The 60,948-nt window shown below is 39.4% G+C and overlaps 1 protein-coding gene across 4 annotated transcripts; it reads left to right on the top strand.

Moving 5' to 3' along the window:
* Nucleotides 1-13,300: 13,300 nt before the first annotated feature.
* Nucleotides 13,301-34,172, top strand: MAT2B (methionine adenosyltransferase 2B). 4 transcript variants are annotated; one of them, XM_027605712.2, is made up of 8 exons: nucleotides 15,704-15,867; nucleotides 23,045-23,239; nucleotides 25,225-25,339; nucleotides 25,530-25,682; nucleotides 29,045-29,238; nucleotides 30,204-30,317; nucleotides 30,684-30,855; nucleotides 33,506-34,172. In XM_027605712.2, exons 1-7 carry the CDS (start codon nucleotides 15,805-15,807, stop codon nucleotides 30,852-30,854), a joined length of 1,005 nt encoding a protein of 334 aa, XP_027461513.1. In that variant the 5' UTR covers nucleotides 15,704-15,804; the 3' UTR covers nucleotide 30,855; nucleotides 33,506-34,172. The 4 variants fall into 4 exon arrangements, with proteins under 4 accessions (XP_027461514.1, XP_027461513.1, XP_027461516.1 ...); XM_027605713.1 differs by lacking the exons at nucleotides 15,704-15,867; nucleotides 33,506-34,172 and adding an exon at nucleotides 13,301-13,428 and having other exon boundaries at nucleotides 30,684-31,782; XM_027605711.2 differs by lacking the exon at nucleotides 33,506-34,172 and having other exon boundaries at nucleotides 15,705-15,867; nucleotides 30,684-31,782.
* Nucleotides 34,173-60,948: the final 26,776 nt, after the last annotated feature.

Genomic DNA, 60,948 nt, shown 5'->3' with positions numbered 1-60,948 from the left:
AGAAACTGTCTTCAAGAGAATTTGTCTTAGAGTGTTTGTCATCTGACTACTGGCTGCTTGATTAATATTTGTGTAATATGAAATAAAACCACACATTAAGTCATTTACCCCATTATTCAACTTGTATTACATGAAATTACATTAATGGTTCTATTTAAGGTGTATTTCTTGTCTCTCCTCTCCCCTCCCTACCTGTCCCCAGAATCACACATGGTAGTATATTATTTAGAAAGTGGTGATTCTTCATCTAAAATAACTGATTTATAAGGTTGGTATGCTATTATAAGCCACAGGTTCAGAAGAAATGTAGAAATTAGAAAAAAATGCACTTCAAATATAAAGACAAAAATAGGTGAAAAGTAATACAGTGTTTTGTTTTGCTTTTCAGATTTTATTTATTTATTTGCGAAAGTAAGCAAGAGAGAGCAGAGGGAGAGGGAGAAGCAGACACCCTGCTGAGCAGGGAGCCCAACATGGGGCTCAATCCCAGGACCCTGGGATCATGACCTGAGCTGAAGGCAGACGCTTAACCGACGAGCCACCCAGGTGCCCCATAAAACAGTGCTAAAAGATATACCATGCTGAGACATGACATCAGCAAGATGGCAGAATAGAAGCCTTGGACCCTCCTCCCCCACCCCATAAACATACCAACCAAGTCAGCGGTAATACAGAGACAAATTCCCTTTGTGAGCAATCCAGAAACTAGTTGAGAGTGCCAAGAATATAAGTAAGCACCAGAGAGTGTCTTCAACAAATAGTGTTTGGAAAACTGGATATCTAAATGCACAACAGTGAACCATACACAAAAAATCATCTCAAAGACCTTAAACTATAAAACAACTAGAAGAAAATATAATAGGAAAGCTTCATGACATTGGTCTTGGTAATGATTTCTTGGTTATGATCCCAAAAGTCAACAAAAGCAAAACTGGATGAGTGAGACTTTGTGGGTTTTTTTTTTCTGCATAACAAACTAACAACAGAGTGAAAAGAATTCAAGAAAATAATTGCAAACTGTATATCAAAGGAGTTAATTTCCAAGAAGTATAAGGAACTACAGCTCAGTAGCAAAAAGATAAAAAATAATAATAACCTGATGTAAAAATGGGCAAAGAATTTGAATAGATACTTCCCCAAAGAAGACATACAAATGTCAAACAGGTATAGGAAATGATGCTCAGAGGGACTAGTCATCAGGGAATTGCACATCAAAATCACATAGATATATCACTTCACACCTGTTAGGATGGCATTATCCAAAAAAAAAGAGAAAAGTGTTAGCAAGGGTATGGAAGCATTGGAACCCTTGTACATTGTTGGTGAGAATGTAAAATAGTGCAGCCACTATGGAAAATAGTACAGAGGTTCCTCAAAAAATTTAAAATAGAATTACCATATGATTCAGGAATCCCATTCCTGAGTATCTATCCAAAAGAACTGAAATGAGAATCACAAAGAGATACTTGCATTTCCATATTTATTGCAGCATTAATCACAATAGCCAAGATGTGGAAACAGCTTAAGTGTCCAATGACAGATGAATGGATAAAGAAAATACAGTGGAATATTATTTGGCCTTAAAAAAAGAAGGAAATCCTGCCATATGCAACAACATGGGTGAACCCTGAGGATATTACGCTAAGTAAAATAACTCAATCACGGAAAGATAAATACGACATGTGGTTCTACTTCTATGAGTTATCTAAAATTGTTAAAATCATAGAAGCAGAGAGTAGAATGGCGGCTGCCAGAGGTTGAGTGGAAGGGAAAATGGAGACCATTTAATCCAGTCATGCAAAATGAGTAAGTTCTCAAGATCTGCTCTACCATATCATGCCTATAGTTAAAAACACTGTATCTTGCACTCAAAATTTATTAAGAGTAAATCTGTTCAATGGCCTTACCACAAATTTAAAAAAAAAAAAAAGGCAGGGTAATGTAAACCAATTGAAAACAAAAAACTAGAGTGGCTATATTAAGAACAAATAAAACAGATTTCAGAGCAAAGAATATAACCAGGAATATAAAGAAGTTCATGTCATAATGATAAATGGGTCAGATCATTAGGAGGACAAAATCTAAACAAAGCACCCACTAATAGTTTCAAAATACATAAATCAAAAATTGATAGATTTTCAGGGAGAAATAGAAAAATCTGTCATTATAGTTAGAGATATCAATAACCTCCCTCTGGGGCACCTGGGTGGCTCAGTTTGTTAAGTGTCTGACTCTTGATCTCAGCTCAGGTCTTGATCTCAGGGTCATGAGTTCAAGCCCTGTATTGGAAAGAAAATAGCCATCTTCTGTTTTTACCTGGATTATTATCTTTTTTTTTTTCTTCTAGCAACTAGACAGTGTCTAACGCAGATTAGGTACTAGTAAATATTATTGGATAAATGATCTGACTTCTGGTTTATTTCCATAGAATTAATTTTCCACTCAGCAGTCAATGTGACATTCAGAAACATCTGATGCTGATCCATTACCCTTTAATGGCTCACTATTGTCACAGGTTAAAGATCACATTTTTGTATTAATGCAATTTGCTCATTATTATTCACAATCAGATCTACTTATTCTTGCAGTTCAACTTCTTGCCACTTTTCTCCCGGGGATACTAAATATTGCTTATTAAATGGGGCAAACTCTCTTACCTTCCCATTTGATAATACATTTCCACTGAATCCTCATCCTTGATCCTCATCTGACTCACTCCTACCCATTTCTTCCAGTCCTAGCTTAGTACTCACCTCCTCACCTGACCTGAAAGGGGTTGGAAACGTCTGCTAGATCACAAAGTACTTTGCAAACCAAGATCTTAGTAACTACTTAGCTAATCAAGGACCTACATCGCCTTTTGCTTTCAAACAATTTTGTAGGAGAACTTCTTACCTGGGGGCTCAGTCAGTTAAGCGTCCAACTCTTGATTTCGGCTCATGTCATGATCTCGGGGTTGTGAGATTGAGCCCTGAGTCGGGGTCCGTGCTTGGTGGGGAGAGTCTGCTTGAGATTTTCTCCCTCTGCCCCTCCCCCTGCACTCTCTCTCTCTCAAATAAATAAAATCTTAAAAAAAAAAAGAGAAAGTATTATCTGCAATAGGAGGAAAATTGAGATCACCTCAATTACTTAAGGCCTAGATCAGAAGCCTAGTTTAGGAGCTGAGTATCTGTAAATCTTCGTTAGGCCTTAATATAAACACTTTCTAATATGTGGCCTTTCAAGACTAGAAGCTTCTCAGACGCTACTCTGAGGTAGTGTTAGCAAAACGCAGGGAATATATTTTAAAACTGTTCCAGGGTGCTTGGGGGGCTCAGTTGGTTAAGCGACTGCCTTCAGCTCAGGTAATGATCCCGGGACTCCAGGATCATTACCTGGATGGACTACATTTTTTTTTTAAGATTTTATTTATTTATTTGACAGAGAGAGACACAGAGAGAGAGGGAACACAAGCAGGGGGAGTGGGAGAGGGAGAAGCAGGTTTCCTGCTGAGCAGGGAGCCCGATGTGGGGCTCGATCCCGGGACCCTGGGATCATGACCTGAGCTGAAGGCAGACACTTAACGACTGAGCCAGCGAGGCACCCCAATGGACTACATTTCTGAGGGAATGCCAGCCTAGTGTGTACTGAAGGTGTGGATGAGGTCTCTTTAGAAAGAAAGAGCTGAACTTTGGACTTTGTATTAACACTTCAAGCTTTTGCTTCAAGGTCTTCGGCATGCTGCCTCCTAGGGAACATGCAGGAGGACCTGGCCTGTATGTGCTGAGGCTGACAGGTAAAAACCCAAGTGATAGGAAGCCTGGGCCATGTCTAGTTCAACTCAGGCCCTGTATATCCATGTTAGCCCTTAACCTTGACTACTTGTCCATGTTCACACTATTGACAAGAGAGCATTGTCCAGTTTGAGATGCCCTGCCTCCTTCCTCACCATCCCTGGAAACCCTCACTCCAGATCCTCTATTCTTATTGCTATTCATGACTTCTGTGGGAATATCTCCTGGAAATAGGGTGGGGGCCCCCAAAGTAGTGGCAAAGTAAAAGAGAAGGACCCAGAGCCCAAAGATATGGAGACATTCGCTCTCCTTACAAAAGTTTTCATTGAGACCCCAAGTCTAACATTCCTTCAAATTAGGAGTCACCTGAGCCTTAATCACAAGTCAAATTTTGTCAACTGATTTTCTGGAGACTATTATGATAGGGTGTCTCCAATACCCTCTCTTCCGATCTCAGTCACAAAAATGTTTATATCTTCTCCCTGAATCAGGGAGAAAGGACTGATTCTCTGTCACCCCCATCCACTTCATAATCCTCATTAGCTTTAGATTCAAAAGAATAACAACAGCAGGACAAATACTTGCTGGTTTTGTGTGTTTTCACTTGAACTATCTTAATTCTCCTCCTGGCTCTGTAGATGCTGCAAAGTGAGTAGGAGAAAATTAAGAGGGTGCTATAAGAAATTAAAAAATACAAAGATTAATATTTCAAAATCTTATCTCACTACACTGTATTTTAAAACTCACATTGAGAGAAATGACCAAAGGAAGAGAAATAAGTGTAAAATTTGGGAAAAACAGTATTTATGGACAAGCCCAAGCTAGAGATATTTAAAGCCACCTCTGAGGGGTGCCTGGCTCAGTCAGTTAAGTGTCTGACTTCGGCTCAGGTCATGATCTCAGGGTCCTGGGATGGAGCCCCAAATGGGACTCCCTGCTCAGTGGGGAATCTTATCCCTTAGCCCCTCCCCACTTCAGTGGGCTCATTCTCTCTCTCTCTCAAATAAACAAAATCTTAAAAAGTAAATAAAGCCATCTCTGAAAAAGGTACATAGTATAGCTCTTTCTCCCTTGTCTTTCTCATTCTTAACCCACTATAGTCTGATTTCTGTCCCCAGTCCTCTGCAAAGCTCCTGCCAATTTCTCCAGTGAATTCTATCTTACCAAATCCAAAGGGCACTTATCTAGTTTCATCTTATTCAAATAGAACTTGCTCTTTCTTGGAATGCTCTCTTTTCCAGAGAGCTGAAGCCATGTACTTGGTTTTCCTTTCACCTAACTGTTGCTTTTCTCCTTTGCTGCACCATCCTATACCTGGCTTGTTATTATTGGAGTAAGGAGTTGAACCTGGACTCTCTTCTTTTTTTTTTTTAAGATTTTATTTATTTATTTGAGAGAGAGAATGAGAGAGAGCACGAGAGGGAAGAGGGTCAGAGGGAGAAGCAGACTCCCTGCTGAGCAGGGAGCCCGATGTGGGACTCGATTCTGGGACTCCAGGATCATGACCTGAGCCGAAGGCAGTCGCTTAACCAACTGAGCCACCCAGGCACCCTGGACTTTCTTCTTTAACTACACTCACTCTCTCCCTAGACGACCTCACTAAGTCTTATGGACTTTGCCCCCTCCCAATATAATCACTGATTTAGATGAGGAACATCAGTGGAGGCAATTAGGTGAAAGTTATTAGGTTACAGGATACTCACAGGTTCCAAAGTAGGATCCTGAAAATTACTTATTAATTGCAAGGGGTAAAACAATGTGCCACCAGGGGCACTTGGCTGGCTCAGTTGGTGGAGCATGCGACCCTTGATCATGGGGTCATGATTCGAGCCCCACATTGGGTGTAGAGATTACTAAAAAGGAAGGAAAGAAGGAAGGGAGGGAGAAGAAAGAAGGAAGGGAGGGAGAGGAAGGAAGGAAAGAAGGAAGGCAGGGGGAGGGAGGAAGGAAGGAAGGGGGAGGGAAGGAAGGACCATGGTGAAACACCACGAATATTAGGATGACCTTTTGTCAGGTGCCTCCTAATATGATACAACATGCATACACAGCCCTATCAATCTAATCAAGTCAAAAAAAAATCACTACAGAAAATACAAGGCTTAGTATAATATATGAATCCCTGAAGAAAATCATCAGGTAACTGGTATTGTCTCTTCAAAAAGCTAATGTGATAGGGGAAAAAATATGAATGTTAACATAAAAACCTGCACACAAATGTTTATAGTGGCTTTATTCATAATTGCCAAAACTTAGAAACAGCCAATATGTCCTTGAGTAGGTGAATGTATAAGTAAATTGTGGTACATCCAGACAATGGAATATTAATCAGTGCCAAAAATAATGAGCTATTAAGCCATGAAAATGCATGAGGGAAATAAATGCATATTACTAAGTGAAAAGAGTCGATCTGAAAAAGCTGTATACTGTGTGATTCTAACTGTATGACGTTCTGGAAAAGGCAAAATCTCGGAGACAAAAAGATCAATGGTTGCCAGGAGCTGGCAGGGGACGGAGAGGGATGAATAGACGGAGCACAGAGGATTTTTAGGACAGTGAAAATGCTCTGTATGACACTACAAAGATAGATATATGCCATTATACATTTGTCCAAGCCCACAGAATGTACAACACCAGGAGTTTACTAATGTAAACTGTGGACTTTTGTTGATTACAATGTGTCAATGTAAGTTCATCACTGTAGCAAACGTATCACTCTTGTGGGGTTGTTGCTAAGGTGGTTGTGCAAGCGTGAGGGGTGGGGGATGACCGGGGGGCAATATGAGGATCCATATTGCTGTGAATTTATTTTATTTTATTATTATTTTTTTAAAGATTTTATTTATTTGACAGAGAGAGACACAGCAAGAGAGGGAACATAAGCAGGGGGAGTGGGAGAGGGAGAAGCAGGCTTCCCTCTGAGCAGGGAGCCCAAGATGTGGGGCTTGATCCCAGGACCCTAGGACCATGACCTGAGCCGAAGGCAGACACTTAATGACTGAGCCACCCAGGCTCTCCTCCTGTGAATTTAAAACTGCTCTTTAAAAAAGGAGATGAAAAGAGTAAACAAAATGTGGGAACCTTGGTGATATATTGATTTTTTTTAAAAAAAGCTGTAAAATATATTCTTGGTACAATTAGAAAAATTTAAATGTAGATGATATTATGGAATCGTGAATCTTCTTAAGTGTGACAATGGTATTGTTGTCATATGAGAGAATGACCTTATTCTTAGAAAATGAATGCTGATATTTTTAAAAGTAAAATGTCATGACATTAAAAAAAGTAAAATGTCATAATGTCTACAACTCATTTTGAAATGTTTCAGAAAAACAAATTTAATTTAAAATATATGTAGAGGGGTGCCTGGGTGGCTCAGTCAGTTAAGCTGCCAACTCTGGATGGCAGCTCAGGTCATGGTCTTTGGGTGGTGAGATCTAGCCTCAAGCCCTGTGTCAGGCTCCACGTGCTCAGCGGGAGTCTGCTTGAGGTACTCTTCCTCTCCCTCTGCCCCTCTCCCTGTTAGTGCGCTCCTTCTTTCTAAAATGAATAAATAAATCTTAAAAAAAATAAAATATAGAGAAAGCAATTACAGTAAAATACCAACAATTGTTGAATTTGGGTAGAAAGTATAAGGATGTTCATTAAGCTCTTTAATCTTTCTGTAAGTTCGAAAATTTTTATAATAAAAGTTTTTGAAATTCTCCTACATTAGCTAAAAAGTTACATATGTACAATTTTAGTTCAGTCCTCTCCTCAAAGTTCTGACTCATGTATCCCTCCTTCCTCATCACCCTCAGCTGATGGCATTACCACATACTTAACTGAGAATGGAAGCAGTCAGACAGGACTTCCTCATCTTCCCTCCATGAAATTTACTAACCTGAATATACAGGTCCTCATAATCTCTTGCTTTTACTCCTCATAACAATTGTATTATTGTTTGAAAGACAGTGATTCCAGGGGGAGGGTTATCCTTCTGCATTCCACTGATGGCAGGCTGGGCCACGAGACTTGCAGTGTCCCTCCTTTCAGGAGAATTCTACATTTCTGTGTCTGTAAATGTGAATTGGACAACAGCCCTATTTCTAAACAAGGTCACGTTCTGAGGTGCTGGGGATTAGGACTTCAATGTGTCATTTTGGGGGGCACAGTTCAACCCATAATACCTCCTATTAGTTTAATGGATCATCCCCACTGTCATACAAATGTGCTCTAGTAGTAGACCTTCCAAAACTGAAAAAAAAAAAAAACAAGGCAAAACAAAACTCACAGTACTCCTTGGATCTTATATAGCACCCTCCACCCTCCCACACCTTTACCTCTTCACAATAACAGTGTTTGGAAGAGTTTTCTACAATACTGAGTTCTACGTTCTTATTTTCCAGTCCTTTCTCTCGGCCTTCAGTTTAACATCTGTACCCCTCCTCCACTAACCTGCCAATTCCAGTGGCCACCTCAAAGAATTTGGCAGTATCCCTTGGATAGTGGTGATGGTTGCACAACTCTGAATATACTGAAAACCATTGAATTCTACACTTTAAAAGGCTGAATTTTAAGGGTTTTTTTTTCCCTGATTGATTTTCAAATCTCCTTATATAGCATGGCGATTAGCTCTGGATTTCTCATGCATCATATATATTTTCTCGCAGTTTGTCTTTTGACTTGGTTAATTATTATTGCTATTCTTGGTGTGCAGATATTTACAAAAATCTATATAGTCTATGTTGTTATTTTCACTTTTGGTTTCTGAATTTCATGATATGCTCATAAAAGGCTACCTCACCCCAAGATTATTGTACACATTTTCGTCTAGTACTTTTCCCCCACATCTTAACATTTTAAATCTGTCGAGAACTTATTTTAGTATAAGTGAAGTAGGAATCCAGTGTATTATTTTTAATGATTCTTTTTTTTAAGATTTTATTTATTTTATTTGAGAGAGAGAATGAGAGAGAGAGAGAGAGCACATGAGAGGGGGGAGGGTCAGAGGGAGAAGCAGACTCCCTGCTGAGCAGGGAGCCCAATGCGGGACTCTATCCCAGAACTCCAGGATCATGACCTGAGCCGAAGGCAGTTGCTTAACCAACTGAGCCACCCAGGCGCCCTAATGATTCATTTTTAATTTATCTTTATTCCCTAATAAATTCCCATATGTATATTTGAGTCTATGAGTTAATTAGTATAAAAGTGTCTCACAAACCCGGGGGGCTTCAGAGGAAGATCAGGTTTTGGGGGACAAGATGATGAATGAATAGTAAATTTACTTTTAGTTTCTTGGATCTGTGAATTTGATATACCAGAGGAACATACAGGTAAAGATGCCTTTTAGGCATCTGGAAACGGGAAATCATAGCTTGAGAGAGAGTTTGGGACAGCCATTCATGTGAGTATAGAAGTCACAGAGATAGGAATCAAAGGCCATTTTAAAAATGGATAAGAGTGTGGAGTGGAGAGGAGGTTGTAAAAAAGAAAAAACAAAAACCTTTGTTCTTGCCTTGGGGTATCATAACTTAGAGATATATTCCTTAAACTTGAAAAATGTGTGCATACCCTATCAAGGAAAACGATTTTGATTTCTTAGGTCTTAATTACTTTTAAAATTTTAAATACTGTCCATTTAGTTCATCATTTATACTTTAACTGAACTCAGGGGTTCACCTCTTGGGGTCCACTAAATTGAACAAAACCCAAGGAAGTGTTGAAAGCAAAGAACTTTTCATTACTTTTAGGAGACAGGGATAGCTCTCAAAGTACTATCTCTCCATGCGGTTAGTAAAGGAAGCTTTTATTCAGTTTATTGGGGGCAGGGAGTTTGTATGTATATTAAGGAACATATATATATTTTATTACTTAGGTATTTTGGTTCGATTACACATGCCTAGCACATCACCATGCTACAGCATACATTGTTATGTTAAAAAATGGCAGAAAACCCCACCCATTGGAGGATATCTTACTATTATAATGAGCTAAAGGTAACTTCCGGACAGCTCAAGGGGCTTCTGTGCAAGCCCTCAGCTCCAAATTAGTTCATAATGGCTAATGCAAGGGGCTATCAGGAAAATACCTAGCCAGGTGTCTCCTTGGCAGGAAGTACTGGTCTGGCAAAACAAAAGACATTCCCTGCTTTGGGCCCTACTCCCCCTCCTCCCTTCTGCTAATAGTTCTCAGCCCTCTGATCTGAGTAACTTCCCACTGCATCCTAGCGAACAGTACCAATGCAATGGTTAACCCTACCTCAAACTTACATCCTGGGAATTATTGACTGAGTTTAAGGTTGTGACCCAAATGATCCAAAATATCAGTGTTATTGTTTTATTTTTTTAAAGATTTTTATTTATTTCCTTGACAGAGAGAGAGTGAGAGAGCACAAGCAGGGGGAGGAGCAGGAGAGGCAGAAGCAGGCTCCCCGCTGAGCAGGGATCCAGGACCCTGGGGTCATGACCTGAGCCGAAGGCAGACACTTAACGACTGAGCCACCCAGGCGCCCCGAATTATTTAGGGTTAGGATGAATATTTAGAAGGGAGCCTGGTCATCGCATGTAGAGGCAGGCATAAGGTCACACATGCACCTAAAGGAAACATGCCTGTACAAACATTATATGTTAAGTAAATGAGGCTTGTGTTCCCCCCTCCTTGGGCAGAGATTTTATATAATATCATATAATAATGAGGGAAAGGTAACTGTCGGTCACTCCACAGGTCACTCCGTGGTCCATCTGTGCAGGTGTGAGCCAGAGTTTGAGCTCAAACTGCTCTGGGTGGTACTCAGGGGAGCTCTGCCCAATCAATTGTTATTGCTTAAAGGGTAGTTTCAGTTTCCATCACCGGGTGGATGCTTTGCTGCTCCTCAGGTCTTTTGCCTGAGTTGAGTTAAGCTGGAAAGAAGAGTTTAAGGAAAAATGTGGGATAAAGGTCAGTGGGGGGTGCCTGGGTGGCTCAGTTGCTTAAGCGACTGCCTTCGGCTCAGGTCATGATCCTGGAGTCCCAGGATCGAGTCCCGCATCGGGCTCCCTGCTCGGTGGAGAGCCTGCTTCTCCCTCTCCCTCTGCCTGCCTCTCTGCCTACTTGTGCTCTCTCTCTATCTCTGTCAAATAAATAAATAAAATCTTAAAAAAAAAAAAGGTCAGTGGGTATGAGTAGGTGAGCAGTAAAGGTCAAGTCTTGGGGTCTGGCAGATGACAGTGTTTCAATATGATTTCAGTTGGCATTTCCCAGATGTTGAGCATCTTTTTATATGATTATTGGCCACTCTTATGTCTTTGTGAAGTTATCTGCTGAAAATGTATCCACTTTTAAAATGATTTTTAAAAATTATTGAGTTGTAGTATTGTGGATAACCGACCTCTATGCTTTGTAGCCAAAATATAACACGAAGACAGAGTTTGGAATAGAGGAACAATAGCTTTATTGCTTGGTTGGGCAAAGGAAGCTGCAGCAGGCTATGGCCTTCAAAACTGCAAGCCCCCCTAGAAAAAGGGGCTGGAGGCTTTATAGGGAAAAAGAGGATCTAGCCAGTTTCGACAAGAATTGCGTATGTGCTGCCAGCCTATGTAGTAGTTTTCAGGGTGGTACTGGGTTCCTGAAACAAAAGGCTAAGAACAGAAGAGGGGAGATTTGCAGAAGGGAGGAGGGAGGTTTGTGGAAGAGAGGAAAAATGATATTCAACTCAGTTTAAAATCAAGCTCCGGGAAAGCATTAGCGCAGCCATTTGATTTTTGCTCAACTTAATGCTTTAAATTTTTTTATTTTAATTTTTTTAAAGATTTCATTTATTTATTTGAGAGAGAGACAGAAAGAGAGCATGAGAGAAGGTGGCGGGGCAGAGGGAGAGGGAGAGAATCTCAAACATATGCCCTGCTGAGCACTGAGACCATGAGATCATGCTCTGACCAGAAACCAAGAGTGGGTCACTTAACCAACTGAGCCACCCAGGCACCCATTATGCACTTTTTAAAAAAAGTTATTTATTTATTTTATTTTTTTTTTAATTTTTTTATAGATTTTATTTATTTATTTGAGAGAGAGAATGAGATAGAGAGAGAGCACGAGAGGGAAGAGGGTCAGAGGGAGAAGCAGACTCCCTGCTGAGCAGGGAGCCCGATGCGGGACTCGATCCCGGGACTCCAGGATCATGACCTGAGCCGAAGGCAGTCGCTTAACCAACTGAGCCACCCAGGCGCCCAAAAAAGTTATTTATTTAAATAATCTCTATACCTAACATGGGGCTTGAACTCACCACCCGGAAATCAAGTCATATGCTCCACCAACTGAGCCAGCCAGGTGCCCCTCAACTTTATGATTTTAAGCAGTTTCAGCAGGGGTTCTTTAAATATTCTGACTAGAAGTCCTTTTCAGATATATGTATAAAGATCCCCCCATTTGTGATTTGCTTATTTATTTTAATATTGTCTCTTGATAAGTTTTTTATTTATTTTTTTTAAAAGATTTTATTTATTTATTTGAGAGAGAGGGAATGAGAGAGAGAGCACGAGAGGGAAGAGGGTCAGAGGGAGAAGCAGACTCCCTGCTGAGCAGGGAGCCCGATGTGGGACTCGATCCCGGACTCCAGGGTCATGACCTGAGCCGAAGGCAGTCGCTTAACCAACTGAGCCACCCAGGAGCCCCAAGTTTTTTAATTTTGATAACACGTATCAATTTTTTAAAATTGCATAGTTCTCCATGACTTATAGACCTTCTGCATGTCTCTAGAGTTTACTGTGCGCTGTGTGCTTGAACTGTCTAGAATACAAAAAGTTAAGTGTTTTTTTTCTTAGCTCTATCTAAATGTAATGTTGTTGTTCTTAAATTGTTACAAAGCCATAGTCCAGAAGAGTGGTTTAAAATGTAACTGAGTACATTCATTGTCCTTGAAATTGTTAAAAATAAGATTACTGGACTTCACCCCTACAGAATGATTTTGTTTCATAGGTTCTGTGGTACAGGCAAGTTTGAGAATCATTCATCTAGAAATCCTTAATGCTTGGCCAAACTTAGAGCTACTCCACCTACCATTTTCTCAGTCCGAAGGTAGCATAGTGTTAATAGAAATGACCTGTTGCATTTTAATTGTTGGGTGCGGTTACCACCAGTGCCTTTTACTGTCCTTTGAAATAGTTAATTAGAAGGCACTGGGCAGAAAAGCACTGGAAAAACTTTACTTAGATTCTGTTGTAATAAGGCATAACTGAATAAAATATTTCAGAACGCGAATCAATTGCATGATCTGCATGCTTTCCAACTGTAAGCTCTTGCTTTTCCTCTGCAAGAGAAAATTGCAACAAGTCTTCACAGGAAGTTTTTGTTTCTTTGTTTCTTCTTTTTTAAATAAATTGGTTCTCCTAATGATTTTGCTAATGGACCCTAACTTGACATGCAATTAAACATGAAACTTCTCATTGGGTATTTTCAACACTGCCAGGGGGAATCAGCTGCCAGTTTACTGCAATGTGGAAAACTGCATGAGATTCTGGGATTGGAATCAAAATGCTAATTTAAAAGGTCGAGTGAAGCTGAGGCTCACGTTTTTGCGTGCCTGCGCTCTCTTCAGGCAGAACAAAGACCCAGGCAGAAGAGGCAGAGGCTGAGACTCATCCCAATCTTTTCCTGAGATAATTTTGGAATCATGCCTGAAATGCCAGAGGACATGGAACAGGTAAGAGCTAGCTATTCAAGAAATGAAGCATTCTGGAGTTAGTTTCTTTAAAAAGCATCCCAGTGAATGTCTCGTAAAAACCACAAGGGTGTGTTAAAAAAAGAAAAAGAAAAAAGAAGCGGTGTCATTCATTTCTTTAAAACATGTAACTTTTGGGACATGGAAGAATATACCAACTTTAATTACTGACCCCAGAAACCAGGTTCTGAAGCTCAGCTAAGTCTCATTAATTGACAAAAATAAAAGGCAAAACAGAACAGCAGTTTCATTTATCAGATTAAATGCAATGATGTGTAGGTGAAGGTTCTATATAAGTAAGGATTTTATCTATAGTTATGTGCTCCAGCCTTTCTTTGTCTTAGCATGAACTGAATCCGCTAACATAACTTTAGCTCCAGGCTGCTCTCAGAATTTATAGACTTAGCAACCACAGGAACTTGGACATCGTCTGTACAACGACGGCATGTTTGTTAGCAGAGAAACTTTCATCTTTAAAGAGAATGAATAAAAACTATACATGAACATATACCTGTAGAACTATACTCAGGTTTTACCTGGGAGGTATCAAACCAAATTTTCAAATGTAGGCAAGAAAACTCTTGTTCCTAACTCTGGAAAAGGCTGCTCGGAGATTGAAAAAATAGCAATTGCATATGCATGTCCTTAAATCTTCGCAGTGTACACTTAATTTTTTTTTCTTACCAGAACGATCAGATTGCATCACACGTTGCTTCTAGAAATTAACAACAACAAAAATCCCAGTTTTTCAAGAGGAGGATTAGGAGGATCTTGAATTTGGCTCTCCTACCCACCCACCCACACTCACCTTTTCTTTGTCTGCAGATTACGAATGTTTAATGCTGGGGCAGTCCTCTCAAGGACTCTCTGAATAATGCTAAACTGATTAACAGTAACAGTTTGGGTACAAATGAAAATCGGACAGTGAGGGACTTCAGGCTCTCTTCCCCCACCATTCCAAAGAAAGATTGTTTACTCGAATAAAGAAATGAGTTCTTGTTGGGGGGTTGGGTAGAAAGGAAATTCACAAGGCTCAGACAAAGAACTTTTTCAAAAGGCTGCTTAGTGTTTAGCTCTGAAATAAACCAAAAGGGATTATAAAAATAAGGCCTTTTAAGAAAAATCCAAGCAGCGGTCATGTCTGTGGGCGACTTTTAAGCCTTGTATCCGGCGTGTCTAGGTAAGAACACTCGGGACTGTTGGGTGCAATGCTGGCGAACCCTACATGGTCCATGGCGGGCGGGTTTCTTCCTGAGTAAATTTCACAGGCGTCCCGACTGACAGGGATTTTGCAGTTTTGAGCTGGGAGGGAAACCAGTTGCTTGCGAGGTCTTTCTCAGCTCTCAGGGCTGTTTCTGATTCATTACTTTTAAGAAGCCATGCAAGTGGTGGAGTGTCGCATTACTCTCTCCGCTTAGTTTCTTATTTAATTTGCTGTGGTTGAGGAGGCCAGGCTCGCGGAGCCCGACGGGGCAGCTCCTGATGGGATTGCTTCTCAAAGTGGGTCGGATGGGGTCTGGACTCCTGTTCATTCCGCTAAAATGTAGAGTCCCTGGCTCTACTACCCATAGATTCTCGTTGTGTATTTATGGGTACAGTCCGAGAATCAGTGTTTTGAAGAAGCACCAGAATAATTCCTCCCCCTAGCCCCCCCTTTTATTTTTAACTAGTTAAAAATAGTTTGACTTATTTGGAGAATTTCACACGTACCACTTTTTAGCATCCCAGAAAGACAAATGGGTTGTTGAGGTGTTAATGACTCAGATGCCAACACTTGTATTTTTATTCTTTTGTCTTTCTAAATCTCTGGAAAAAAAAAACAAAAAACAAAAAACACTCCTAATGCTGCGGAGATAGATGTTCACTCTCCTCCCTCCTCCTCGTCTTCCCCAAACCCACTCCCTGGCTTTAAAATGTTTTCTCCTAACTTTATGTATTACATGCCCAGTTGATTCTTACGCACTGCACAGTCTGGTGACTTGAAACTCTAGGCGATCCAATTCAATCCTTCCCTAGTCTAGAACAAAGACAAAGAGAGAAAAGAGTACATAAAATAAACAACTCATCCCCAAACAAAACTTGTATTCTTTGCGTAAGGCCGAGGCCTTTGTTTTGTGTATCCCTTTAAGAGTTGGCGAGTGGGCTGGGAGCGTACTGAACGCGCCCGCCCCCTTTCTGGGGCTACGGCTGAGCGTGGCCAATCAACGGGCGAGGCCTTGGCGGCGGAAGCCGGAAGCGGAGAGCGGGGGCCGGCCCGGACCTAGGGAGGCGGGCCGAGGGCGACGGAGCTGCGGCCCGTGGCGATCCTGGGCTGGAGGAAGTGGCGGTCGCTGCGGCGGCGGCGCGGAGACGGCGGGCATGGTGGGGCGGGAGAATGAGCTCTCCATCCACTTTGTTCCCGGGAGCTGCCGGCTGGTGGAGGTGAGGGAGTCGGCCCGGGGGTCTCGTAGGGGGAACCGGGAATGCAGAGCGGGACGAGCCAGGTCGCGGGGGCTCGAGTGATATACCCTGCGCATCCTGGAGGAATCCGAGCCCCCGGCCCTGAGTCGCCCCAGCACCTCCTTTCCAGCTCTGGGAGGAAGAGGGCGGCGCCACCGAGTTTGTTTACTTTTGTGCACGCCCGTCAGTGTTTACTCTTCCAGTCCTGCGGCAGGAAACGAGTAGGTCTGGTTTTACTCTGGTGTCTTCTGTCTCCCCTCCCGGGAACGAAGAGGGGCTTTTCAGAGCTCTTTCGGTTTTGTTTTATCTCTCTGAATTTCTTTTTCATTCTTTGTTCGGATCTTTCGATATTACCAGTTCTCATCTGAGAAAGAAGGGGAAAGTGTTTTTTGCTTTTTTTTAATAGGAGATTTGGAGATGACAACTTATTGAACTCTTAGTGCAAGGCACTATGTTATCCACTTTACATGCATTATTTAATCGTCATAACTATAAGATACTGTTTTTTCTCCATTTTACAGATGAGAAAATTGAGGTTTACGGGATGAGTCCTTCGCCCAAGTTCATTCAGTAAACTTGGAGCCGAGATTCAGATACCAATCTCTTTCACTTTCTTAGGCTTTGAACCGCTCTTGAGGTTACATAAAGGAAGATTGTTACTGTGGGAGAGCTATCCCAGGCATCCCTCTCCTCCATTCTTTCTTGTATTTCATTGCAGGCTTCCCAGCAATCCACAGAATATATCTAGCAATGGGCAAAAGAAAAATGTTAATGCCTAGACGGATATGTCTTATGGAAATAAGAGAAGATACGGGAGATGGCTGTTTCTGATATTGGAGAATTTTTATGCTTCCAAGAGATAGTGTATTTAGTATTTCTAATCACTTTGGGGTTGGGGGGGTAAAGTTAGGCTAGATGGACTATTTAAACTTCTGTATTGTTCCTATGTGCCCCCAAAAGTACTGAATGCATAATGTTACATGTTTACATTTATATGCATACGTGTGTGTAAAGCTTAATCTTTTTTCACGGTAGGATTTCAGTAAACTAATGAAAAGTTTTCCTTCACTAAAAACAATAACCTTGTATCTTTATTTTTTTAAGATTTTTTTTTTTTTATTTTAAAATAATCTCTACACCCAACATGGGGCTCAAACTCATAGCCCTGAGATCAAGGGTTGCATACTGTACAGACTGAGCCGGCCAGGGGTCCCCACCCTAAATCTTGACACATATTTGCTGCTCTCTCAAAATGTGTAGAATTAAAATTCACTTGTGAGAATGAGGAATGCCTAACAGCTTACATTGGAGAAGGAGACTGTGGTGGTACCTGTTAAGACTGTCTTGTAGGGTAGAAATAGAGTGAGAGTAGCAATTAGACCAGTGTCACGTAGGTAGTCACGGGGTCTTGAGTTTCTTAGAGTCCAGTAATGTCTACTGAGAGATCTGCCTCCAAGGGAATGTATGAGGATCAACTAAAGAAATGAATAGGAAACGCCAAATTTAAGAGGTTTTAAAAATAGCGAAGTATTATATTTACCGCTGAAATTTAAGAAGATCTCTGTTTAGATGTTAGTGATGTCTCATTCTTTTTCTAGGACATTCTGAGTAGAAGTTAATGCAAGTGTGCGAAAGTAGAAATCACTGTCCCAGAGTAGTGTTTGACCATTTTGAAAGAGCCATTTATCCCATTACCTATAGTTTGGTGTCATTTGATTAGGTAGCATAATAAAAGTGGTACCTCTACATTTATTTATATGTATTTAATTTTTCAGGAATTCTTTTGGTGTATATAAATCTGGTCACTTGTAGGTCTGTGCTTCTAAGAGTTTATATAGTTAGAGGCAAATACGTTCAGAGTAACTTAAAGTGATACTTGATACTATACATATAATAAAAATTAAGAAAGTAGACTTTTCAGGGGGGCCTGGGTGGCTCACATGGTTAAGCATCTGCCTTCGGCTCAGGTCGTGATCCCAGGGTGCTGGCTCCCTGCTCAGTGGGGCTTCTTCCTCTCCCTCTACTGTTCCCCCTGCTTGTGCTCTCTCACTCTCTCTGTCAAATAAATAAGTAAATCTTAAAAAAAAAAAGACAAAGACTTTTCAGGCAGACAGTATTTTCAACTCTTTATTGTGGTTTGGGTTAACTACAGCTCATTCTGAGTTCCTTGAAGTGCATGGATATTCCTGAGTTTTGCAGGACTGAAATATATTTTATTTTAAAGTAATTTTTTAGAGGAATATTTTTCCATTTAAAAATAAAAAAATCAAAACTGTGCTTTTTAAAAGCTTCAGGTGGATTTCTGTGTATATATATAAAGTCAAAAATAGATATTTTTGTTTGGCATCTTTTAATCTCAGAGTGAGGCATATTTTATTTGCCAACCACCAATAAACTTGCAGTCCAAATGACAAAAATCTTGTCTTGGCTCTTATAGTGGTGACAGAAGGTGCTCATTCAGTCTCTAGAGAGAACTCAGTGAAAAGAGGAAAAATTACTTTTAAGTAAATGAAGTTCCTTTCACTTTTTTTCAGTCCCCTCTGTGTTAAGGATAATATGAAAACCAATGTTAGAATTGTAGAACTGTAAAGCTGGAAGAGCCTTAGTCATCTTGTCCACATACCTCATTTTACTAATGAGGAATTCGATCAATAGAGATTTCAGTAACTTCTCAATACCACATTTTGTGGCAGAATAGTTAAAATTTAATCATTATGAAATCAAATAGAAGGTCAAAGGATTAAGACAAAACTCAGTTATGTATTTGGCTGGACCACAGATGCTAGAAACAAGTTCTGGGCCCAACCTTTTCCATTTCCTGTGGGTAAAGCCTTTAACATCTCTGGGCTTCAGATTCCTCAGTTTGGAAACAGTATTTGCCCTGCATGTCTAACAAGGCTATTCTTAATGACCAGAAGGTATGATGGAGTCTTACATAACACTCGATAGTTTTCTAATATAAGATTGTGCAGTATCATTTCCGTTTTAGGAAATGCTTGCACTTCAGATCTCTGCTCATTTAATAAAGAAAATTCTTGAGCATTGACATCTGACCACTGGATACCATGGACTGTTTCCTCTTCTAGGGACCTTACAAATTACTCCAGGCTATGAGGACATAAGATTGTATTTTTTCCATGCAACCTCATCCTTTTTTTAAAGTTAAGTGGATTAAATTCCCTAAGAGCCTTGCTGTCCTTGTAATTTAATACTGTATTTCATCAAGTCTAAGATGTACTTGATTATAAGATCGTCTGAGCTCTGATTTTAAGATGCACTAAAAAGCAAAAGACAGTGCCAGACTATGAGACAGTAATAAGATGCATCTCTATTTCATTCATTTAACAAGGATGTTAAAATGAGGAAAAAGTGTGCTTCACAGAATCAGTGAAGTACTCAGATCTGAATCCACTGTTCAGTAACCTTTGTGGAATACATATACTTGTTCTTTGACTTTTCTTTTTTCCTTTTCTTTTAAAAGATTTTATTTATTTGACAGAGAGAGAGAGAGAGAGTGAGAGCAGGAACACAAGCAGGGGGAGTGGGAGAGGAAGAAGCAGGCTTCTCGTGGAGCAGGGAGCCCGATGTGGGGCTCGATCCCAGGACCCTGGGATCATGACCTGAGCCGAAGGCAGACGCTTAACGACTGAGCCACCCAGGCACCCCTCTTTTTTCTTTTTTTAATGGGAAAAGAGGGAAGGAAAGATGTTGCTTCTAGAACGGTAGATGACAATTTTTTGGCTTCTTTGAATAAGGTAAATTTTCTTTAGGAAAACCTTGGATTTTTCCTGGAGTTCAAGATTGTGCTTCTCAAAGGGCATTTCCCAAATCACCATCTTCAGCACATTCCTGGGAACTTGTTAGAAATGCAAATTATCAGTACTTATCCCAGATGTACTGAATCTGAAAGTCTTTTGCATGATTCTTATAAAAGTGAAGCCGAAGAACCACCAACTAAGAACTGTTATATATTCCTTTGCTTCTTTAATGTGAAGTAATAAAAAGTGAGAAACTCAGAAGAAACCAAATCATAGCTCTTTTATAATAATTTTCCTAGGGATCTTAATGGTATTTATCCTGTGTAAATTGTTTTCTGATTGCGTCTACTAGGCTTGGCATATTTTCTCTTCTTTACAAATCAGTCTTTGTAGAGCGGTTTTCTTGCCAAAATTCAAAGAAAATATTTTGCTGGCTGAAATCCTTGTTTTCATAGATCAGTTGGCTTAGAGCCAAGTTTTACAACAGAGAGCCTAGACAATTTTTACTTCAACTTTTAAAATGTTTGGAATTGGTTGAACTAAGGAAAAAATATCTTTTAAGAGTTAACCATTATATGGTTTTGTTTTTTTTTTTAAGATTTTATTTGAGAGAGAGAAAGCCTGAGAGAGCACGTGCGCAATCGGGGAGGGAGAGGGACAATCCAACCCCATGGGGAACCCAACCTGGGGCTTGATTGCACCCCCCCTGAGATCATGACCTGATCAGAAACCAAGAGTTGGATGCCTAACCGACTGAGCCACCCAGATGCCCCCCTTTATACTGTTTCTATCAGCCCTTTCATTTCAGATTTTTACTAATGGTAGGAGTACCTAATTTGGGTGGCTTTTTTTTTTTTAAGATTTATTAATTTCAGAGAAAGAGTATGAGCATGCACGTGCATGCAAGCTGGAAGGGCAGAGGGAGCAGGAGAGAATATATCAAGCAGACTCTCTGCGGAGTGTGGAGCCCAACCCTGGGCTCAGTCTCATGACTCTGAGATCAGGACCTGAGCTGAAACCAAGAGTTGGAGGCCTAACTGTGGTGGCCTTCTTTAAAAAAAAAAAAAAAAAAAAATTGCATAGTGTTAAATTTTTCTGTTGAACTAATGACTAACAAAGAAAGATCTTTAGTTATTGTATGCTTGTTTAAAGTTTTTTTTTTTTTTTTTAAGATTTTATTTATTTGAGAGAGAGGGAGCAAGAGAGAGCATGAGCTGGAGAAGAGGCAGAGGGAGAGGGAGAAGCAGACTCCCCTCTGAGCCGGGAGCCTGATGTGGGACTCAGTCCCAGGACCCTGGGATCATGACCTGAGCTGAAGGCAGATGCTTAATGAACTGAGCCACCCAGACGTCCTGCTTGTTTAAAGTTTTTGACAGCTCAGAATAGGTGATTATAACAGCACTTGAAATAAAAAGACCCCAAATTGAAAAAATGTATAAAAACTTTTTTTAAAGATTTTATGTATTTTTTTGACAGAAACACAGCGAGAGAGAGAACACAAGCAGGGGGAGTGGGAGAGGGAGAACAGGCTTCCCGAGGAGCGGGGAGCCCCATGCGGGGCTCAATCCCAGGACCCTGGGATCATGACCTGAGCCAAAGGCAGACGCTTAATGACTGAGCCACCCAGGCTCCCCTAATAAAATTTTTTTTTTTAAAGATTTTATTTATTTTTTGACAGAGACACAGCGAGAGAGGGAACACAAGCAGGGGGAGTGGGAGAGGGAGAAGCAGGTTTCCTGCTGAGCAGGGAGCCCGATGTGGGGCTCGATCCCAGGACCCTGGGATCATGACCTGAGCCGAAGGCAGACGCTTAACGACTGAGCCACCCAGGCGCCCCTAAAAAAACTTTTTTTTAAGTAGGCTTCACACCCAACTTGGGCTTGAACTCATGACTCTGAGATTAAGAGTCGCATGCTGTACCGACTCAGCCAGCAAAATGCCCCTAATAAAACTTTTTATTGGTGGTTTTTAAAATAGTAAATGTTGATTTTATTCAAGAGTTTGGGAAATTTGGTATTACCCATCTTGGGAAGAAGGGAAGTTTTGAAACAACTTTTTTTTTCTAAATAGTAGTTCCTTTTAATTTCATTGTGTAAGGAATTTTTTCTTTTTCATATAAGAACACAGATTAGTTTAAAATATTTTAGTTTCTTTTTTCTTTTTTTTTCCTTCTGTGTTAGGGTCCCCCCCACCGTGTTAGTTTTAACTGGTCTGTTAAGGTAAATTTAGAGTTAACTCAGGAACATTTACCAGTCAACTTGGAATATTATTACTATAAGGACCACATTTATTTTTCCTCCGCATAAATTCCTGTGAAATGAGAATTCTGTAACTCAGACCTATCAGAATGATAAATCAATGAGATTTGAAAGAAAACTTGGGATTACAAACTGAAAACCAAAATTGTCAGTTTGTGAAATTATTGGTGGAATACAGCCAGATAATTAATCAGGGCACAAAAAATTAGTAAGCTTCGGGGCGCCTGGGTGGCTCAGTTGTTAAGCGTCTGCCTTCAGCTCAGGTCATGATCCCAGGGTTCTGGGATCGAGCCCCGCATCTTGGGCTCCCTGCTCAGCGGGAAGCCTGCTTCTCCCTCTCCCACTCCCCCTGCTTGTGTTCCCTCTCTCATTGTCTCTCTCTCTCTCTCTCTGTCAAATAAATAAAACCTTTTAAAAAAAAAATTAGTAAGCTTCAAACTAATTGTGTGTGTTTATAAACTGGAGAACGTAATTAAAATTGCTCTTTATTCATTTGGACATCATTGATCATTAAAATAAGATTCTCCCTTATTAACAGGAAATCAAGGCACCTTGGCTAGCTCATTCAGTGGAGCATGTGACTCTTGATCTCGGGGTTGTAAATTCGAGCTCCATGTTAGGTGTAGAGTTTACTTAAAATTAAATATTTATTTAAAAAAATAGGAAAATTCAAATCTATTTGACTAGGTAGATATATCCTTAAAGTATCATCTTAGGTTCTTAGGTTCTTCTTAATGGATAGGGTTAATAAAACCTTTTTTTTTTAAGGTTTTATTTTTATTTATTTGAAAGAGAGCACAAGCAGGGGGAGCAGCAGGCAGAGGGAGAGGGAGAAGCAGACTCCCTGCTGAGCAAGGAGCCCGATGTGGGGCTCGATCCCAGGACCCTGGGATCATGACCTGAGCCGAAGGCAGTTGCTTAACCATCTGAGCCACCCAGGCGCCCCAATAAAACCTTTTCCTAACTGATATAATTACTGATGCAGCTTGATCTTTGTTCTAACTTAAGAATTGTCTAATAGATATGGGACATGAAGCAAACTACTTAGACTCGAAGTAGTTAGTAAACAATGATGGTGACTAATTTTATAGAGAGAATGTTTTCAAAATAAGTAATCCTTTTTTCTCCCACTTTACCTTTTAGGAGGAAGTTAATGTCCCCAATAGGCGGGTTCTGATTACTGGTGCCACTGGGCTTCTTGGCAGAGCTGTGTATAAAGAATTTAAGCAGAATAATTGGCATGCCTTTGGCTGTGGTTTTAGAAGAGCAAGACCAAAATTTGAACAGGTTAATCTTTTGGATTCTGAAGCGGTTCATCACATCATTCATGATTTTCAGGTATGGTTGTCTGTTTATTTTAACACATATATAAACTATATTAAGAATTGTCTATAAACTGTATTAAGAATTGTCTGGATGATTTAGAAAATGTTCTTGCTCTCAAGGGAGTTACTGTACTTAAGCTCTAACCTGTTAAAAGCAGCAAGAGTACACAGTTGACCCTTGAACAGTGCAGGGTTTAGGAGTGCCGACCCCTGCACAGTTGAACATCTATGTATAACTTTTTACTTCCCCAGAACTTAACTGCTAATAGCCTACCATTGACTGGAAGCCTTAGCAATAACATACATAGTCAGTTAACACATATTTTGTGTACGTGTTATATACTGTATTCTTTTTTTTTTTTAATTTTGTTTATTTATTTGACAGAGAGAGAGACAGTGAGAGAGGGAACACAAGCAGGGGGAGTGGGAGAGGGAGAAGCAGGCTTCCCGCTGAGTAGGGAGCCTGATGCGAGGCTCGATTCCAGGACCCTGGGATCATGACCTGAGCCGAAGGCAGATGCAATAAAGTAAACTAGGGAGAAGAAAATGTTACTGGGAAAATACATTTATAGTACTGTATTTATTTATTTTTTTTAAATCAGCATATAAGTAGACTCATGTAATTCAAACCCATGTTCTACAGTCAACTGTATAGTGCACTTTTTCTTTTCCTGTAAGCATGGAAAAGTATATGCAGTCCTTAAAAAGACTGGGTTGAAATATAGGTTGACAAAACTTGGAAATTTTATAAAAAGCTTATGTTTGTGAGGTTCTCTTGTTAAGTACAACTTTATATGCAAATGCCTTTTTAATATTATCTGTAAACCTTACAACACTGCAAAGTAGATATTATCATTTCCATTTCAGAGATGACAAAGGCTCAGGTTAAGTAACTTGTTGACCATTGGTGCAGAAAAGTTACTGAAAAATTTAGGTTCTGTTCTACCTCTGATCAAATTGAGAGTTAAAGTTCTTTTCAGTAATGTCCAAGGGACACCTGCATCAGAATCACTTGGGGAACTTGTTCTTTAGGTCTCACTCCCAGAGATTTTAATTCAGTAAGCCTATGTGGGGCCCAGGACATTTTAAGGTGCACTCCAGATGAGGCACATTCAAGTTTTTAAGATTATGCTTCTTCAGTAGTTGTTAAGGAAGGAGATAGTTTGGTATGTTTGTACATTAGCCCTGCCTGTCAGTGGTTTTACCAAATCTCCGCCTTGGTTCATCTTCTCTGGGAAGTAGATGCTCCTTCTTTACAAAGGATCCTGAGCATTCCTCTATCTTTAATTTAAATTTTTTTTTTTTTTAAAGTAAGCTTTAGGCCCAACATGAGGCTTGAACTCACTACCCCAAGATCAAGAATCTCATGCTCTACTGACTGAGCCAGCCAGGTGCCCCCTTTCCTCTGTCTTGATGTCTGTCACATAATACTGAAATAGTCTCTTTACACATATTCTTCTTTTCCAGTAGATGATGAAATCCTTGCTCCTTGCACAGTGCCTAGTATACAGGCGACATACTAAATGCTCAACTGGGAGTGTAGTTTTTATGGATAGTTGACATTCTCTAAATGATTGGTGTAAGAGATTTGAATTTATGAGTTTAATTTGAAATTGGTATTCTTTTAACATACATTAATTAATTATTTAGGTCATATTAATTACATAAATGTTAGCTCTTTTCTCCCATCCAAATTAGAGAATAAAGCTTATTTTGATTGAGAAATAATATTTGTTGACACTGAGTTTGTCTGGTTTTGCCTAGGGATTACTAAATTGCTCTTTGCTTTTCAGGGCCTACATTTATTTTAAGGAAGTTTGAAACTTAAAAAAGGGAAGCATGACAAAACTATTACAGCGATTCTAAAAAAAATGATTCTTTAGTTGAAGGAATGTTGATTTAACAAAGCTTTTTTATGAATTGAGTTACTGTTGGAAGGCTGTAGCTCCCCTCTTTTACTCCTTTTGGGTTAAAAATACATCAATGTTTAACTTCCAGCCCCATGTCATAGTACATTGTGCAGCAGAGAGAAGACCAGATGTTGTTGAAAATCAGCCAGATGCTGCTTCTCAACTTAATGTGGATGCTTCTGGGAATTTAGCAAAGGAAGCAGGTAATGATGACTTTATAAAATCTTTGTAAAACATTAAATAATTGCTGAGTTTATAAAGATTAAAGTTTTCTAGATCACTTATAAGAGATTTGTTTATATATGATGAATAAGCTATTATAAATGCCAGTAGAGTGATGTTCTGTAATAATTTAATAGATTCTTTTCTTTCTTTTATGTCTGTCTTTTTTAGCTTTAATTGGAGCATTTCTAATCTACATTAGCTCAGATTATGTATTTGATGGAACAAATCCACCTTATAGAGAGGAAGACGTACCAAGTCCCCTAAATCTGTATGGCAAAACAAAATTAGAAGGAGAAAAGGCTGTCCTAGAGAACAATTTAGGTAAGACACAATTTCTTTAGCACCTGATAGTTTTGATTGTTTATATATATATATATATATATATATATATATGGAGATGATATATGATATATATATGATATATATATGGAGATGTATAGATCTAGATATATATATATCGTATGCTACATATGAAAACTATAAAATTTTGAAAAAATTAGTCAAGGAGCATAAATCATTGGAGAAAAATTAGAGAGTGTAGTTAATAAAAAAGAAAAATAAGAATTTTAGAAATCAAGGGCACCTGGGTGGCTCAGTCGTTAAGCGTCTGCCTTTGGCTCAGGTCATGATGCCAGAGTCCTGGGATCGAGCCCCGTGTCGGGCTCCCTGCTCAGTGGGAAGCCTACTTCTCCCTTTCCCACTCCCCCTGCTTGTGTTCCCTCTCTCGCTGTCTTTTTCTCTCTCAAATAAATAAAATCTTTAAAAAAAAAAGAATTTTAGAAATCATTAAGAATTTATGAATCCTTCCAGACTTTTTCCAGTATCAGTATATATGTGTTTGTCATTATATAAGGGTACCTGGCTGGCTCAGTCAGTAGAGCATGTAACTCTTGATGATCTTGGGGTTGTGAGTTGAATCCTCATATTGGGTGTAGAACTTACATTAAAAAAAAAAAGTTACTGCATAAAGAAAAGAAATCTTATAGTATAAATATTTGTAATATACTTTGGAAAAACAGGTCCATATCATTTCTTCTAGATTGAGGTATTTGTTATTTTTTGTACAGTTTTTTTTTAACAATTTTTTTTTTTTTAAGATTTATTTGAGAGAGTGCACACACACGAGCAAGTGTGGGGTGGGGGGCGAGGGAGAGGGAAGGAGAGTCTTTTTTGTTTTTTTTAAAGATTTTATTTATTCATTTGAGACACGGAGATACAGAGAGAGAAAGCATGAGCAGGGAGAGAGGCAGAGGGAGAAGCAGGCTCCTTGCTGAGCCAGGAGCCCGATGTGGGGCTTGATCCCACGACCCTGGGATCATGACCTGACCCGAAGGCAGACACTTAACCATCTGAGCCACCCAGGCGCACGCTTTTGTACGGTTTTTAAATTTTTTTTTTTTTTAAAGATAGGGAAAGAGGGAGAGGTTGGGGGGGAGGGATAGCTGGAGAATGAGAGAGAGAATCTCAAGCAGACCTCATAACCGTTGTGGAGCCCAACGCGGGGCTTGATCTCACAACCCTGAGATCATGACCTGAGCCGAAATCCAGAGTCAGACACTTAACCGGCTGAGCCACTCAGGTGCCCGGTTTTTAAATTTCTATTTGTATGGCTCTTCTTTTCCCTATGTGTTTGTGTATACATACACATAAATATATGTGCTAATATAAAATGTATACCCTTATTGAAAAAAATTAAAAAATGAAAATTGTAAAGGGTGGAAGTTCTTTTATAATGCTGCCTCCGAGAAGCACCAGATATGGTGAGGTATGAAAGCATTTTTTGTGAATTGGTAAAAATGGTAGATTTCGTTTTATAACCTGGTCCCCCCCATATTTATTTCAATGCATATTGAGTCATCTCTGGGTTATCTTTTTCCTATCAGTGGCTGCATAGTACTTGATTTAATGATTCCTTGCACTGCCTTACACTATACAGTCTTTGAGAAGCATCCTCTACTATAGACACCATACTTACAGGCATTTAGATTCCAGGTGTTTTTTTTTTTGGTATTATATATTATCCTGCAGGAATCATCCTTGAATACCTATCTATACATATTTTTCCAATGTGTTAATTTAATTAAAAAGTTGTTAATTTTCAGTTAAAGTGTTAATTATCCAAAGTCTGTTGTAACTGCTCAGTAGGGACCAACATAAAATCTGAAAACTCATAATTCCTTAATCAGTGGTTTCATGAATTATGTGGTGAAACACTCACCTAACTTTATTCACCACTTTTTAATGTGTCATGTGTCGTGTGTATTTTTTTTCGCTGAACTTGTTGAGAATTAGTTGAAATTCACCCCAACATACTTCACCATGCTTTAAAAAAAAAAAAAGATAAAGATTTTATTTATTTATTTATTTATTTATTTATTTATTTAGGGTGGGGGGAGTAACAAAGGGAGAGAATCTTAAGCCCACTTGCACTGAGCAGAGCCCTATGCGGGGCTTGATCTCACAGTCTGAGATCATGACTGAACTGAAACCAAGGGTCAGAGACTCAACAGACTGAGCCACCCAGGTGCCCCTATGCTATTTATCTTCTAACAAGAATGTTCTCTACATAATTACAGTGTAGTTATCACGCTCAGGAAATTTTTTTTATGTTATGTTAACCACCATACATTACATCATTAGTTTTTGATGTAGTGTTCCATGGTTCATTGTTTGTGTATAACACCCAGTGCTCCATGCAGTATGTGCCCTCTTTAATACCCATCACCAGGCTAACCCATCCCCCCACCCCCTCCCCTCTAGAACCCTCAGTTTGTTTCTCAGAGTCCGTAGTCTCTCATGGTTTATTTCCCCCTTCAATTTCTCCCCCTTCATTTTTCCCTTCCTGCTATCTTTTTTTTTTTTTTAACATATAATGTATTGTTTGTTTCAGAGGTACAGGTAGGTCTGTGATTCAACAGTCTTACACAATTCACAGCGCTCACCTTAGCACATACTCTCCCCAATGTCTATCACTCAGCCACCCATCCCTCCCACCCCCCACCACTCCAGCAACCCTCAGTTTGTTTCCTGAGATTAAGAATTCCTCATATCAGTACACACTCAGGAAATTTAACATTAATGTGATGTTATACTATATCATCTATGTAGGAATTTTCCCACTTGTCTCAATAATGTCCTTCACTGCATCTTATTTTTTAATCTGGGATTCAATCAAGGATCACTCATTGCATTTAGTTGTCATGATCAGTTTAATTTCTTCATTATTATGATTGTTAAAAATAATATATAAAAATACCCCAAATGACAAGAGACCTTTAAAAATATTCAGTATGATAGTTGTTAAATGGGCATTATTATAGGTGAACTATGTCATCTAAAAACCCTTTAGATGTCATTTTTGGTATACTGCAAGTTTTCTACAACAGTATTTTTTTTTAAAGATTTTATTTATTTGAGAGAGAGAGAGAGTGCGCACATGAGCACAAGCATGGCGAACAGCAGAAGGAGAGGGAGAAGCAGGTTCCCTGCTAAGCAGGGACCCTGTGTTGTGGTTCGATCCTAGCGTGCTGGGATCATGACCTGAGCCTAAGGCAGACGCTTAACCGAGTGAGCCACCCAGGCGCCCCCATAACAGTATTATTTAAATCCACATACTTTCATTTTATATCAAGACTTCAGAACCAGTCAGCTTTAAAAAATTACCTGTTTTTATTAATTCCTAGGAGCTGCTGTTTTGAGAATTCCTGTTCTGTATGGAGAAGTTGAAAAGCTTGAAGAAAGTGCTGTGACTGTTATGTTTGATAAAGTGCAGTTCAGTAACAAGTCAGCTAACATGGACCACTGGCAGCAGAGGTTCCCCACACATGTCAAAGATGTAGCCACTGTGTGTCGCCAGTTAGCAGAGAAGAGAATGCTGGTGAGATCTTTGGAAGGAAGACTTCCTAACTTCCCTCCACAAGTGAAAGTCAAAGTGTTTTTGTTTCTTCATTATTATATGTAATAATATATATCTTTATAATATAAATAAATAAATACAGATTTTTGTTTAAAGTTTTTTTAAAACTACAAGGTGACCAAACAAAAGTAGTGTGCAGATAGTAGGCTATATTTATGAATAGTAAAAATATTATGCTCTTGTGTTTGAATTTTTTTCTCATATACTCTGGACCCCGTCTGTCATTCTTTTATTGCAAGATGACTAAAATCTTGTATTTTTTCTTTGGATGACAAAATAATGTCTTTAAGAAATTATTCTGTTTAAGATTTATGTAGTGCCAACGAAGACTCTCCATAGGAATTTTTAATTTCAGCCGTTTTAAGAATGATTTGTAATTTTTTTTAGATATTGAAATAGTTAATATCAGACATTTGAAAAGGTTGTGACTAACTAGAATATTAATAGAAAGATGAGAGACTGATTTATTTTAGAATGTTAATAATAGGTTGTCCATAGTTTTTAACACATAAAAATTTATGTTTTAAATATGTACTATGGAACTATTTAAGGATGTCATGCCTAATTAGCTCATACTGCAAAATGGTTCTATTATGTTTTGGTTTTATTAGTATAATTAAAAATATTCATTAAATTGGCCTGTGTTTCCATAAAAGTCTGTACTCATTCTTAGGATTCCCACTAAAAATTTGGAGCCACTTATATTTTTATTAAAAAAAAAAATTCTTAAGCCTAAATTCTAGAAATTGCTTCTTAGGTTTAGCTGGATATATTTATAGGAATTTGATTTTAGATATCCCATGGGGAGCATTCCAGAAAGGAGGGATGCATTTTGATTCCTGGACTTTTACATTAGCTTTTTTTGGTTGTTTATTCCACTCAATTCAAAAAGTTGAAACTATTTTGAATTTTTATGTCTTTATTAGGATCCATCAATTAAGGGAACCTTTCACTGGTCTGGCAACGAACAGATGACTAAGTATGAAATGGCATGTGCAATTGCAGATGCCTTCAACCTTCCCAGCAGTCACTTAAGACCTGTAAGTACATGGTGTTTAAAACCTCACTTGTTGAAAGCCCAGATCTGTCACTATAGTATGTATTACTGATAAAACTTCCTTGTTGCTTTGAAAATATTGGATAACTTCATTTTTTGGTACTAATTAAAGTGAACTTTGTATGTTGGCGGTTTATATTGTTACTTATCTCTGAATTATCGTTTATAAGGAAGCCCATGAGTATTGGTGAAGTTTATAGGAAAAGTACTGTCTTGATAATTTATTTGTGTATTTTTCCAGTGATCAAATCAGATTTTCAGTGAATGGCAAAGTGAAATAGAGATTATAAAACTGCAACATAGGCTTTTCATTTATTTTTAAATTTTTTGTTTTTATTTTTCTTTAAAGATAACTGACCGTCCTGTCGTAGGAGCACAACGTCCAAGAAATGCTCAGCTTGACTGCACCAAATTAGAGACCTTGGGCATTGGCCAGAGAACACCATTTCGAATTGGAATCAAAGAATCACTCTGGCCTTTCCTCATTGACAAGAGATGGAGACAAACAGTCTTTCATTAGTGTATGTGCAGTTTGTTTTTTTTTTTTAATTGAGAAGTATAGTATGTGGCACTTTTTAAAGAAAAAAGGAAATAGTTTTGTATGAGTGCTCTTTAATTGTGACTCATGATCTTTCAGGTAAACTATGCTCTTGCACTAGTGAAATTGTCTAAAGAAACTAAGGGCAATGATGCCTCATTTGAAGTAATGATTTTTCTTTTTATCCTTTTGTTCTGGCTTAATTTTGTTTTGAGTATAGTGAATTATGATTCTTAAATATTTACGAGCCAGGATGAGACAGATCTACTGTAGACTTTTTCTTGGATGAAATGCATTATTCATTCCTATAACCTCTACATTTTCAGGACTTTTGCAACTGTTGACCTTTTTATGTTTTAAAGTGAGTTAAGTAGTATGAAAATCATTGGTGTTCATTATTTGCATTGCTTGAGCTCTGATCAAAATGTTTGAAGAAAGAAACTTTATTTTTGCAACTTATGTGCAGTTTTTAAGCTTGAGATATTTCAACGTGTTACATATATTGGAACTCCTGTAGCTTGATGCCTCCTGCTTTTGTAGCAGTGTATGGTGAGCACTTGACAGAGAGAGTATATGTGTATGTGTATGTGTTTTTTTAATATGTGTAAAACTGTCCTTTTCACTCCATGTCACTAAGTGATATTTCATATCTGTGGTTATACTAATAATGATGGGCCTTATAAGTCTTTTGGCCATTCAAAAATAATAATAAATATGTACTGCTGGCATGGTAATGCTTAGTTTTCTTTTATTTACTTTTTAAATGTAAGGACCAAACATCTAAACTGACTGGTATTTTGTTGCTTTTCTTTTTAAAAATTATATTCTTATGTTACATCTGATGCCTATAAGAAAATATAGTTACTATCTCTCGAGATATAAATAATAAAATGAACCCTGATGAACTCTACTTGAGACCTAGAATGTTACAGATACTGTATCTACCTGTGCCAACTGTGTGTTTTTTAACTAAAAATAACTATGTAATCTTGCTACATATTTACATTGAATGTTCCTTCTGAAGAATGCAGAGTATTTGAATGTATTATATCTATACAGAGTAACATTCAGGTGACCTTAGCCTCAAGGATATTTTTGGTCCTTAATAAGGAATCAGCATGGTGGAATGAAGTGTATGACTTGGCTTCTATTCAGGGGTCAGTGTGAACCCTGGTTTTAGGTTTTCTGATTTCACTTCTGGGGTATCCTTTCCCTAGCTTATGATTTTATCCTCCATTGGACAAAAAGTATTTGTTTCTAAGTTCCTAATTTACTTAGAGTTTTAGGTTTAGAGAGAATCAGGTTTGGGTGATTTGTTTAAAGCACCAATTCCCAAACCATGTTATATTTTATAATTAAGGAAATTTTAGTGGTACCTTGACCCCTAACCTGGACTCACTGAAATAGGATTTCTGGAATTGAGACCTGCTAATCTAGTTTTAAATTTTCCCTGGATGCTTCCAAAGTAGACAGCCTGGCACTTGGATTTGGCAACCACTGGATTAAAGCTTTTTCTTTTTTTTTTTTTAAGTTACTTCCTTGCACATAGTACAAAATTGAAGTTTCAGAGTAAAAAACCTTTCTCATTCTTCTCTAGCTACTGATTTTCCATCTGTGGAAGAAAACAATGTAGATCAGATCCTAGTTTGTTTCTGCAGGCACTCTGTATAGTAAGAATATACTCATTATATATGTGTGTGGGCATACATGTATGTCACCATCCCTTCTTTATACAAATAGTATAATATACATTTTTCTGTACTTTTAAAAAATTTAATATACCTTAGAGTTTATTCTATATTAGTTATAATGAATGTCTATATTCTTTTTTTTTTTTTTTGCTATTCACTTTGAAATTTCAATCTCTTTTTTTTTTTTAAGATTTTATTTTTAAGTAATCTCTACATCCAACATGGGGCTCAAACTCACAACCCCGAGATCAAGAGTCGCATGCTCCACCAACTGAGCCAGCTGGGGCCTCTGAAATTTCAATCTGAACAGAAAAGTTGTCATAATAGCAGAAGAATGTCTGTATTCCCCCTTCCCATATTTACCAGTTATCAACATTTAGCCACATTTATCCTATCATTTTCTCTTTCTCTTTACATACACACACAAAGTATGGTTTTTTTTTTGTGAGCTATTTAAGAGTAGGTTGCAGACCTAATTCCTAATCACTCACCTACTATATAAGCCTCGGTGTATAATTTCTAAAAATCAGGATGCTCTTCCACATGACCCCATAATAACCATCAGAATCAAGAAATTAACATTGATACAATATCCAGTCCATAGACCCTCTTCACATAAGTTGTGCCAGTAACGTCCTTTATTAAGTCTTCCCAGTCCAGGATTACTCATGGCATTTCTTATCATTTTGCTTCAGCTTCAACCTGCAACAGTTATTCAGTGTTGTTTTCTTGTTCGTGATCTTGACTTTTCTGACCTCTCTCTATAAAAGAAACATTCACATTGACACTTACAATGCCAGTATTGCTCCATTCTTTTCTGTGTCGCTCCATTCTCTGTCGGTAAGAAATCTAGCTCCCATTATTCTTAATATGCTTACTAATTGGCTCAAGTCATCTCTAAGAACCATTCTGATAACAGTTTTCCTCCTACCCTCATTACAGACCTCCATGAGCCAGTTGAGCATCCCTGACCCCTGGGCCATGGCCCTGATGACAGTGACCATGTCAGTCACTGTACCTAGTTGAGGCCACCAGCCCATGCGGTGTACTGCACCAACAGCCACAGAAGCTACCACATACCTACTTGCAGAGCACCAAAGAGAAGACACTAGGTATTCTTTCATGTAGTATATATTCCATTGTGTCAGTGAATGAACCCCAATTTATTAGTCTTTTAATGATGTACTTCAGGTTGTGTGGCATTTTAGAGCACGCTTTTAATGAGCCCAATGTATAAAACATTCAAGTTTGTGAGACTTTCTCATCTACTGTGTATCCACAGATTATACCTAAAATCTCACAGGTATATATTCCACAGGTCCTGGATGTATCAGTCTGTGGTGTAAGAATGAATTTAGGAAAAAGTCATTACCAAAATAGGAAAAGAGCTTGATTTGTAGACCTGAATGTATGAAGTATAGAATGTATATTAAATATTTCTCTATTTTTGTTATGTGTTTAAACCACTGTCTTATGTAGTTAAAGGTATTTGATTATTTGGGGTTTTAATACAAAATAGTAATCATTTCAGCCACTTTCAGAAGGAAATAGGAAACATTCAACTGTCCAATAAAACCTTTGGGAGAAATTACTGTTGGAGTCTAAATTCTATCTCTGCAAACCAAATCCTATCATTAGCAGTAAATAAGGCAGCAGATTTTAATTCAACTGTGTAAATTAATCAAGAGAGAATTTTCTGGCTTGAGGGCAGTATTATGTATAGCGATTAAGAAACAATCAAATCTGGATTCAGATGTGGTTCCACCACTTGCTTCTGGCAAGTTATTTTTCCTTTGAGTTTCAGTTTCTTTTTAGGGTTAAGTGGGAGTAATACTATTTCACAGGTCTGTTGTGGAAATGCGGAGAGCAGAGAGGATTAGCCAAAAGTAGCAGTGGACTTACCAAGTGCCTTGGGGAAGGGCTTGGGGAGGTGTGTGGAGGAGCCTGTGCTTAAACCCTCTATAGCTAGCTGCACTTTCTGACATAAGACAATGGGAGTTTTCCTCCATAAGTAGGATTACAAACGGGTTTTTTTCTTCGTGATTTTTTAAATATTTTCCGAATTTTCTACAGTGAGCATACGTTTAATATTTTGGAAATAAAAGATTTGTATTTATTTATTAGAGAGTGCAAGTGGGGAGGAACAGGGAGAGGGGCAAGTGGGGAGGAACAGAGGGAGAGGGCTAAGTGGGGAGGAACAGGGAGAGGGGCAAGTGGGGAGGAACAGAGGGAGAGGGGTAAGTTGACTCTGCGCTGACTCCCACAACCCTGAGACCATGACCCCAGCTGAAATCAAGATTCGGACACTTAACTGACTGAACCACCACCAGGAGCCCTTAAAACATTTTAAAGAGGGGATGCCTGGGTGGCTCAGTCAATTAAACGTCTGCCTTTGGTTCAGGTCATGATCCCAGGGTCCTGGGGTTGAGTTCTGCATTGGGTTCCTTGCTCAGCGGGGGAGCCTGCTTCTCCCTCTCCCTACTTGTGCTTTCTCACTCTCTCTGGCAAATAAATAAAATCTTTAAAAAAAAAAAAAGATTTTAAAGAGGATAGATTATTCTTGTAACCTCTTTAGCCTAACTGCCTTGTTTCTGAGGTTCTGTATTTTGCCACGAAAATGGCAAAATACTTGAATTTATATGTACCTAATTGTATCTCTGGAAATTGGATGTTAAAATTCCTGTATTTGCATTGATTTAATTTATTTTTTTTTTAATTTTTATTTTTTTTAAGTAGGCTCTACACCCAACGTGGGGCTTGAACTCAACGACCCTCAGACCAAGACTTGAGTGCTCCACCGACTGAGTCAGCTGGGGGTCTCCCCCCACCCTTTTTTTAAATATTGTTGTAGGGCTTTTTTGTTTTTGTTTTTGTTTTTGTTTTAGCAATTGATTTAATATCAAAAGATGGCCATGAAATTGCTTAGCTCATTCCCACAATTGTTTTGTTTTCTGTGGACCCCATCCTCATTCTGATTTTTGACAGACAACATTGAACAATTTCAATTTTTCCCTACTTTGTTATGGAACTTAAAAAATGTTGCCTTTGAAATGTGAACTTGTTATAGAAGTTTCAAAAAGTTTTTTTTTAAGTTTATGTAAGTAATGTCTATACCCAACGTGGGGCTTGAACTCATGATCCCCAAGATCAAGAGTCACATGCTCTTTTGACTGAGGCAGGAAGGCTCCCCGGTTTCAAAATGTTTTAATGTGAGATGCCAGAAGTTATCCAGGGTAAGTCAAACACTTGGGCATGTTAGAAGGCTAGGAATAATTTTTTATTCTCACCCCCAGGCTTTATGTGCTTAGTACCGATTAGGTTGTTGGATAGTTGAATTGAAAGAATTATGAGGGTTCTGGCCTTCAGAAATGTTCTTTTATCGTTAGAATTAACCCTGAAACTATAGGACAAGGATGGATGATGGAAAAAATACATGCTGTGTGAGATAACACCATAGGAAACAGTGCCATTGTCTGCCTGGTTTGATTATGTGTCCCTCAGCAGTATGAGGGATAATCCTCTTTAATAATGTCAACCTCAAAACATTCCTAAGTTCTCTTAGTGATTCCTTGCAGATCCATCACCCATGATCCACTTAAGTCACCTAAACCAAGTTAACAACTGTCTCTGGCTACAGATGAGCTTAGCAGGCCCAGGTTACTTATTTAAAATCTGGAAGGGTTAAGAAATCTAGATGTGAACTCTAGTGAGAAAATTGGTTTCATCCCAATCTTGGAAGTAAAAAAAAAATGTTTTTAATTGTGATGTCATACATAACAAAAGTACATAAGATGTATATACAGTTTAAAGGTAATGATAAACACCATGTACTTGTACCATGTACAACAACTCAGGTTAAGAAATAGAACATTATGGGTACCTTAGAAGCTCTCTATACAGTAGTCTCCCCTTATCCGCGGTTTCGTTTTCTGTGGTTTCAGTTACCTGCGGTCATCTGCAGTCCGGAAGCAGACGATCCTCCTGACGTATCGTCAGAAGGACAGTAAGTAGCCTAATGCTACATCACAATGCCTACATCATTTACTTCACTTCTCATCACATAGGCATTTTCTTATCTTATATCGTCATAAGAAGGGTGAGTACAATACAATAAGATATTTTGAGAGAGCACATTCACATAACTTTTATAGTATATTATTATAGTTGTGCTATTGTTAACCTCTTATATTGCCTATTTATAAATTAAACTTTATTATAGGTATGTATAGGAGAAATAGTATACCTAGGGTTCAGTACTCACTGCTGTTTCAGGCACCCACTGGGAGGTATTGGAACATATCCCACATGGATAAGGGAGACTACTGTATGCCTTTCCCCTAGTCTACCTGTATTAGGGTTCTCCAGAGAAACAGAACCACTAGGGTGTGTATATATGTTGAAAAATTTATTATAGGGAATTGGCTCATATGATTATAAAGACTGACAAATTGAAAACTTGCTGGTTGGACCCACAGGCTGGAGACCTAGGAGACCCAGCCTTCCAGTTTGATTTCCAAATGCAGTCTGCTGTAGAACCAGGAAGAGCTGATGTTGCAAATAAAGTGTGAAGGCAGTCTGCTGGTCAGTTGATTGAATTGAGGCCCACACACATTATGGAGGGCAATCTGCTTTACTTAATGTCCACTGATTCAAATGTGAATCTCATCTAAAACACCTTCACAGAAACACCTAGAATAATGTTTGATGAAATACCTTGGCTCCCTGTGGCCTAGCCAAATTGTCATAAAATTAACCGGTATAGTGCCACTTGTCCCTCCGGAGTCAACGATTATCCTCACTTTAAAAAAATTTTTTTAAAGATTTATTTATTTGAGAGAGAGTGTGAGCGGGGAGGGGCAGAGGGAGAGGGAGAGAGTCTCAAGCAGACTCCACACTAATTGCAGAGCTGGATGTGGCATTCGATCTTGCGACCCTGAGATCATGACCTGAGCTTAACCCAAGAGTTGGACACTTAGCTGACTGCCACCCAGGTGCCCACCCCACCAAAATTTTTTAATTGTGGTAAAATACCCATAATGTAAAATTTGCCATTTTAACCAAATTCTAAAGTGTATAGTTCATTAGTGTTAATTATATTCACCAACAGAGTTCCAGAACTCTCCATCTTGTAAAACTGAAACTCTACGTCCATTAAACACCTTTGTATTTCCATCCTCCCCACCCTCACCCCCTGCCCACTGGCTCTTGGCAACCACTATTCTAGGTACTTAATATAAGTGGAACCATGCAGTATTTGTCTTTTTGTGACCAACTTATTTCACTTGGCATAATGTCCTCAACGTTCATCTATGTTGTAACGTGTCAGAATTTTTCATTTTTAAGGTTTTTAAAATATTTTTAATATTCCCTTGTATGTGCCAAATTTTGTTCATCCATTGATGCTTCCATCTCTTGGCTATTGTGAATAATGCTGCAGTGAACATGGTTGTCAAGTATCTCTTTGAGACCGTGCTTTCAGTTCTTTTGAGTACATACTGAGAAGTGGAATTGCTGGATCATATGGTAATCCTATTTTTCAATTTTTTTCTAAAGATTTTGTTTATTTGAGAGTGAGAGAGAGATAGCGCGAGAGCATGAGCAGGGGGTCTCGAGAGGGAGAAGCAGGCTCCCCACTGAGCAGGGAGCCCGACGTGGGGCTCGATCCCAGGACCCTGGGATCATGACCTGAGCTGAAGGCAGACGCTCAACGACTGAGCCACCAGGTGCCCCATTTTTTAATTTTTTGAGGAGCTGCCATACTGTTTTCCATATTGGCTGCACCATTTTACATTCCCACCAACAGTGCACAAGATTTCCAATTTCTCTTTTTGCCAGTACTTATTTTTTTTTTTTTAATAGTAGTCGTCTTACCATCCTTCTGAGGTAGTATCCTGACCTTTGTATTTGTCACTATCTTGATTATTTTTATGGTTATTTGCAACTTGTGTATATATCTCTAGCTATATATTATTTCGCTTTGAAAAATGGATAATAAGCATACAGCTAGCCAGGGAAAAAAAGGGTCATATTGCCACAGCCGAGTGACAGCTTCCAGGAGATGATGAACAGAATGCCTCTGGCATCACCTTTCCTGAGTATGTACAGAGCTCCTGGGAATTCAGTGGACAAAAGTGTAAGGAAAAGGAAAACTTGTCCTACTACAGAATAATGCTATGAGTCAGGGACTGGGTGGCCAGTAGGAATGTGGTAAGGGAGACTGCTGCTAAGCTCATCACGGCCCACCTCTGGCTCTCAGACATTTTTCGGGGGAGTAAGATGAGGATACCCACCTCTTGCAGGCATCACAGCATGAAGGACAGAGTAGGAATGGATAACATTTTGCTCAGGCTCATCTGGCATTCTCAGGTTTTAAAAAAAGATGGTACAATTGCAGAAGCATCTTGGTGGGAATAGCCCTCAGCTTACTTACTCTCTTTAGTCATATTGCTCCAATCTGGACTCATTGCCTTGTATTTTCTGCTCTCCCTTCACTGTTCTGTAATTTCCCCTGTTCCTTCTGTGTTGGGTCTCCTTTTTTCCTGTATTTCATTTCTCTCAGCTTCAGTAGCTTCCTGAGAAAAAATCCGTAAGAGATAAAAATGTTAAACTTGACTGAGTGCCTGGGTACAAAATTTTAACAGGCAAATAATTTTTTCCCCAATTTTTGAAGACCACGTTCCATTGTGTTTGTGCTTCCAGTGCTGGTATCGAGAAGTTCAGAGCCATTGTGATCTTTTATTTTTTGTTATGTTTCTCTCCCCCTCTCTGGAAGCTTGTTGAATCTTCTTTTTGTCTTTGGTATTGTAAAATTTTACGGTGGCATGCCTTATTGTGGGTCTATTTCCATCCATATCGCTTAGCACTGAGCCCCTCCATCTTTAAACTTACATCCTTCCCTGTTGCATTGCTATCTCTTCCCCATTTTCTTGTTCATTCTACTTTATGGTTAGTGTACCTCATATTTTGGTTGTGGTAGGCTGAGTAGTGCCCCCGACCCCAAGATGTCCATGTGCCAATCTCCAGAACCTATGAATGTTACTTTATAGGAAAAAGAGACTTTGCATATGTAATTAAGAATCACAAGGTGAAGTTATCCTGAATTGTCCTAGTGAGTCCAGTATTATCACAGAGGTCCTTTTAAGAGGGAGGCAGGTAAGCAGAGATGTAGGACATGTGATAATGGAAGCAAGAGGTTGGAGTGATGCAAGGAAGAGATCACAAGCCAAGGAATACAGCAGCCTTCTCAAGCTAGGAGGAGCAAGGAAACATTCTCCCCTAGAGCTTCTGGAGGGAAGACCCTGTCAACACCTTGGTTTTGGCCCAGGGAAACCCATTTCAGATTAATGATGTCCCGAACTACAAGATAATAAATTGTTGTTTAAGACACCAAGTTGATGGTAATATGTTACAGCAGCAATAGGAAATAATACAGTTGACCCTTGGACAATGTGGGTATTAGAGGTCCTGAACCCCTGTGCAGTTGAAAAGCTGTCAAACTTTTGGACTCCTCCTCTCCACCCCCAAAATTAAACTCCTGATAACATATTTTTGACTAGAAGCCTTATTGATAACACAGTTGATTAACATATTTTGTGTTATTTGTATTATATACTGGATTCTTTTTTTTTAAGATTGTATTTATTTGTCAGAGAGATTCTTAAAATACAGTAAGCTAGAGTGAACAAGTGTTTAGAAAATAATAAGGAAAATGCATTTACAGGGGCACCTGGGTGGCTCAGCTGGTTGAGCATCTGACTCTTGGTTTTGGCTCCGGTCAAGTCCCACGTTGGGCTCTGCCCAGCATGGAGTCTGCTTCAGATTCTCTCTCCCTCTCCCTCCCACTCGCTCTCTCTCAGAAATAAATAAAATTTTTATTTATTTACTTATTTTTAAGATTTTATTTATTTATTTGACAGGAAGAGAGCACAAGCAGGCGAAGCGGCAGGGAGAAGGAAAAGGAGAAGCAGGCTTCCCGCTGAGCAGGGAGCCTGATGCGGGGCTCGATCTCAGAACCCCGGGATCATGACCCGAGCCGAAGGCCGCTGCTTAACTGACTGAGCCACTCAGGTGCCCCTAAATAAAATCTTTTTTTTTTTTTTAAAGATTTTATTTATTTATTTGAGAGAGAGAGAATGAGAGATAGAGAGCACGAGAGGGAAGAGGATCGGAGGGAGAAGCAGACTCCCTGCTCAGCAGGGAGCCCGATGTGGGACTTGATCCCAGGACTCCAGGATCATGACCTGAGCCGAAGGCAGTCGCTTAACCAACTGAGCCACCCAGGCCCCCCTAAATAAAATCTTAAAAAAAAAAAAAAAACCACAATGCATTTATAGCACTGTACTTAAAACATCCACATGTAAGTGGACTCATGCAGTACCAGTCCGTGTTCCAGAGTTAACTGTACACTGATCCTCTGAATTTTATTTTCTTTCCTATTTTTTAGCTCTTTATCTTTTAACATTTGGAGAGATTGTCCTAACTTTTAAAATATTTTCCTCAGTTTTTCTCCTAAATTATTCTTTTTTTTTGTTGTTACCTCCTTAGTTTCCAAGAGCTTTTCATTTTTTCAGTGTTTCCTTTCTGTAAAAAACAAAACAAAACAGTCATTATCTCATGTTTCCTGGATGTATGGACTCTTATCTCTCTGAATTATTAATGATAGTTTTGTTTTTGTTTCTGTTTTTTTGGCTGCAAGATCTCTCTTTCCTCCAAACTGCTTTTGTTTCTTTGTGCCTGGTCTGTTTCTTCTTTGCTGTTAGAGGCTTTGCTAAGCTGTCCTGTAAATTTTGGCTGTCTGATCATGTTGGGAGTGAGACGCTAAAGGGCTTATTGGAATTGCAGAATATATGCATGCAGGAGACAGTCCTGTGGATTGTAGGATGATTAGCAGCATCCTTGGCCTGGGCTCATGTCAGCCCTCTAGTCAAGACAGTCAAAAATGTTTCCAGACATTGCCACATGTTCCCTGGGAGCAAAGTCATCCCAACCGAGCCACCCAGGTGCCCCGCTGCAATCTTTATTTAATCTTTGGTTAAGATTCTTCATGGGGGGGCGCCTGGGTGGCTCAGTTGGTTAAGCGACTGCCTTTGGCTCAGGTCATGATCCTGGAGTCCCGGGATCGAGTCCCGCATCGGGCTCCCTGCTGAGCAGGGAGTCTGCTTCTCCCTCTGACCCTCTTCCCTCTCGTGCTCTCTATCTCTCATTCTCTCTCTCTCAAATAAATAAATAAAATCTTTAAAAAAAAAAAAAATTCTTCATGGGGTCCCTGGGTAGCTCAATTGGGTCCCTGGGTGGCTCAGTCGGTTAAGCGTCTGCCTTCAGCTCAGGTCATGATCCCCGGGGTCGTGGGATTGAGCCCACTTCGGGCTCCCTGCTCAGTGGGGAGTCTGCTTCTCCCTCTGCCTCTGTCTGCCACTCCCCCTGCTTGTGTTCGTTCTCTGTCTCTCTTTGTCTCTCAAATAAGTAAAATCTTTAAGTAAAAAAGTATTCAGAATAACACAGCAATCCTGTGTCCTTTAGTAAATACTGACTGCATCTACCCCCAAAGTGACAGCCATTGCAAGGGGGCAGATAAAAATGGTGGGGACACTTTCTTTTTTCTGTATTCTTAGAAACTGTCATTTAAAGGGAAGTCAAATTAAAATGGAGATAACTGAATAGTTTAGGAGGCAAATGTCGCCTTTCTTTGCTTTTACCCAAAAACCTCAGCGTGTGATCCTAAGACAGACTGGCAATATTGTCTACTGTCTTTTATCATGCTCCAAAAAGCAGTTGATTATCTTGGAAGGGCTTCAAAAGCAATTAAGAAAATCCCTTATGTCAAGTTACATTTCAGACAGGACAAATTAGATGTATGGGGAAATGTCCTGATAAAAGTACTTGAAAAATAATGAATCTGTGTACAATTTGTAATTGCCCCTGCAAAAAATTTACAACATAAAAGAGGCTGTTGACCTGAGACTGAAACTCAGAGATGTATTTTTTTTCATTACAAATGCAAATGCCTTACGAAATTGAGCCCAGAGCATTTTAAAATGTCCAAAATGTAATTCAAAACATTGTTTATTACATCTCTGTCTGGGCTCTTCACTGCATCACAAGCTGCTTTGTAAATGCTGATTTTTAAGCAGCAGGTCTGCAATGAAAAAATGGCCAATTCGACTTAACTACTGTGGCACAGGCGCCAGAATAAAGGGTCAGGGTTAGCACCGATGCCACAAAAAGGTGGTGATGGATGGTGATTGAAAAGACATTTAGTTACATGTCTGCGAGATTGTTGCATTTGGTTTCTACTTTATGCATTAAAGATTGACAGGTGATCTTCAGTCTGCATAACCCTATCCCTTTGACTAAGGACCAGCTCCATGGATAACCAATAATGAGTTAGTAGGGTCAGGGGTTGGTGGGTTTGGGTGCTGGAGGCTAGGGATACTCAGTGAGAAATAGGTATCATCTAGATAGAGTACTTTTATCACAATGCTGAGAAATTCAAACGCAATTTCCTTCCCTTATGAACTGTTCTTCCCCTCGGAGTAAAATGATTTCAACTCTTCCAAACTACTTGGATTTTATCCTCAATTTCCTAACTTTTGAAGTATGAGTGTGCCCATTGCTAATTTTTCCCCAGTGGTAAACATTAGCAAGTGGGAAGTTATTCTAGGGTTATTATACAATATTTATAGCCCACTTTTTATTTGTGAAGTGTTTGAAGGTCTCTTAAATATGAACTGTTTCCAAATAACCTTGGGCTCATTTTTCATCTTGATCCAAGTCCCATGGAAGCAAACCAATCATGAAGCTCTCTAAAAAGTCACTGGGAGCCCCAGGCTCAGAACCCAGCTGTGGAGCACGAACTATTAGGTTCTTTGCTGCTGGAAGCTTCGAGTAACTGAGCCACAGGGACTGATGCTCATTTAGGAATCAAAGTTGGTGCTTTGTTTCTGGAAGCCTTTGCCTGAGCTGAGGAAGGTGGACTAAATCCCTCATAGGAGTCCAGATTGTATAGACTTTACTTTTTTACACAATTGCCTTTGAGATTGTTCAACAAAGTGATGTCTCTTCTGTTTAAAGAACAAAGAACAGGAACAACAAACCAATGAAAAACAAACTTCAGGGTATTCCAATCTGCAGGATGACTCTGATTTCTAAGTTTGTCTTCATTAATGTTCTATTCCACTTTCATCGGTTCATGTTTTCTCCTGGTGAGCTTTTCCCCACTCTCATCCATCCTCAAATACCATCACAGGTACATACCTCCTGATTTCTTACTTTGATCTGCCTTCTCCTGATTTACAACTTGATCATGTTAATTTCCATCTCTCATCAAAGTATGTTTGTCCTGATTCTCTCCAGAGTCAGCGTTTGACATGATAACAGTAATCATGCTTGCCGAGTACATTTCTAAGTACAAATCCATTTATGCTCAAAATAACCCTCTGGAGTAGTGACTTCTTGTGCTCATTTTCTCCGTGGAGGAATGGGAGACACAATGAGGCAAAGCATGTTGTTTAGGCCTTACAGCTGGAAGTTGGTAGAGTCAGGGTTCATGCCCAGGTGATCTGGCCCCAGAGCCCATACTGTTCACTTGTGCTTTTCATTGGCTCTTATAGTGGAGAGAACATCAGCTTTAGGTAAGTTAGACCTGGGCTTAAAGGCAGATCTTGATCTCTGTACTGGCTGTTTTGCCTTGGGAAAATGAAGTAACTTCTCTGGGCTTTAGTTTCCTAAGCAGTAAGTATCTATTTGTGTGCGACACCCAGACAGCCCTCATAAGCTTGCATGGCCAATAGAAGGTGGTTGTACTGTATTCAGGTACTTCCTCAAATAAGCCCTCACATTGTTTTCTTTATTAGTTTGGACAAATCTCTCTCTGCACCCCTTTCTTTACTTGGCTTTACCATATGTAAATCCAATCATGTTCATCCACAGCCATTTATTGAGTCCTATGTAATCTCCTGTGCATATGGGAATGTCAAGAGGAATGGTGCATAATTCTTGTCCTAAAGGATCTTGAAATCTAATAAGAGCTAAGAATTAAACATGTATAGATGCTACACAAGGCATATTAATATTTTTGGAACAACAGCTATTTGTAAGCTACCAATTATTTCGGTATCCTTCCAGAGCTAGCCCATGCATTGATTAAGCATATATTTATACACGTACTTCTTTTTTAAAAATGTAGTTAAAAGCATGCTGTAACCCTCAGGTTCCTGGCTGTTTTTTCACTGGACAGTATATTTTGTAGTCATTTCATAGCTGCACCTACACACACACACACACACACACACACACACACACACACACACACACACACACACACACACACACACACACACACACACACACACACACATTTTGTAGTCATTTCATAGCTGCACCTACACACACACACACACACACACACACACACACACACACACACATGCTTCATTATTTTTGATAGCTTCATAGTATCCCATTACATGGAAACCAGTTCTTTCCTTTTATTATTGCCTTATTATTTTTAACTCCAAACATATACATCAAACTTGCCCACTCACCTGAGTCTTAGATTTAAATGAATTTTAATTGATTGCAAAAAGTCTGTTCCTTTTTAAAATTCAATTAGTCAACATATAATACATATAATTCATCATTAGTCTTGATGTAGTGTTCAAAAAAAGTCTGCTCTTAAGGGAAAAAATTTAGATACTGAAATTTGGAACTTCATTAAAACATTTATATCTTTATTTTGAAGGTGATGACATTTATTTGGATTTATATTCTGGCTTATTTGCTTAGGAAAAACAGCCTCATTAAATCATAGTCATATCAACATACCAGACGAATGTTAAGAAAATGTTAAAGGGGTTCTGTGTATGGAGAAATTGTTGGAGTAATTTTTAATAAAGCAGCGCCCTCATGTATCATGGCCACTAGTAACAGTAGATGTAATTCCTACCCCACTGCTCTCCCCACATTTGAAAGTGGGGCTTTGGCTTCCTCAGTCACTGTAGGTTTATAATTTTATTTTATTGTGGTAAGAACACTTAGCATGAGATCTACCTTCTTGATAAAGTTGTAAGTGTACAATACATTATTGTTAATGTTGCACAATGGTTGTACAGCAGATCTCTAGAATGTACCGATTTTGCATAATGGAGACTTTATGCCTATTGATTAGCAATTCCCCATCCCCGCTGCACCCTTTCATTCCCAGTCCTGGCACCTACCCGTTTATTCTGCTTCTAGGAGTTTGACTATTTTAGATACCTCATACAAGTGGAATCATGCAGTATTTGTCCTGTGACTGGCTTATTTTATTTAGCATAATGTCTTCAAGGTTCATCTGTTTCCTATTGCAGGATTTCCTTCCTATTTATTTATTTTTTATTTTTGTTTTTGTTTATTTATTTATTTTTAAAGGGGATAGGCTGCCGAAGGGCTGAAAAGAGAAAGGAGAGGAGGGAGGGAGGGAAGGATCCCTCCGAAGGGCAAAAAGGGATAGCCTTCACCCTTTCGGGCAAGATAGGTCTGGCGGGTTCCCCCAGGGGCTTCGGGCCCTCACTGAGGAGGAACCTTGGCTGGAGGTCGTCAGTCCCCCAAGGAGTCCTAGAGTGGAAGTCCTGAGAAATTCCCGGAGAATCCGGGGAGAGCCATGGGCTGGCAAAGGCTCCTAGTGTGGGGTCCACCAAACTGGGGTGGGGGAGGCCACAAAGGCTCCCATATGGGCCACCAAGTGGGGTGTCTCCTGATCAGATGGGGGGCCACCAAATATGGGGTGATCCTTTGGTTAGAAGCTGGCAGTGTGGGCAGTGAAAGAATTCACCCAAGGCAGAACAAAAAAAATAGAAGCTTATTGAATACAAAGTGAGGAAGCCACCGGCAGGACAGCAGAGCCTGTTTGCCCCTTCTTTTTTAAAGCTAAATACTATTCCATGGCATGTATATACCACATCTTCTTTATTTATCCATTGACAGAAGCTTAGAATATTTCCATATCCTGCCTATTGTGAATAATGCTTCATTGAATATGGGAGTGCAGATAATCCCTTCCAGATCCTCATTTCATTCTTACGGATAAATCCATTAATTTTTTGAGGAATCTCCATACTGTTTTGCATAGTGACTACACCATTTTACATTCCAACAACAATGTTCTAATTTCTCCACATCCTTGCCAACTCTTATTTTTGCTAGTCTGATGGTCACCCTAACAGGTGGGAGGTGATCTCATTATGGTTTTGATTTGCATTTCTCTGACTATTAGTGACATCGAGCATCTTTTCATATACCTGTTGGCTATTTCTTTGGAGAAATGACTATGTAAGTCTTTGGCCTATTTTTGAGTTGAGTTTTAAGTTTTTTTTGCTGTTGAGTTATATGAGCTCCTTATATATTTTGGAAGCAAAATCCTTATCTGGCATATGATTTATAAATATTTTCTCCCATTCTACAGTTTGCCTTTTCACTCTCTTGTTTCTTTTTCCTCATTCTAGTTTTTGCTGTTGTTATTTTTTGTTTGCTTGTTTTAGGGCAACATAAAAGGAGAAATAACATGCTCAGCAAATTTTAACTGGTAATTTTCACATTTTTATTCAATAATAGCTGATGTTTATAATGATGTTTTAGAAATTCTAAGATGCTGGTATTGTTGAAGAAAGATAAAATTCATGCTAGTTTTTTTCCTATATATATATTCTGTATATTTCATTTATTTTTACCTATATTTTATTCTAAATTTTTCTTGTGCTCTTAACTGTGTGCTCAGTGCTTTATGTGCATTTTGTCATTGAATTCTAACATCACGTGAGGTATGTATTACTCCATTTTACAGATGAGAAAAGCTCAGGGAGACTCAGTAACTCACTCAATATCATACAGCAGGTGGCAGAGTTGGAACTGAGGTCTGCTTGTATCCAAAGGCCTAGTAATGCTGTTCTGCCACATTACCTCTACATCTTTGAAAACTGTGGATCTGAATGTCATATACATAAATGCAATCGTATGTATACGTGCACACCCACCCACAATGTAAACTGGAATAGTACTCAGCCATTCCAGGTAGCTTTTTGTTGTAGATAGATAGATAGAGGGTTTAGACCGCCACAGTGTAACATCATACTCCTCTTTTCACTTTGAAAATCTTTGGCCAGCACTGCCAACAGGTAACCAATTTGATTTATATGAATTTTATCTCATCTCAGATTCGCCTGTTTGGGGATGGAAGTGACGAAATGAGGCAGAAGAGTGAGTTTTTGGAAAAGGCACTGTATAATATTCACTATGTGCTGTACTAAGCAAAGAGCTTTGTAGTTGTGGTGTGTAGTAGAAGCCCATCTGTATCATATTAGAGTCCACTTTACTTCGGGAAAACCCACTGCATGTGGTTCTCCTGAGACTAGACTCCTTCCTCCTCCCTGCCTGGCAAGGAAGGGTCATTTGATCAGTACGTAGGCAGAGAACTCCATTTCCTTGGCCAAAGGGATTGGATCAGAAATGGGCATATGACCCAGTTTGTGTTACTTTAACCTCTTCGTGGGATTTTTGCTGTGACTATCAAGAGTTCTCTCTTTTTACCTAGGAAAAATAGTTGTGAGGGTAAAGATTAGCCACCAGGTGTAGGCTACATTGTAGTCTAGGAATGAACTTGAGAAAAGCAGAGCCAAAAGTTTGAGAGAAATATTGGAATTCCTAATGACATCAGTTGAACCCTTTGATTCAGCTGTGCTCAAAGCCAGCTTCATTGCCTTGAACTTTCCAATGACATGAGACTCTTTGGAGTAATGGCATATTCAGGGCTGGAATTATGAGGTGTGCATAGGTGCCAGAAAATAAGGAAGTGATCAAAAATAACGGGGGCATGTCAGAAGGACACAGGAACCAATGTGAAGACTCTCCTAAGAGCCACATCTGGGACAATTTTAGCATAATAATAATAGAATATTTGATATGTAGTAAATATGTGAGTCCATACCGATTTACATAAATCATGGAATAACAAATAAATCAGGGAAATGGGACAGCTTTTCCTTAACAGTAGAAATCTGGTTGATAAGTGTAAGATGCATGGTGGAAACAGAAGCTTACCATTTGCCAAACACCACAGTAATAATTGTTGCCCGCAATAATCATTGGTGGATGCTAAAATGAGTGAATGAAAGTATGATGAGAAAAGTCTATTTGCACCATCCCAAGATACCACCTTACAAAATACTTATTTACAAAGGAGAAACTAGTAACTCTACAGTGGAGAAACCTTGTAGATACTACCTTGACAAGTAATCAAAGTTAATATCACAGCAATGAGACATTGACATGTGGCTTCTGATATGATGCCCTAAGAAGGACACAATGTCACTTCTGTGGTATTCTTATCAAAAATGCATAACCTGAATCTAAATCATGAGAAAATCTGAGACAAATTCAAGTTGAGGGACTTATTTTATTTTATTCATTTATTTTAAAGATTTTATTTATTCATTTGATAGAGAGAGACACAGCGAGAGAGGGAACACAAGCAGAGGGAGTGGAAGAGGGAGAAGCAGGCTCCCCGCCAAGCAGGGAGCCCGATGCGGGGCTGGATTCCAGGACCCTGAGATCATGACCTGAGCCGAAGGCAGATGCTTAATGACTGAGCCACCCAGGTGCCCCGAGGGACTTATTTTAAATAACTGGCTAGTATTCTTCAAACTTGTCAAAGTCAAGAAGGATAAAGAAGACTGAGGAACTTTCCCAGATTGGTGGAGACCAAGGAGATATGAAGCCTCAAAGCAACATGGGATCCTGGACCAGAAAAAGACAATTGTCAAACTTTGATTCAGGTTTGTAGATTAAGGTATTTTTATCAATATTAATTTCCTGGTTTTAGTAGTTTATGGCAGGGGTGCTTGGGTGACTCAGTCTGTTAAGTGTCTGCCTTCAACTGAGGTCATGATCTCCAGGTCCTGGGATCAAGTCCCACATCGGGCTCCCTGCTCAGTGGGGAGTCTGCTTCTTCCTCTCCCTCTAACCACCCCCCCAACCCTGCTCATGCATGCTCTCTCTCTTAAATAAATAAATAAAATCCTAAAAAAAAAAAAGTTTATGGTAGTTAATTTGTTTATATTTTGGGGAAGCTGGGTGAAAGGTATATGGAAATTGAGTAGTGTTTTTGTAATTCTTTTGGAAATTAAAATTCTAAATAAAAGTTATTTCTCCTCTTTTGTTGTCATTTTAAGTTATTTTATGTTAGGTTTTTCTCATCTGAAACCAAAAATGCCATAATTTAATAAAGTATACTTATTTTGTTAATTTTCACAACAGCCCCATAAAGCTTTAGGTAGTTTAAATAATTTTCATATAGTAAATGACAGAGCCAGGATTTGAATCTACATCTGCTTGACTTCAAAATTTTATGCATATTATAAAAATAACCAACTGGATAAGCAGTCCAGCTTATGTTAAAATTTACTATATTTTCAAAAACTCTACCTTGTACCAGAGAAGACTTGAAGCAGAATACTTGAGATTTGAGTATAGGTTAGGAGAAATATTGGCAAAATATTAGAAAATGTTTTAGTGTTTGTGTTTTATAAACATACAGTAAAACTCTCTAATTATGTGGTACAGGAAGGCATACCAATTAGCCTCAATATGGACTTCCTCTGAAAATAATTAACATTTGACAGACAGTATGATCTAATGAACCAGATGACTGAGGCATTTTTCCAATGGGATACATACTTGGTTTAAGCCTTTGATGAACTGTTTTTTTAGATGGGAGTAGTTTAAATTTAAGAAAAAGCAAACAGTAGGGCATGTTAAAGTATCTATTAACTAAATACCCTGAAAGGGTATAAAATGCCTCCAGCTGCCAAAAAACAATTAGGCTGCAGATATGCCTTTGGTTACCTAACTACACATTCCCTAAACATTTAGTTCTAATTAATTTTCTTCATTACACAACAATGCCTCTCCTAATTACACTAGAGGAATTCTATAAACCTACTAGCTATTCGAAGTCTTTATTGCACAAATTATTCTGGTAGGCCCCTATTAGAAGCAAATCCTCACTCTCTAATTTATACATACCTCATCTCAGCGGACATGGGCTACTTAGTAAACCCTTGACAGCCCAGCAAACTAATCCTGTATGTGACCATTTTCCAAATTAGGAATTTTGGCGTGATGGAATACCAAGGCTGAATAATTTAAAACATACCAAGGTAAAGGTGAAACGTACAAACACAAGAACTGTGTGGCATCCCAATTCATACACATGTTGCCAAAGCTTGTGATCCCTGGATCAGCAAGAGAGGCTGACTCCAAGGAAAAAAAAACGCCTTTGCTTTCAGTGAACTTGTAAGTACAAAGGGTAGGCAGTGGCGGTCTTCAGGCACCAGAAACAATACAGCGAGTATAGTCAGTATAAAGAATTAAATGGGTCATAGAATCATAGACTTTTAAGGGTAGGAAGAGACCCCAAACCCCTCACCTTATAAACGGAGGACATCGAGGTCCATTGAAGTGACTTGGGCTGGTGCCACTCCCCAAGGTCCTGACAGAACTGGCTACACAACACAGTGTCACCCTAGAGAGGGTTAGTACACTTTATTGGAGCCTATTAGCTGTTTGAAAGTCGGGGCAAAGCAGAGTTTGATTCCTGCACAGCTATTTTTGGCTTCCTTTCCCAGCCACATAAAAACTGGTGAACTTAATTATCAAGGTTTTGGAAGATGACATGTAAGCCAATCAGTACACATGCATCCTCAGTATTCAAAACTCAAAGCCAATGGATGGTGATTTAGCACCTCCCCTTTCTATGCCTGGAGTGTGCTGATTAATCAACCATCTCAGCCCAGGCCAAGGGACCTGCTTCTGACCTTTTTTTTTTTTTTGTACATAATGAATTTTCTCTCATGACATTAGATGAAAAGTTACCTAGAGTTTTGCTAGCATCAGTATCACTTGGGAGATTATTAGTTCCCAAACCTACAGGAACAGAATTTGCATTTTAACAAGATCCCCAGATAATTCATGTGCTCACTGAAGTTTGAGCAGCACGGGTCTAGAGCAGTAATCCTCAAATGTTAGCATGCCTCCACTCATCCAGAGGGTACCCCATCCCCAGAGTTTCTGAGGCCTAGAATTGGCATCTCTAACAAGGCTATCAGGAGACTTCTGAGGCAAAAGCTTGGATTCTGGCATAGACTCTCTGCTTTGCCAGATCTTTGGGGGTTTTGGAGATTCAGTTGCTGGAGTTTTTGGTAACCGAGGGCTCTTTATTGTTCACGAAGTGTGGATCTGTGCAGTCCTTTTGGTGACTGGAAATTCTACACATTTGAAGATATCAGTAAGTCAGTGGTTTCAGAGGTAGATTGTTAACAATGCAGATTGCTGATCTCCACCGCCAACCCCTCCTACCCCTCCCCCAAATTAGTGGGTCCTGGGTAGGTCCAGAAGTATGCATTTTTAATAAACATCCACCTGATTCTGAGACAGGTGGTCAAACAACACACTCTGAGAAACATTGATTTAAATGCTGAACATCTTAGGGAAAAAGCAGGATTTGTGCCCTCTCAGCAGCAGGATTTCAACATTATCCCAGTGCGGGCAGCAAGTACTTCTCATAATTTAGCAATTGAAGCAGTTCCAGGAAATCAGTCCACTGAGCCTTTCCCTCATGGAAGCCCCAGTAGAACTTGCTCACTCCTTTCTTAATTATGTCTGGCCAGAAGTGAGCACTCCAGCCGCTGTGTTCTTTAATCTACTTATCCATCTTACAACTGCAATTAATCAGGTGCAGCCATCCATCTGGTTAATATGAGGACAAGCTGTTAATTTGTGAATGAAGATAAAGGTCTAAAGACAATAAACAAACTAGCAAGGAGCTCTGGAAGGTAACATTTACCCCAATCCCTGCAAAGCAGGGTGAAGGAACAGGGGAATTCACTTGTTATAATAAAATAAGGAAACACTTTTTGGTGGAGGGAAGTGAATATAGAATTTAGGCACCTCTGGGTATCCATGTGGCTTGTCCCCAGGTCATCTCTGAACTTAGAATCTTTAGCTGTAATACAGGAAAATAATAGGACTTAATCTTCATCTCAGGGAAGTGAGGAGACTCCACTGAGATCAAGTGAGACAAAACACTTTGTAAAATGCAGCAGAAATATTTTTGGTCATTTCTGTGTATTTCTTTTACTTGTTTCATAGATATATAGGGGGATCTCTCTTCATGCGCATCTGACACTTTCTGAGTTTTCTAGCAAGGAGATTGCACATGTTGATCACATGGTAGCTTTGCTATTTTATAGTCTTCAAGGTTTTTTTTGTTTGTTTAGTTTTTTGGTTTCTAAAATCCACAGAACAGATTCCCTAATCCTTTCCAACCCCAGTCTTAAATGTACATTTCAGTGTGTTATGGACTGAAGGTGTCCTCTTCAAATCCACTTGTTGAAACCCTAACACCCCGTGTGATGGAATTGGAGGTGGGCCTTTGAGAGGTAATTAAGATTATTTTGAGGTTGGGACCCTGGTAATGGGAATAGTGCCTTTATAAGAAGAGGAAGAGAGAGAGCACCTAGGAAAGGCCATGTGAGCACACAGCAAAGAGACACATTTCTTCAAACCTGGAAGAATGTCCTCACCAAGAACTGAATCTGCCAGCACCTTGATATTGGACATTATAGCCTCCAGAACTGTGAGAAATAAATATTTTTTGTTTAAGCACCCCCCCCAGGCCCCTTCAGTTTATGGTATTTTGTTATAGTAGCCTGAGCTGACTCAGATGGGGCTCCCTGCCACTGGGCCCGATTCAGTAGGTTTGGGAGGAGCCTGAGAATTTGCATTTTTGGGGGGAGATTTTTTTTTTTGAGATTTTATTTATTTGAGATAGAGCACAAGCAGGAGAGGGAGAAGCAGGCTCCCCACTGAGCAGGGAGCCTGATGTGGGAGCTCAATCCCAGGACCCTGGGATCACGACCTGAGCTGAAGGCAGACGCTTAACCAAGCCACCCAGGCGCCCCAAGAGAATTTGCATTTTTGACAATATCACTTTCCTTTTTAATTCTGCGGGGTTATGGACTGCATTTTAAGCACCACTGCATTAAAACAAAATTTCCTCTGATTACAAAATGTAAGCTTTCTTTACTTTGAAAAAGTTTATGTTCTCTACCTCATATTCCTACTCCTGGTCTCCAATTTAAAAGGAAGCATACTCCAGATTTAGAACTAAAGGAGGTATAGAGAAAATATACACCTAATGACCTTGAATGTACTTTTGTCAACAACACTGCACTAAGCACAGTTTCTTCTTTTCCATGTCATTTAGAAATATTTTGAAAGCCTTTCAACTACCCTAGGAGTTTACGATCAAGCTGGGAAGACCAAATATACCCTGCAAAACACTTTGCGAATAATTACTGAGCAAAATAAACTATAAATGCAGAACCGCATTGCCTAAAGTCCCCAGGTGAGAGCACTGTCACATTCCTAAAAGGAGAAATTGAGATCTAAATCCCAAGTGCTCAGAAAATCTACTTTATCGCTTCAACTTGTTTACAGCTAGCTAGAGGCAAACCTCTTGACTTCAGTTCAATCACAGATGGGGTAAAACTTTGAAGTGCTTCCGTTGGTCTAACCTAACCGTCTGCCCCAGTGTCATTAGATAAAGTCTGAGAGCACGGTCTCTCTGAGTGTGATCCCACCTGCAGCAGGATTGCCTTAGAAATCTATTCAATGTACTCATTAAAAATGACCTCCCCCCAAAAAACCTTGGAAGCCAGGTTGTGGAAACTTGTTATTTACCTAGCTCCCCAGGTAACTCTTATGTTTAGTTTGAGGGGACATCCTCCAGGAACTTCTCCCCAACCCCACCCAGTGCATCTGACTTCTGGGATTACCACTTTGTTCTTGAGACAATGCTACTCTGCAGGCATTGTTAAGCCTGCAGCTGTCAGGAGATGTTGAGTTTTCAGTTTGAGTCTGGGTAGATTCAGATAGGACAGGAGCCTTCCCTTTGCACTTGCAAGAAGCACAGAGATCTGTGATGGACAAATGCGGAGGTGAAACTCTGCGCTGTGAATTGTGTAAGACTGTTGAATCACAGACCTGTACCTCTGAAAAAAATAATACATTATATGTTAAAAAAAAAAAAAAGAAAAGATAGTAGGAAGGGAGAAATGAAGGGGAGGAATCGGTGGGGGAGATGAACCATGAGACACTATGGACTCTGAGAAACAAACTGAGGGTTCTAGGGGGGAAGGGGGTGGGGGGATGGGTTAGTCTGGTGATGGGTATTAAGGAGGGCATGTATTGAATGGAGCACTGGGTGTTATACGCAATGAATCATGGAACACTGCATCAAAAACTAATGATGTAATATATGGTGATTAACATAACATAAAAAAAAAAAAGGAAATCCAAAGAGAGAAAAAAGGATCAGGGTCTGAGGATAGTTGCAAGAGCCCTGTCTCTATTGGGCGGGTCCCAGGGAGTTTGACTGATTAGGTTTGTTTGTTGTGATGCAAGTGCCTGATTTCAGCTTTGATTGCCCAGGCATCCATTTCAAAGTGGCGTCCACTTCAAAAATGACTATTTCTCATAAACACACGCCAGCTACATGATTCAGTAAAAAGCCAGGCCACCTCCCCGCACCAAGGCTCCTTGGTTTTAGAGATCTTGGTTGATTTTGGTGACTGACCATTTGGGCCACTTGCCTTTTCCCTTCCCTGCACTTTAAACTCCCCCTGTTATGTTTTAAATTCTCCAATAAAGAGAGAGCCCTTGAAACCCTAGGCCCCCACCTTCAACCCCAATAAAAACAGAATGTTTGGCACTCTCCTGTGCTCACTCTCCCTCCCTCTCCGCCTTCCACTCCTCCCTGAGACCTCGCTGTGTGGCCCCAGGCATGCTGTGTAATTTCCAGGTCTTGTAAATAATAAACCTTTATTTTTTTTCAAAGTTTCCGGATGGTTGTTGCTGAAGGGCGTCTTGCTATCATAATAAGAAACACAAGGGTCAGTCCAGTGGTAACACTGGTTTGGAAAAGTGTCTGTGGGAAGCTCACTGGAGTCCAGGTGAGTGCCCCCAGGCATTGCTAGCATTACTATTGATAGGCTGAGACCCACACAAAACAGAGGTAGACTTATTTTTGTTTGTTTTCTTAAAAAGTCCTGTTTCTAAAAAGAAAATTGCTTTCATTTACCCATGCTGTATCCAAAGGGTAGATGACAGGAATATGAGGGCAGTAAATTTAGTCCTGTGATCTATTTATGTGCTTCAGGCTGAGGCAAAGTCTTTCTTCTTGAAAGCCACTGAGCAATTTTTCTTTTTTTTTTTTGAGCAATTTCTAATTATGAATGAATACATATCCATTGTGGACACCTATAAAAGCAGCAATAAATGCAAAGAAATCTAATCCTACCAAAATAATCTAATAATTGCTGAGTGTACAGTGGTGTGGGATTTCAGATTATTAAATAAATGGAGCTACACTATGCATTTGCTATCTGCTATCTTCCCCTAATATAAATACTGTCACTGTTTTCTCCTTTAGAATATATTCTGTGCTCTGATTTTTAAAATGGTTACATAGTTCCCCATTGTATTGATATTATGGTTTATATACATAGTCATCGATTATGGAATGCACTGTCCTTTAATAGTTCCCAACAAGATCTCCCTGTTTTATACCAGATGGCTTCTCCCACCTCTTGCCTAATGATCAAGGGGTAATGTTCTGATTATAGTAGTTGTTCCATTTTTCTCCCTTTAGATCACTTAAGTTCTCATTTCATCCTTAGGGGCTTTCTGAAAGCAACTACAGCAGTCTCAACCCCTTGTATTTCATTCATTAATTTATTTATTCATCAAATATTGAGGAAATGGAGGTGACAGATACAAACCCTGCCTTTCATGGCTTTGATTCTGGTTTGAGCTCCAGAGCAATATACCAGTAAAAAAAAATATAATGCCAAGTAGTGAGAAGAATCACTTAAATAGGTCTAGATTTATTGCTCTTAATTGGAAGGACATCTGTTATACTACAAACATTACTGTCAGCAAAATCAGGGTAGCAAGCTTAGGTCACAGTGGGTCAAGGGGAGGAGATCAAGGACCCCCTCTCCTCCAATATATGAGCACTTCTCGCTCTGTCGCTGATGGTCTTCCTGGTTCCCCCTTTTATGTACCATATAAAGACATGATCCGATTATTAACTCAATGGATGACAATTTTTTAAATTAGGTGGCAAACACCAGGCCTCCTTTCTGAAGTAGATCATTTTATTTATAATGGTCTTGCCTTTGGCTCGCTGCTTACTGTTTTTGTGGTTTTTCTTTTGTTGTTGCTTCTTTCTTTCTTTTTTTTAAAGATTTTTTAATTTATTTATTTGACAGAGAGACACAGCGAGAGAGGGAACACAAGCAGGGGCAGTGGGAGAGGGAGAAGCAGACTCCCCTCTGAGCAGAGAGCCTGATGTGAGGCTCGATCCCAGGACCCCGGGACCATGACCTGAGCCGAAGGCAGACGCTTAATGACTGAGCCACCCAGGGGCCCCTCTTTCTTTCTTTTAATCAGTGAAGGATTTAGACTGGATGGACAATGTTGGGAGTCTTGTTTCTCTTTTAAAGTTGAACAGAATGCTATTTATTGCGTATTTCTGGGGTCAAGCAAATCAATAAAGGAGGCCAACAAAAGCGTGTCCTTCAGAAGTCACCAGCTCACTGAATGTGTATTGTGGCAAAAGCTGGACTTTTGTATCTTAAGAAAAAGGGATGGATCCCAATACTGTCTGACTTCTCTGTCAGACTGCAGATGAAGAGAAACCTGTCCAAAAAGTTGTTATGTTTCCTCACTGAACTTTCAGATGTCTGCTCATAGATGAGCTTCTAATTAAGCAAAATCTGGCTCCCATGAGGTCACTAAAAATCTGACACTTTTTCAGAAGTAAATTTGAGAGTGACCCTCTGATCATTTTAGCATTGAAGCATAAAAGCATTTTGCTTTCCAACGGAAGTTCTTTTCTGTTAGTGTCAAAGATAAAATCTCCATGATCCCTTCTGTGTTTCTAAGCATCACGGCTAAACAACTTAAAGAAATTTCCCATTCTTTTTCTCTAATTTGAACCTAAGCAGGCTTGAAGGGAGGAATAATGATATCTAGGATGGCTTCGTGTAGACCTCGATGGTTTTTGCATATTTTCATTATGCATTTATTTGGTAATCAGAGGAAGTTATTTTGCTTCTTATATATCCAATTCCTCAGAGTAAAGTCAGAATAAAGTGAACCATCAAGTGTTATAAAAGATCCACATTAGAGGAAAATATCCTTTTAGCTTTATTTTTATGGGAAGGGAATTAAGAAGTGCAAGCTCAACATTTGTTAAGTCTGACTATTGTAGAATCTATTTCCTTACTATGTAATGGTGAAATTTTTGTGGGTTAAAAAGAAAGGATGAGGGGCGCCTGGGTGGCTCAGTCGTCAAGCGTCTGCCTTTGGCTCAGGTCATGATCCCAGGGTCCTGGGATTGAGCCCCACATCGGGCTCCCTGCTCGGCGCAAAGCCTGCTTCTCCCTCTCCCACTGCCCCTGCTTGTGTTCCCTCTCTCGCTGTGTCTCTCTCTGTCAAATAAATAAAATCTTAAAAAAAAAAAAAAAGAAAAAGAAAAAAAAGAAAGGATGATAGGTTAGTTGGCTTGGGCTGCCATAATAAGGTATCACAGACTGGGGAGGCTTAAACAACAGACATTCATTTTCTCACAGTTCTGGAGGCTGAAAGTCCCAGATCTCAAGGTGCTGTCAGTATGGGTTTCTGTTAAGAGCTCACCTCCAAGCTGGCAGACCGCACCTTCTTGCTGAGTGCCTACAAAGCCTTTTTTCTGCGCATGCTCGGAGACGGTGCTCTGGTTTCTCTTCCTCTTTCGGTAAGGACCGGTCCAATTGAATTAGGACCCACCGTTGTGACCTTATTAACTTTAATTATCTTGAAGACCCTATCTTCAAAAATAGTCACATTATGGGTTAGGGTTTCACCATATGAATTTTGAGGGACACAATTCAGTCTGTAACAGATGGATAATTCTGAGGGACTTTTGTGTGTGATCTTTCTGAAAGAGTTCTTCCCAAGTGTGAAAACCCTTGTAGCCTCTATCATTGAAGTAGGTAGAGAGGAGAATGTATAATTTGAAATGGGACTTTTTAGTGCTGACAGAGCCTCAGACCCGAGCATTCATGTTGACCCAGAACCCAGGGTCCCGCTTCAGGAGCTTGTTAAAACTTTTCAATCTACCCATATGAGGGTGCCCAGATTCAAGCCTGGAGAACTTCCACAGGGTGGTGTGATACTTTGGCCTACCAAAAGCTTTCTCAGCTTTCTTTCTTAAATAAGAAACATCTTTGTTTGTTTGTTTGTTTATAGGAAGAATTATTTTTTTAAAGATTTTATTTATATATTTATTTGAGAGAGGGGGAGAGAGAGAGAGCAAGAGGAGGGACAGAGAGAGAGGGAGAGAGAGAATTTCAAGCTGACTCTGTGCGGAGCTCCATCCCAGGACCCTGAGTTCATGACCTAAGCTGAAACCAAGAGTCAGATGCTCAACCAACTGAGCCACCCAGGTACCCCAAGAAATATGTTTATTAATAACCAAGTCACCTTTTCCTTTTCCTTTAGTGTCAGTCCCCAACCAAGCTAAACACATGTTTCTGAACTGGATTTAATGCATATCTTAATGACCACTTTTGTCAAGGATTTATGCAGTCTTCCTTGTGCTCTTTGAGAAACTTCAGGTTCATGTAATTTTTTAACCTGCCTCATTCTACTCTATATATGTCAAGCCTCTCAGTCTTCAAAAGGGAACAATTGTGCTTTGGACATAAATGCTCTTGCTGCTGGTGAAATCAGGTCTGTTTGTTCAATCATAGGACTTTCTCTGGATGCCTACAATGGAACATTATGTCTGGTCAGTTAGTGGTCCTTTAGCCTTCAGGTAAAAACAGCATGGCCTGGAGAAGAAAATTTATTTTTTCTCCTGATTAAAAAAAAAAAAAGATTATGGATGATCATTATAGAAAACAGGAAGGAGAAGGAAGAGAAGAAGAAGAAGAAGAAGAGGAAGAGCAAACCCCACATATGAGAAAGCAAGCTCATCATCTCACCACGAAGAAATAGTCATTGTTAACATTTTGGCTTATTTTCACCTGGTCCTTATTTTAATAGTATTGACAGAGTATTTGTTATGTGTTAAATACTTTGCATTCATTGAAAGACAGATCTTGGGGGCGCCCGGGTGGCTCAGTCGTTGAGCGTCTGCCTTCGGCTCAGGTCATGATCCCGGGGTCCTGGAATCGAGCCCCACATCGGGCTCCTTGCTCGGCAGGAAGTCTGCTTCTCCCTCTGCCACTCTCCCTGCTTGTGTTCCTTCTCTCATTGTGTCTCTCTCTGTCAAATAAATAAATAAAATCTTAAAAAAAAAAAAAAAGAAAGACAGATCTTGTTATCTTAAACTCTTAGAAACTACTATGATGCATACAGATAATGTACTAAGGGTACTCCACATCTACACCCCCTGTGTGGGTTTCTCTGTACCTTATTTTACTCAATATTGCTATTATAGACATTTAATCATGAAAATAAATAATCTTTATAAATATCTATTTCATACCTCTATTTCAGGCTGCAGATGTAACACGATATATTTAATCACTTCCCCACTGCTGGCTTTTGAGGTTGTTGCTCGCCTTTTTTATGCTGTTGCTTTCAGCATACTTGTTCTGCCAAATCAGAACCAAAATGTCTATATTCTGAAACTTGCTTTTACAATAGGTATCAGGGCCTTTTTTTTTTTTTAAACTATCTGGAAATTCTCTCTTGTACCAGGTTATAGACAAAAAGACTTTGAAATATGAGCATTTCCAGAGAGGGGGAGGGGCATCAAAATCACTTTAAAGACTGGCAAGCAGGATCTGAAGTCTTCTTAGACCACAGTTCCTTCTATCACTTGACTCCTTCCATCAATTCCATATACATCTGTTTGGGGCGCAGACAGCACCTTCTGGAAGAGTGCTCACATGGCCTTTTCTCTGTGCATGCACAGAGGGAGCACTATGGTTTCATGGTGTGGGTAACTTTATTTTGATAAAATTATAAGCTTTTGAAACACTTGTAAGAATAATAATACAAAGAGCTTCCCTTTTAAAAAGACTATTTTTAAAGAGCAGTTTTAGTTTCACAGCAAAATTGAGGGGAAGGTACAGAGGTTTCCCATACACTCCCTGCCACACACACTCACAGCTTCCCCCATTGTTAACATCCCCCACCTCTTCAACCCTCCCTCTCTCTGACCCAAGGCAACCCCTGATCTTTTTACTGTCTCCATGGGTTTTGCCTTTTCCAGAATTTCATATAGTTGGAATCATGCAAGT

Source organism: Zalophus californianus, chromosome 5 (genome assembly GCF_009762305.2).
Source record: "Zalophus californianus isolate mZalCal1 chromosome 5, mZalCal1.pri.v2, whole genome shotgun sequence".
Lineage (NCBI taxonomy): Eukaryota > Metazoa > Chordata > Mammalia > Carnivora > Otariidae > Zalophus > Zalophus californianus.
The sequence above is the reverse complement of the archived record's forward strand: the minus strand, read 5'-3'. Positions and strand labels throughout refer to the sequence as shown.

What these genes read in the sequence shown, in the direction of transcription:
- MAT2B (XM_027605712.2), top strand. Translation starts at nt 15,805, where the DNA reads ATGGTGGGGCGGGAGAATGAGCTCTCCATCCACTTTGTTCCCGGGAGC. An exon ending in ACATCATTCATGATTTTCAG is followed by an intron (nt 23,240 to 25,224) that starts GTATGGTTGTCT and finishes TTTAACTTCCAG; the next exon opens with CCCCATGTCATAGTACATTG. An exon ending in TAGCAGAGAAGAGAATGCTG is followed by an intron (nt 29,239 to 30,203) that starts GTGAGATCTTTG and finishes TGTCTTTATTAG; the next exon opens with GATCCATCAATTAAGGGAAC.